The sequence below is a fragment of the Chiloscyllium plagiosum genome, unplaced genomic scaffold (genome assembly GCF_037043375.1).
Source record: "Chiloscyllium plagiosum isolate Xiang-an unplaced genomic scaffold, Cpla_swu_hap1 HiC_scaffold_3, whole genome shotgun sequence".
NCBI lineage: Eukaryota > Metazoa > Chordata > Chondrichthyes > Orectolobiformes > Hemiscylliidae > Chiloscyllium > Chiloscyllium plagiosum.
In genome coordinates this window covers 146,713,859-146,785,947 of record NW_028270141.1, presented here as the reverse complement: position 1 = coordinate 146,785,947, position 72,089 = coordinate 146,713,859, and positions in this window count along the sequence as shown.

Genomic DNA, 72,089 nt, shown 5'->3' with positions numbered 1-72,089 from the left:
ACATAATATAAAACATAACATAAGAACTTGGAGCAGGAGTAGACCATCTGGTCCTTCGAACCTGCTCCACCATTCAATAAGATCATGGCTGATCTTTTCATGAACTCAGCTTCACTTACTCGCAATCTCACCTATCCTTTATTTTCAAAAAATATCTAACTTAGCTTTAAAAGCGTTTACTGAAGTAGCATCAACTATTTCCCTGGGCAGGGAATTCCACAGATTAACAACCCTCTGGGTGAAGAAGCTCCTTCTCAACTCAGTCCTAAAGCTGCTCCTTCTCATCTTGAGGCTGTGCCCTCTTGTCCTAGCTTCACCTGCCAGCGGAAACATCCTGTTTACTTTTATCTTATCTATTCCCTTCATAATTTTATGTGTTTCTGTAAGATCCCCCCTCATTCTTCTGAATTCCAATGAATATAATCCCAGTATACTCAGTCTCTCCTCCTAAGCCAAACCCCTCAACTCCAGAATCAACCGAGTGAACCTGCTCTGCAGCCCTCCGTTCTCAAGTAAGGAGAACAAAATTGCACACAGTACTCCAGGTGTGACCTCACCAGCACCCTATACAACTGCAACATAACCTCCCTGCTTTTAAACTCAATCCCTTTAGCAATGAAGGACAACATTCCATTTGCCTTCTTAATTACTTGTTGTACCTGCAGACCAACCCTCTGATTCATGTACAAGGACACCCAAATCACTCTGCATATAAGCATGCTGCAACACGTTGCCATTCAAATAATACTCCTTTTTATTGTTATACCTACCAAAATGGATGACTTCACATTTACTAACATTTTGTTCCATCTACCAGACCTTTGCCCACTCACTTAAAGTATCTATGTTCCTCTGCGAAGTTTCACAGTCCTCTGCACACTTTGCTCTGCCATTCATCTTAGTGTCATCTGCAAACTTTGACACACTATACTTGGTCCCCAACTAATGGAGGGGTTCAGATGGTTTATACATAGAATAATGGATCTCTAGGAGTGATTACAGACTAGAATTTAATCGAGGGGTTCACATAGTTTATGTACATAGAATAATGGATCCCTGGGAGTGATTACAGACTGGAATCTAATCACGGGGTTCAGATAGTTTATATATAGAATAATGGATCTCTGGGAGTGATTACAGACTGGAATCTAATCATGGGGTTCAGATAGTTTATATATGGAATAATGGATACTTGGGAGTGATTACAGACTGGAATCTAATCAAGAGGTTCAGATGGTTTATGTACAGAAATATGTATCCCTGGGAGTGATTACAGACTGGAATCTAATTGAGGGGTTCAGATGGTTTATATATAGAATAATGTATCCTTGGGAGTGATTACAGACTGGAATCTAATTGAGGGGTTCAGATGATTTATATATAGAATAATGGATCTCTGGGAGTGATTACAGTCTGGAATCTAATCGATGGGTTCAGATGGTTTATATATAAAATAATGGATCCCTGGGAGTGATTACAGACTGGGATCTAATCGAGGGGTTCAGATGGTTTATATATAGAATAATGGATACCTGGGAGTGATTACAGACTGGAATCTAATCGAGGGGTTCAGAGAGCATATGTTTGGAATTTTAGTTACATGAGATACCTGCTATCAATACTTTCTCAATACAGTTTCCAAAGTGGTCCCTATTGCTAATTTTTTATTATTACTCAGAGGTGTTGATATAAATAGTCTGGTAAATAGTAGAGATTGTTTCTTAGCGTAAATGAATGAAGCCCAGTAATCTCACCTTGACCATGTTTTAATCTAGGCCAACATGTAGTGATAAATACAACACTTACAGGGTTATGTGTTCTTTTAAAAATTCATGCGTTAATGAGCTGAGCAAATAAATACCATCTATTTGGCATTTGTAATCATTTTAAGTAGAGTGCTCCAACATGCTGTTTGTGAACCATCTGGTTTCCATTTGTAATGGTAAAACTGCTGAGAGTTAGTGCTCAATAAACAGGTGTTGTTTTCAGCTGAAGAATTGAGCCAATGACAGTTCCATCACTGAGTTGGTTCTGGTGAATGGCTTTTATTAAGAGCAGTGATTAATAATAGATTTAAACCAACTCTAAACCGTTAGGCCCTAGTGTTTTGTTTCATAATACTGTCTCCTTACAATAAACCACAGTCCTGCCAGACCACGGACTGCTTATTCGAGAGAGACAACTGTGGTGATTTAGTCCGAGATTCACCATGCTTCAGGTGAGAAGTTAAGCAGGCGAGTTCTTCATGATATCCTCAGCTGGAGTCGGGATTGAACACACGCTGTTAGTATTATTGTGTATCAGAGATCCGCCATCCAACCAACTGAGTTGAACTAACCCCCTTGAACTCAGGCCTCCTGGGCCAGAGATAGGAACTTTACCCATCTTGGAGGATGATTTTTAAAGAGTATCATGTGTCTATTTCTCTCTCCTCCCATCCCCTTCCCTGTCTCCCTCATTTACGCATTGAACTGGTAATATTTTGGAACTGTAATTGATTGCCTTTAAAGGGAAAGTGCTCCCTTTCTGTTAGCTGCGGACGGAAAGATTTCCTTATGTATCTATTCCTCAGTTTAAGTTCACAGCCTATACCTTTCATTTCCCTGCCAATGGAAATCATCTATCTATAGTTAACAATTCTTCGTAGAAATTTTGAATACTTGGAGAGAAGGTGGCCCTAACCTTTCTGTTTTATTCAGGTCAGCTGTGCCCAGTTATCATCTTGGTATATCCTTATATTTTGCTTCTTCTTGGTTTCAACTGAGTATTCTTGGAAAAGACTAAGTTACTGGACATCTTACAGAGACTTAGTACCACCTCATTTTGCATTTTGTGTTTACAAAGTTAATCCAAAATGATTGATTCTTTCCTCCATTGAATGGGATTTTCAATGTAGTCAGGTTAGGCTTCAGAAAGGTGAGGCAAAAGCCTCATGGTAATATAACTGGACTGTTATTCCAAGGACTAAGATAATGTTCTGGGGAATAGGGTTTGAATCATGTCGTGGCTGATGGTGGAATTTGAATTCAATAAAAATCTAGAATTAATAGTCTAATGATGATCACGAATTCATTGTTGGAAAAACCCATCTAGTTCACACATATATTCTTTAGGAAAGGAAACTGCCATTCTTACCTGGTCTGGCCCTAATGTAGCTCCAGGCCCTCAGCTATGTGGTTAACACTTAACTGCCCTCTGGGCAATTCGGGATGGGCAATAAATGATGGCTTAATCCAAGCCAGTGATGGCTTAATCCTGTGAATGAATAAAAAAAAGGGATATTATTGAATTTTTCTCACTGCAACCAAATAAAGAAGGTCCCTCCATTCATCATTTCCTGATTTCCATCTAAACTCAATTCTTCTGCCTTCCATGGGAGATCAAGGGGGCATAGCTTTAAATTAAGGGGGGGGGGTAGGTATAGGACAGATGTTAGGGGTAGGTTCTTTACTCAGCGAGTTGTGAGTTCATGGAATGCCCTGCCAGTAGCAGTGGTGGACTCTCCCTCATTATGGGCATTTAAGCGGGCATTGGATAGGCATATGGAGGATAGTGGGCTAGTGTAGGTTAGGTGGGCTTGGATCGGCGCAACATCGAGGGCCGAAGGGCCTGTACTGCGCTGTATTCTTCTATGTTCTATGTTCTATGTTCTATAAGTAGGTAAGGAGGGAGGATTTGATCCAGTGTAAAATTAGTCACCTGTGGGGAGGGATCTCATCTCCACCTGCAACACTGCTGTTCAGTATTTCGGTAAGATCACGGCTGATCTGATTGTAGCCTTAATGACCAGTCTATTTTTGCCCGTCTTCCATAACTCTTGATGCCCTTGTCATAAAAGCTGTGTAAATCAGCCTTGACTTTATTCACTGATCCACTGCTACCTGTGGAAGAGAATTTCAAAGGCCAGTGACCCCGAGTGAAAAATAAATCATTCTCATCTCCATCACATTTGGGAGACCCTACATCTTTAAACTATACTCCCTAAATTTAGATTTGCCTATCGGGGAAACGTCATCTCAGCATCTATCCTGTCGAGCCCTCTCAGATTATCATGCTATTATTAGGGTAGTATTTGTCTGTCTATGGTGAATATAGTTGGGATAACTAACTCTGATTGAACATGGGAATTTCTAGCTCTGTGCAGTCCATTTTCACACTACAAGAGTGCACCAGTTGTGTGACATTTCATTGTAATTTATCTAATGAATTGGTTTTTTTAAGAGTATATATTCTTTCGACGCACATGTGTGGAATCCTATTGATTAATAATGTCCGAATGTGACCAGCTGCTTTTTAGGGCTCAATAACCCAATGCATTCTGAGAGTAGACTAGTGCCACATTTTCAGTGAGGCTATTACATTGATTATTTCTATAAATCCAATTTGACATCTCATTATTCTCTAATTGGTGGAGTCTGACTGCCACACATTGCTACATCATAATCGTCTCTATTCATGATATCAGAACAGGAAGTTATAATGCCCTTTGAAGGTCAGAGGTGAAGGAATTTTCAGTCTATCCCAAATAAGAGTCAGGTGTCTTGGGTCCTTAACATTCCTCCACCCTTGACCTCCAGAATCCAAGTGAACAGCTTGTTACGATGTGTGAATAGAATGTCCTGTAAACACTAAACGGTCCACTTTACTGAACAAATTGGTTGTTCTGCTACAGACCACTTTCTCTTAAAGGGGCACTACCCTTATGAAGAGAGGGCTTGGTGAAATGTGTCATTCCATGACCATAGCAAAGCAAAGAAGGGGTGAAAGAGTCAACTTCGATATTTTGGGTGGTATTGATATCTCCTGCTGTAATTAATGAGTGGCCACATTTTGATCCAGTACCTACTGACACAATGGGCTGAAGTTTTGTCATTTGGTTGTGATCCTGAAGCAGCCATGGTGGGATGTTAGTTGTGACCTTCCCAGGGTGACCAAGTGAGAGGTTTCCTCCAGAAGTCCCATCCAATTAAGGAAGGTGGGCAGACGAGGCAGGGAGGGGAATCATAGAATGTCTGCAGCCACACCAGGTGAGGTGAGGATATATGAGACAGACAGGAGATTCCAATGGTACCTCAAAAGGGAGGTGCTGTGTGCAATGAGTAAAATTAATATTTTAAATTATGACAGCATTGCCTTTGTTTTACAGCACTGCTGCTATTTCCACTTCCTAACCCATCCATGGGGTTTGGAAAGGTCAGTCTAAAATGTATTTACAAGCAAACAGCCATCGTCAATGTTGAAGGTGCTAGGACATCACAAGGCAATAGATTTAGATAGAGGATCTGGATCAGCGCAGACTTGGAGGGCCGAAAGGCCTGTTCCTGTGCTATAATTTTCTTTGTTCTTAGTTCTTTGTTATAATTGGGCTCTGTGTTATTGGATTGAGCTTGAATATTGAAATAAGAGACTATTCCAGAATGAAGTACTAAAAATAGTAGAAGTCTGGAACTTGTTTCTCCAAAAGACTTGGATGCAGGGTGTCAGTTGGAGCTTTCAATAATACCATAAGATGTAGATGCATATGCAGACCATTCAGCCCATTGCACCTTCTCTGTTGTTCAATGTGATATGACTGGTTTCATAACCCTTGACTCCACTTTCCTGCCTTCTCCTCATAACCCTTGAATGCTTTTTCATTCTTTCATGGGGTGTTGGCATTAATGGCTAGGCTAGCCTTTAACTCACATTCCAGTTTACCCAGATATCAGTTAAGAGTCAACCCATCCCACCCACCTTGCTAGTTTAGAGATAGTGGAGAAAGAGATCAATCTGAGACTGGTACAGTTGAGAACAGAAGCAAGTCAAACAGTCGGGGCAGGCAGGGACAAGGTAGGACTAATAAATTAAACTGCTTTTACTTCAATGCAAGGGGCCTAACAGGGAAGGCAGATGAACTCAGGGCATGGTAAGCAACATGGGACTGGGATATCATCACAATTACAGAAACATGGCTCATGGATGGACAGGACTGGCAGCTGAATGTTCCAGGATACAAATGCTACAGGAAAGATAGAAAGGGAGGCAAGAGAGGAGGGGGAGTGGCATTTTTGATAAGGGATAGTATTACAGCTGTGCTGAGGGAGGATATTCCTGGAAATACATCCAGGGAAGTTATTTGGGTGGAAGTGAGAAATAAGAAAGGGATGATCACCTTATTGGGATTGTATTATAGACCCCCTAATAGTCAGAGGGAAATTGAGAAACAAATTTGTAAGGAGATCTCAGTTATCTGTAAGGATAATAGGGTGGTTATGGTAGGGTATTTTAACTTTCCAAACATAGACTGGGACTGCCATAGTGTTAAGGGTTTAGATGGAGAGGAATTTCTTAAGTGCGTACAAGACAATTTTCTGATTCAGTATGTGGATGTACCTATTGGAGAAGATGCAAAACCTGACCTACTCTTGGGAAATAAGGCAGGGCAGGTGACTGAGGTGTCAGTGAGAGAGCACCTTGGGGCCAGCGACCAGAATTCTATTAGATTTTAAAGAGTGATGGAAAAGGATAGACCAGATCTAAAAGTTGAAGTTCTAAATTGGAGAGTGTCCAATTTTGACGGTATTAGGCAAGAACTTTCAAAAGCTGATTGGGGGCAGATGTTCGCAGGTAAAGGGACGGCTGGAAAATGGGAAGCCTTCAGAAATCAGATAATTAGAATCCAGAGAAAGTATATTCCTGTTAGGGTGAAAGGAAAGGCTAGTAGGTATAGGGAATGCTGGATGACTAAAGAAATTGAGGGTTTGGTTAAGAAAAAGAAGGAAGCATATGTCAGGTATAGACAGTATAAAGGCAGTATGAGTATATTTAAAAGGGAATTCAGGAGGGCAAAAAGGGGACATGAGATAGCTTTGGCAAATAGAATTAAGGAGAATCCGAAGAGTTTTTACAAATATATTAAAGACAAAAGGGTAACTAGGGAGAGAATAGGGCCCCTCAAAGATCAGCAAGGCGGCCTATGAGCTGCAGAAAATGGGGGAGTTACTGAACAAAGTACTTTACATCATTATTTACTGTGGAAAAGGACATGGAAGATATAGAACGTCTGGAAATAGTTGGTGACATCTTGAAAAATGTCCATATTACAGAAGACGAAGTGCTGGATGTCTTGAAACGCATAAAAGTGGATAAATCCCCAGGATCTGATCAGGTGTACCCGAGAACTCTGTGGGAAGCTAGGGAAGTGATCGCTGGACCTCTTGCTGAGATATTTGTATCATTGATAGTCACAGGTGAGATGCCGGAAGACTGGAAGGTGGCTAACGTGGAGGCATTGTTTAAGAAGGGTGGTAAGGACAAGCCAGGGAACTTATAGACCAGTGAGCCTGATGTCAGTGATGGGCAAATTGTTGGAGGAAGTCCTGAGGGATAGTCAACATGGCTTTGTACGTGGGAAATCATGTCTCACAAACTTGATTGAGTTTTTTGAAGAAGTAACAAAGAGGATTGATGAAGGTAGAGCAGTAGATGTGATCTATATGGATTTCAGTAAGGCATTCGACAAGGTTTTCCATGGGAGACTTGTTAGCAAGGTTAGATCTCACGAAATACAGGGAGAACTAGCCATTTGGATACAGAACTGGCTCAAAGGTAGAAGACAGAGGGTGATGGTGGTGGAGGGTTGTTTTTCAGACTGGAGGCCTGTGACCAGTGGAGTGCCACAAGGATCGGTGCTAGGTCCTCTACTTTTTGTCATTTATATAAATAATTTGGATGTGAGCATAAGAGATATAGTGAGTAAGTTTGCAGATGATGCCAAAATTGGAGGTGTAGTGAACAGCAAAGAAGGTTTCCTCAGATGGCATTGGGAACTTGATCAGATGTGCCAATGGGCTGAGAAGTGGCAGATGGAGTTTAATTCAGATAAATGCAAGGTGCTGCATTTTGGGAAAGCATTTTAGCAGGACTTATACACTTAAGATAAGATTGTTGGACAAAGGGACCATGGAGTACAGAGTTATAGCTCCTTGAAAGTGGAGTCGTAGGTAGATAGGATAGTGAAGAATGCGTTTGGTATGTTATCCTTTATCAGTCAGAATATTGAGTACAGGGCTTGGGAAATCATGTTGCAGCTGTACAGGATTTTGGTTAGGCCACTGTTGGAATATTGCGTGCAATTCTGATCTGCTTCCTATCGGAAAGATGTTGTGAGACTTGAAAGGGTTCAGAAAAGATTTACAAGGATGTTGCCAAGGTTGGAGGATTTGAGTTACAGGGAGAGGCTGAACAGGCTGGGGCTGTTTTCCCTGGAGCGTCGGAGGCTGGGGTGACCTTATAGAGGTTTACAAAATTATGAGGGGCATGGATAGGATAAATAGACTAAGTCTTTTTCCTGGTGTCGGGGAGTCCAGAACTAGAGGGCTTAGGTTTAGGGTGAGAGGGGAAAGATATAAAAGAGACCTAAGGGACAACCTTTTCATGCAGAGGGTGGTACGTATATGGAATGAGCTGCCAGAGGATGTGGTGGAGGCTGGTACAATTGCAACATTTAAGAGGCATTTGGATGGGTATATGAATAGGAAGGGTTTGGAGGGATATGGGCCGGGCGCTGGCAGGTGGAACTAGATTGGGTTGGGATATCTGGTCAGCATGGACGGGTTGGACCGAAGGGTCTGTTTCCATGCTGTACATCTTTATGACTCTAAGTGCATAACCTCACATATTCCTACATTATATTCCATGTGCCAACTGTTTGGAATATGAACAGAGGTATAATAGATCCAACTGAATGGTGGAATAGTTTGAGGGACTGAATGGCCTCATCCTGACCATAATATGTCAGAATGGTCTGTTGGTCCTGCTGTTTACTTCTCCATCTCCCCCAAATTTAAGAGTAGCCAGGAGGCACTCCCAAATTCCAGTGGCTTCACATCTGGTGTGACCAACCACAAATAATATCAATACAAAACAAACAACTGTAGGCTCTGGAGAACTGAAACAGAAGCAGAAAATGCTGGTGAAATTCAGCAGGTCTTGCCACATGCAGAAAGCAGAACCAATATTTTGACATTCAGGTTTGAACAGTCAGTTTGGATGAAGATTCCCTGGGCTCGAAATGTCAATTCTGCTTGATCAGAAATATCAATATAACCCAGTCCTAGTACAGGTTCATGGCTGGGGAAAAGGTTCTTGCGACAGTTCAGCAAAGTACCCCTGCTAACAGTGCAAGGACACACCTGCAATTCATACTTCAAGCATATTTCTTCTTTTGTACAGTGGGACAGAGAAGAAACAATCAAAAGACTTTAATCTCTCCTGTCTACATCATGTCAGAATATGAATGTCTTAATGCACAGGATGTTTGTTATTTTCTGCACAATGCACTGCCTGTAAACATTGTTTTATTTGGAATCCATTTACACAGTGGGAGTGATGGTGACACTGTATACATTGTCAAGGTCTCCAGAGACAAGGCACGTCTCAATGCACGTCAGTGGCCTGATTTCCCTGAGCTCAATCACGTTGCTGTCCTCAGCTGCTCTCCACTTTCCACCAAACTTCATACAAATACCAAATTTCATACATTTTACCCCATTTTCCATTTCCTGTTGTGATCTTGCTGGCCAACAATACCAGATGCTCAACAGCTGGAACCTTACGCCAGTAGCTGTCCTTTGAACGTGGGTCAGCAGTAGCACTATGAAAGTTGGTGCAACTACCAGCATTTCTTGGTTTATGTTTCCCTCTCTAACTCTGGACACTTCTACATGCCCAAATCTTTCTAATTTTAACAAAGAGTTCTTTCTTATAACTGTGCTCCTTTCTGCCTACTGCACTTAAATAGGTCCATTGGGGTGATCATAGGTTCAGATCTTCTCTATTATCTCCAGCTAAAATGTAAGAAGTCGAGAGGTTAAACAACAATAACAACTTGCATTAATATTGTACCTTTAATGCAATAACATGTTCCAAGGCAATTCATAGTGGCATCAACAAACAAAACTTGACACCGAGTCCCATAAGGAGATATTACAATGCACCAACAACTTATTCAAAGTGATAGATTTATAGAAGAGAGGGAAGTGGAGAACTGGAGAGGATTAGGGAAGGAATTCCAGAGCTTGGACCCAGCCATCTGAAAGCACGATTTGGTGATGCCAGTGATGGACTGGGGTGTGCAAAGTTAAAAATCACACAACTCCAGGTTATAGTCCAACAGGTTTAATTGGAAGCACTAGCTTTCAGAGCGCCGCTCCTTCATGTGGTTGTGGAGGACACAATTGTAAGGCACAGAATTTATAGCAAAAGTTTACAGTGTGATATAACTGAAATTATACATTAAAAAATACCTTGATTGTCTGTTGAATCTTTCATCTGTTAGAATGACCATGATAGTTTCACTTCTTTCGTGTGTAAATCACAAAACATTTTTAAAAAGTTACATTCTCAGGTTAACTGTAACAATTGGTGTCAGCGCACAGGGGGCTAACACCTTCAACATATTGTCTAGCTAACACTAATTGTTACAGTTAACCTGAGAATGCAACTTTTTAAAAAAATGTTTGGTGATTTACACATGAAAGAAGTGAAACTATCATGGTATTCGAACAGAAGAAAGACTCACATTGAAAAATACCTTGATTGTTTGTTGAGTCTTTCTTCTGTTCGAATACCATGATAGTTTCACTTCTTTCATGTGTAAATCACCAAACCTTTTTTAAAAAAGTTGCATTCTCAGGTTAACTGTAACAATTAGTGTTAGCTAGACAATATGTTGAAGGTGTTAGCCCCCTGTGCGCTGACACCAATTGTTACAGTTAACCTGAGAATGTAACTTTTTAAAAACGTTTTGTGATTTACACACGAAAGAAGTGAAACTATCATGGTAATTCTAACAGATGAAAGATTCAACAGACAATCAAGGTATTTTTTAATGTATAATTTCAGTTATATCACACTGTAAACTTTTGCTATAAATTCTGTGCCTTACAATTGTGTCCTCCACAACCACCTGATGAAGGAGCAGCGTTCCGAAAATTAGTGCTTCCAATTAAACTGGTTGGACTATAACCTGGTGTGTGTGATTTTTTAACTCTGAAAGCACAACTACCAATGGCAGAGTGATTAGAACATATGATTTAAAAAAAAATCGATGGCATACGGATGTCGCTGTGTGGGCCAGCAATTAATACCCATTTCTAATTGACTTTGAGAAGGTGTGGATGATTGCAGATGAATCATTGCAATCCATGTGGTGCAGACACATCTACAGTACTGTTAGGAAAGGAATTCCAGGATGTTGACCCAGCAGCAATGAAGGAATCATAATATTTTTCCAAGTCAGGATGGTGAATAACTTGAAGGTGAACTTGCAGATGGAGGTGTTCTCATATAATAGCCACACTTGCCCTTCTGGATGGTAGCGGTCACGGGCCTGGAAGATGCTGTCGAAGGAGACTTGGTGAGTTGATGTAGATTGTACAACCTGCTACCATGATGCATCAGTGGTGAAGGGAGCAACCCTTGAAGGTGATGGATGGAGTGCAGTTTCCTTGTCCTGTGGCTGATACCTCCAAGAGATATAATCATTTTCCTTTGTTTCAGCTGTGACCCCAGCCAGCAGACCTTTCCCACTGATTCCCTTTAATGTTAGCTTTGCTCGGAATCCTTGATACCACATTCAGTCAAATGTGCCTTTATGTCAACGGAATTGACTCTCCTGCACCTCTGGGATTCAGCCATTTTGTTCAATTTTGGACCAAGGCTGTAATCACTCTGGCAGAACCCAAAGTGAGCACTAGCGAGCTAGTTCTTGTTGAGTAATTGCTGGTTGGTGGTACTTCTGATGAGACTTTCCACAATTTTGCTGATGCTGAAGAGTAGATGGCAAGCAACCTATCACAGGTTCATTGTTGAGTTCAAATAGAGGTCCTGACATCAGAAAGTTTCAGGAGCAGATACCCAATTAGTAGCCAGAGGTCAAGAACACTGTCCAAAGCTAATGAGACAATGGGAAGAAGATGAAGTCCACCTTGCAGGTCAGGGAAGGAAAGGCACTTGTAAAACTTGTATGAATGAAACACTCCTCCACAGTTGTGGTCTTCAAGCCATTGCCAGATTAGTAAGCTTGTCAGTCTATGTTGAAAACCCATACCTCCAACCCTGAGTCTGTTCACACTGTGCCTTTACATAGTTTTCACACATCAGTTAGTGGTTGTTATTATCAGATAGTGCACCACTTATGTCTGGTTACCTCGAGAATGCCTCTCCTCTCATTGTCAGATCAGACAATGATTTCAGATTTAAAGCTGTACACTGGTAAATTGCTGTGTTTGACGCAGGCCAGGTTCTGGGATCTGAGAGTCAGGAAGAAAGGGCTTATACAGTACCTTTCATATCTCAAGAACATCCCAAAACACTTTGCATTTGATGAATTGCTTTGAAATACAGTCAGTGCTGTTTTTGTGCATTGAAATGGCAGCCACGTTATACACTGTAAGGTTCCCTGAGCAGTGAATGAGGTACTTAATCTGATGATATTGACTGAGGGATAAATGTGGACTAGGACAGGAACAGAACTCTGAAAAATTGACATAGGATCTTTTACAACCATCCAAATAGGCAGACTGGGTCTCATATTGACATCTCATTTGAAAGATAGTGCAGCATTCCCTTAGTAATGCAGTGGAACATTAGGCTAAGCTATGGATAGAAGAGGACTTTAGTTCCAGATTTTGTGTTCCAGAGCAAGAATGATTGACTCAAGATAATACTGATCCAGTTGTTACTTAGGCATGGTATGTTTATATGGACTTGGAGCTGATCCAGCTTCACTTGCAAAAGTGGGGAGCTTGTTAGCCGTGATGTGAGTGGGCTTTCTGGCATGTCTCTGTCAATGGAATGTTTGTGGAACAGAAACAGAGTAGATTCCATTGGCCACAGTTGTGCAAATTTGCCATAGTACCAGACTGCTTTTATATTGGTTTAGATTGCAACAAGCCCCTGGCTGCTGACTTCATCCAGCTGTTGGCAGCAACAAAGGTAAATTTACAACATCCTGCCAAGTTTAGGAGGGACATCATCCCCCTTCACTTCACTTTCTTGAAGTCTTCCCAGCTGCTGGCCTTACGGTCAGGGCCAAAAGGAAAATGACTTGGAGGATAAAAGAAAAAAAAACAAAAAAAGGGAGCTCTAGAATGTGAACAGTCCTTGCAAATCTGGAGGAAGAAGTGGCAATGGATCAAAGAGTAGGGATAACAGAGATAACAGCAAGCACTAGGAATCAGGATCAATAGAAAGAAACACTGCCTGTTGGAATTAGACTGCACATTTGTCAACATTTTAAAAAGGTTAATGAACAATGTTTCCTCTTAAGCAGAAGAGCACAACTGAGAGGCCTTGGCGTAAAATATCCAGTAGAGAACTCAGATGGACCTTCTTGAACTCATTGTTCTCTGCATTTACTGCAAGATTGATTTGCCCTAAAGCAGCTGTCCAGGTGAGCTTTAAGGGTACTGCACCAAGGTTAAATTTGATGCAACAGTATTCTTCCTCTCGCTCCTCTGCAGGCTGTTGACTCACACTATCTGGCTATTGCTTCATAAACATACACCTGGTCATCAACCATGTATTCCTTCAACTACCCCCTCCAACCATAAACCCTTCAAATCCATTCCTTCAGTGAGCCTGCATTCTAGTCCAACCCGTTCCCAGAAGTGTGGTGGGAGCAAATTCTCTACCTGCTGCCATAAAGGAATTGGACAAACACTTGAACATGGAAAACATTACAGGGGTTTGGAGAAAGGGCAAGATACTGAGACTAATGCATATTCATTTCAAAGAGTCAGCAGAATTACAGTGGTACTCCGTGGCTTCTTTCTGTACTGCAAGATTTGGAACGTGTCCATTTTTAATAATCTACAGATTAAAATTCTCTTCCCTCTTTACTGTTCCCACATAGTTATGAAATAGCACTCTGTTTGCACCATTCATAAAGTTTTGTAGGTATAGAACCAATGGCTGTAGACCTGGCAAGAACTGAAACCCTAAAGAGAAGTGGATGAGAGAGGGAAAGAGAAAGTAGGAGAGTGGAAGAAATTGAAAGGAGGAAGATAATGAGGTGTAGAACATAATGTAGGAAAGTCCTATTAGAAGTGGTCAGAGTTGTATTGATGTGAAAGTATGTAGCCTTCCCATGACTGGAGCAAAGCAATTAAGAAAGTCTACATTATGCTGAAGGTTTACTTTTTTTTCAATTGAGAAACTTTGTTGAAAGTAAAACTTTGTATTTTTACGGCACCTTTCACAAATTCAGGAAATCCTGATGTACTTCACAACCAACACAGTACTTTTGATGTATTGTCTCTGTTGAACTTTAGACAAATGGGACTACCACATTTGGAAGTACTAGGTTCAGCTGTGGCAATTCACCTGGAAAATGTGTTGGATGTTATCGGGATAAACAACATTTGGACTTAAGACAAGAGTAAAAGTGATGAACTTTGAGTCAAATGCTACAGTTGAAAGAGAATGTGCTTAAGAAGGGAAACTCCATAGAGGGGTTTTAAATGTCTTAAGGTGGACTGATGAGGTATATTAAAAATAAAGCAGATACTAGAAAGGATGTCTTTGGTCAAGAAGTGAGAAATGTTTGGACTGCTGAGTAGGCAAGGGTAGTGGAGAAAAAGATAAATGCTCTGAAAGAAACTTCCAGATAGTAAAAACTGAGCCATTCAATGGGCCAAAGGGCTGTTTCTCATCTTTGACACATGTTTTTATGCATGCTAGCCTGTTGATATGCTGCCAATGATCCATTACTGGATAAACCACAATTCAGTACCAAAGCCTAAAACAAGCAATGCCGAGCAGATGTCTTTAAAATAAGCCTTGACCATCTGTTTTTTATCTACTATGGACATCAGTTTCATAATGACCTCTTTTCTGAAGAGGCCACATCACCTCACAAGAGTTTCAAAGAGAAGAGAACTGTGTAATTAAAGGTACTTTGTAGAAGACTTAAAATGATAGACTTACAGAGATAGATATGTTAGTGTTGAGTGTAACCTAACAAGGATTTTATTTTAAGAAGTTTAGTCTGTGTCATGTATCAGACTCCATGTAAAGCTGCAGTAACCACAGGCCTCCCACACTTTTATGTTTTGAAAGTGATTCTCAACATAATTTACACGCGACTCTTCCTGAGCTTTAGGCCAGCACTCTTTTCCCTGACTGACATTACTGTGGAGTTCCTAGTGACAAAAAGACTAGCTCAGACACACACTTCAGGTCATTGACTGGACCCACACCCAGATTCAGCCCACCAAGTGTTCCACATTTTGCAGCATCCAGGTGCCTTTGTAGTGCGATGAACTGTATTGGATTTTTGCTTTGAGTATAAACTTGGGAAAACACTCCCTGTGATTTTGCATTGATTCGTGTCAACTATTAGGAAAATCAGGCCTTGTTTACTCAGTCGACTGGATGTCAAGACTAATCTCAGCAATTAGAAACATTAGTACCCATTCAGATAATTCCAAGTGGGAATTTAAGCGCAGAGTGGGCTATGTTAGCTGACTTCAGGCCATTCTTGTACAGAAGCTTACAGCCAATGGAGATCCAAGGTCTGTCCCTGGTAAACACTGTGATGCTTGACTTCAGCCAATACTTATCCCATTGAATTTCCTGCACCGTGTGCTATGAGCAGTCGCAAAGCAAATGATATACTGAGCTATGCAACCACAAAGAGAACCCACAAATAGCAATGTGATAATGACCAGATCATCTCATTCTTAGTGGCGTTTGTTGAGAGATAAATATTAGAGCTCTCCTGCTGATCATCAAAGTAGTCACTTAAGACTTTTTACATTCTTCTATAAAGGCAGAATGGGCCTTAGACCACAAGATTTAAGAACAGAAGTAGACCATTCAGCTCATCGATGAGATTCAATGAGATCGTGGCTGATCTGATAAACCTCAACTCCATTTTTGTGTCTTCCCTAAAACCCTTGATGATTGTTCTCAGTCTTAAATATTCCTAATGACCCAGCATCTGGAGCCCTCTTTGGTAAAGAAGTCCACAGATTTATCACACTTTGAGAGAAGAAATTCCTCCTTATCAATGCCCTAACTAACTCTGCCCTTCCTCTGAGATTATGCCCTCTGGTTCTAGACTGTCCCACAAGGAGAAACAATTCTCCAAATCACTCCATTCCAAACCCCCTCAGAATCTTTTATGTTTCAATATGATCTCCTGCCATTCTTCTAAACACCAATACGTACAGGCCTAATCTACTCAACACCTCCTCTATACCTAAGATCAACCTAGTGAGCCTTCTCTGCACTGCTGCCAGCTCCAGTATAGCCTTCCAGATCCCATATCTTATCCTGATAGTGTAGTGCAGGAGTGTCAGCTTAGGTTTTTGTGTTCAGTTTTGTGGAGTGAGCCTTGAACCCACAAGCTTCTGACTCTGGGGCAAGTGAGCCACAGCAGTGGAAAAAGAAGTGGTGAAGTCACAAGTAAGGAATGCTGTGGTGCCCCTACCTGTGGTCAGACCCCATAAATGAGACGCTGCATGTATTGCAGCTTCATTCGTTCCCTCCAGGGTTAACCATCATCCACTGTATAATAATTAGTGCTCAGAAATGGATACATGTTAATCTTTATTTAAATAACACAGTGTATGGTTTCCAGATAGTAACCAAATTATCATGTTTGGCAGTTTGTTGCTGTGCTGAGAAACAACTCAAGCAATGTTGTAGAAATGGTTGGCATACTGTTTTGATGATGACTGCAGTAATTCTATAAAAACATTATCCTGGTTTGTGTTTCCAACTGTGTGGATTGGGCTTGTGAGACTGATTCTCTGAGCTCCAGTTGGGGTGCAGGTTTTGGTTAGTTTATTGCTATTCTGACAGTCATATACTAAAACTACAAGGGTGGTCCATCAGAATAACCATGGATCTTCAGCTTTTAAGTTGCTTCCCCTCCCTGGGCAATATAAAAAGGAAGTGCTATTTCACTGTCTGAACTTGGTTGCCATTATAGAAGCTGTTAAGAAGGAAGGTTGATTAGCAGTGAGGGCAAGAAAATGAGACTTTGCTAGACAGAAAAGGACCAGAAAAGATTCAGTTCAATATATTGTACCTTTCCAATGGGATAGAATGTCTGCATTGCCAAGTGTAATTTTGGTGGAGATCAGCAAAGCTCAGTTTAAATGCCTATTAACACAGTCTCTCCAATACTTCCACTACTGAAGTGAGGAGAGATTGGGACAACTCCTGTGGAATTCCAGAAGTAGATCTCTCAGTTAAGAATGTAGGAACACAGGATCAGCATGGTGGCTCAGTGGTTAGCATTGTTACCTCACAGGGAACTGTGTCTGATTCCAGCCTTGGGCAACTGTCTGTGTGGAATTTACGCGTTCTCACTGAGTGTGCATGAATTTCTTCCGGGTGCTCCGGTTTTCTCCAATAGTCCAAATATGTGCACATTAGGTGGATTGGTCATGCTAGATTTCCCATTGTGTCCAGGGATATGAAGGCTAGATCGATTAGCCATGGAAATTTCAGAACTACAGGGATTGGAGTGGGTCTGTGTGGAATGCTCCACAAAGGATTGGTATGGGCTGAATGGTCTGTTTCCACATTGTAGGGATTTTATCTCAGCTTTAAGACCATTCTGTATTCATTGTAATCACAGCTGCTCTGCAAATGAACTTTATATGCCTGCCAAATCCCCATTTTCCTTAATATCTTTGGTCAACAAAACTCTCACAATCTAGGAGTTAAAATTAACAGTTAATGTAGCATCGTCATTTGATAAAGAGAATTTGAAATTTCTACCATCCTTTGTCGTAGAGTCATAGACAGTCAGAATTTTTATAGGACTGATAAAAGCCCTTTGGCCCATTGTGTCCATACCAGTCATTAAAAATCTACTTATTCTTATCTTTTTTTCAGCACTTGGCTTGTACCCTTGCCTTCTATAGAATTTCAAATGCTCATCCAGATACTACTTAAATTTCTTGAGGATTCCTGCCTCTATCATGTGTTCCAGATTCCCACCATCCTCTGGGTGAAAATTCTTTTCCTCAAATTCTGTCAATCTCTTGCTCCTTATCTTGAAACAATGCCCCTTAGTTATAGAACATAGAACATAGAACAATACAGCTCAGAACAGGCCCTTCAGCCCTTGATGTTGTGCCGACCTATGAACTCTTCTCAGCTTGTCCCCCTACACTATCCCAAAATCATCCAGATGCTTATCTAAGGATTTTTAAAATCTCCCTAATGTGGCTGAGTTGACTACGTTAGCAGGTAGGGCATTCCATGCCCTTAATACTTTCTGCATTATTGGTCTCTTTACAGGAAAAGTGTCTTCCTGTCTATTTGACTCAGAGGCAAGTGTAGTACTTTGTCTCTAGAGTGTTTCCTAATCTTACTCCTGAAAAGGTGCATTTCTTGCTTTCAGATGATGACTTACACTCTCCAATGAGTAGAAATAGTCTCCCTCAATGTACTTTACCAGTTCACTGAATGTCTTGTAAGACCTAAACAGATCAGCCCTTAAAGTTTTAATTTCCAAAGAACACAACATTGGTTTTTGTAATCTCACCTTGTAATTTAAAGTTTGAAGTTCAGGTAAAATTATATTAAATCTATACTGCCCTCCCTTGAAGACTAATATATCTTTTTGACTATGTGGTGACCAGAGCTACTTTTCTCCCTCCCTTCCTTTCCTTTCTTATGTAATATCTAAGAAAACACTCTGAAACAGATGAGTTGACTACCTTACACCTTGTCCTACTAATCTGCCCGATAACTTTAGTACATCTTTTGTATAAAAATTTACTTCTCTTCTTTTTACCTCGTTCTTAACCTCTGGGTGTCCTCTGGGATTTGAAAATGTCCTCATCATGATAAAAGTTGTTTGGCTCAACTTCAATGAGATTTTCCCAAAGGCTCTTCTACATTTGAAAAAAAATGCCTAAATTCCATATCCTTTCTTCAGGATTTCAGTACCCAATACTTGGAAACACGCATGTTGTTCCTGCTGTTCCCTTTGGAGGGCGCCAATACCTTATTTCTGCATTGAAATACTATGCCCAAAATTTTTCAAAGCTTAAAGATTGTTCAAGAGGAAACATTTTTCTTCATTAGTTGATAATTGTGAAAGAGACTGTGACTGGGCAATTCTCCAAGACTGATATTAGGGACAATATTTTAGCAGGCACTTTGTGCTCATTGCTGAGGTGTTGTGGTTAGTAGAGGGTCTTGGAGGTGGTGATGGGAAGAAGGAGGATATGGGAATAAAGGGTGGGTTCTATGTGCAGTGCTCCCCTATATAGAGGAGCTTCACATGCATCACATACAGTTGCAAGTTATGAAAGATAAAAAGAAAGACTGATATTTGGTGATGGCACACCTGTACAAATCATTCATCTGTTCACTAGAGAATTCTGTTCAATTCTGGGCACTTTATTGAAAGGAAGTATATTAAGGCCCTGGAGGGAGTCGAAAGGAGATTTACTAGAATGATACCCGGAATGAAGGATTTTAGATACAGGGAAAGAATAGAGAAATTGGGCTTAGTCTCCTTGGAACAGAGAACATTAAGACCTTATTGAGGTGTTCAAAATTATCATCAACTTTGAAAGAGTAAAGAAGGATATTCTATTTACACTAGTTGATATGTCATTAACTAGGGGTTACAATTTCAAGATTGTCAGCAGGAGATCTGGGAGTAAGATGAAGAGAAACGTCTTTACTCAGAGAGCTGTTAGGATCATGAATGAACTGAAGGTTCCAAAAGAGAGCTAGATATATACTTGAAAGTGATGAATTTAGAAGGCTACAGAGATAAGGCTGGAGAGTGGGGAAAGCTTGGTAGCTATTTTGGGAGATGGTACAGACACGATAGATCGAATGGGCTCCTTCCTGTACTGTAAAATTCTATGATTCTATATAGTACCTTATTCCATCTGTTAGAAATGACCCACAGTGATTTTCATGCAGAGATCAAGGAGTATAATTAAACGGAGAAACTGGTTTTGTTCTTCTTAGAACAGAGTCAGCCAAGAGGAGTTTTGATTGGCATGCTTAAAATCATGAAACATTTAGATTAATAAGTAGAATTGTTTCCAAAGCCCGAAAAGTTGTAAATGAAAGCGATTAGCATAAGAACCAAGGCTTAGGGAAGTATTTGTATGTTTCAAGTGATAAGGATTTGGAATGTACTGCCTGAAAGGGCAATGGAGACAGATTCAATTGTAGTTTTCAACATGGAACTCAAGAAATACTTGAAAGAGCAAACATTATAGGACTTTGGGAAAAGACCAGGGAAGGGGATCAAGTGGATCAACTGGATTGTTCTTTGGAAGTGCCAGCACTGACCTTGATGGGCTGAGTGGTTGTACAATATTATGCTTTTGTGAGTTATTTTGAAGTACAGCCATGCTAGTTATGTAGATGAATGTGCCAGACATTTTGCACTCAAAAATGATCCCACTACTCTGAAATATATCAGCAGTTGAGGAGGAATATTGGCCAAGTTGAACATCAGGACAAGGGACATTTTCACAATAATAATTTGACTCTATATAACATCTTTAATGTAAAAGTGTCCTAAAGGATCATGGTCAAACAAAATTTGGTTAACCCATATAATAGAGATGCCAGAATAGGTAGCTAAAACTTAGTCCAAGAAAGTTTAGGGCCTAAGCAGTTGAATGCATGGATACCGATGGTGGATAGATGCACAAAGGACTCGAATTAGAGCACAGAGATCTTGGATGTTTAGCAGGTTGGGGAGGTTGCAGAGGTAGGGCAGTGAAAGGACAAGGAGTGATTTAAATATGAGATGAGAGTTAACCAGAAAATTAATCTACAGATACAGCAAGCAATCAGCAAAATACTGCAGATGTCAGGGACCTGAAATAAAAACAAAAAATGCTGGAGAAACTCAGTAGGTGTGGCAGCCCCTGTGTAGAAAGAAACTGAATCCTTAGTTTTCAATTCATTGACTCTTTCGGACAGATGTTGCCAGACCTGTTGCATTTCTCCATCACTTTCTACTTTTAACTTTGGTTGCTGTAGACATCTCCCCTTAATATTTTAAGAATGAATAACTGAAACTGGGTAAATGCCTTGCTATATGACGTGGGACTGCTCAATAGTTGGGCAGAATGAGGGGTTTAGTTTTGGGCCTGATACCAGAGCTAGAGATTACAAACTCGTTAGCAATGTGTGAAGACTCAATGCATAAAGATTGGAAGGAGAAACATAGGATTGTTCAACTTATCCAACTCTTGCTCCTTAATCTGTTAATTTATGATTCTCGATCTTTCGCTTCTACTATCCTACCTGGACACAAAATGCCTCCTGATATCTGTCACAATTCTGTTTTACTCATCTTGATAGTACGCTCATTTTTAGATTAGATTAGATTCCCTACAGTGTGAAAACAGGCCCTTCAGCCCAACAAGTCCACACTGCCCCTCTGAAGAGAAACCCATCCTAACCCATTCCCCTACCCTATATTTACCCCTGACTAACGCACCTAACACAGTGGGTAATTTAGCATGGCCAATTCACCTGACCTACACATCTTTGGACTGTGGGAGGAAACCAGAGCACCCGGAGGAAAGCCACGCAGACACAGGGAGAATGTGCAAACTCCACAGGCGGGAATCGAATTCAGGACCCTGGTGCTGTGAGGCCACCGTGCTACCAATATCATCTCTGATATTGAAGGCTCTGGGTTCTAAACTCCAGGATTGAGATTTGGAAATGCAATATGTTGAGGTACTGAGGAGCAATATTCCCCTAAACTATATACCCCCACCAGTCACAAAAGTCAGTTTGGTGCTTACCTGTTGACATGCCAAAATATTTAAAGGGACTGTGTGTCACCCACACCATTAAACCAGAACTATAAAAGGGAATGTTGCTGAAGAGCTGACTTGTGGATTGGACAATGACCTTGTCTGGCCTCTGAAGTGGAGATATGAGTCCTGGTACTCTTCATAGAGAAATGGGAGGGTTTGTCCTAATGTTCTGGATCAATGTGTCTCCATTAACCAACATTACATAAAATATTTATCTGGCCAATTACTTCCTTGATATTTGAAGCTGTGTGTAAATTGTCCATTGTATTTTCTACAGTGCAACAAGGCCTATCCTTCAAAAGCACTCCTTTGACTGTGTCATTCTTTGGGTTGATCTAAGGGAGTAAAAAGCATTGTAGGATAAATATAAATTCTTTCTTACGTCCCTTTGTCGTGGCTTAGCTTGGACTTGTACTCAAAACAAGCCTTTTCTATTCCACCCAGTAAAAGCTGTTAATACTATCAGGGGAACACAAAGGGTTAAAGAGAAAAACAACTCCTTTGAGTAAAAAAGTAGTCATGAAGTGTTGGGAGATCAGTGTATGATATATTCCAGCAAGAAAGTAATGAATGAGATGATGATGAATAATTAATCAAGCCACGATGAATAATGAATGGAGCTGAGCAGCTGAATGAGGGTGAGAGCAATATTGTGAAAACGGCTGACTTTACAGCTACTCAGCGCACTCTCTCTCTCTCTCTCTCTCTGAAGTAATTTTGAACAGCCTCTGCTTTCCTGCACTACATGTCAGATTGCACGTTGGCTCCTATTGACTCTGTTAGTCATTCACTTGTGGGAAGCGAGCCACCTCAAGTCAGCTGCTTATTGGATCTAGGTATATATAGGTCAAGGTCACCCAGGCTGAGGAAAGGGATAATATGTGTACTGTATACAGCATGCCTGAATGAAGTAGCCATTAAGGGCCCCCTCCCAACCCTTTTCCCCGCCGCCACCACCACCACCACCTCCTTCACCCCTCCCGGACCTGCTTGATCACAAACCTCATTAATTCTGCTCCCCTATTATAGGCATCCTTTTGCTTCTAATTCATTTACCGCCATCTCCCTTTCTCAATTGAACTCCCTCCTCCCCTCCTGAGTATACATGGGATTTTTTGAATGCCAGCTATTTTTTTTTCCCCTTAGTCCTGTGAGCTGGAAGATATTTTAAATGGACAGACATGGATTTGACTGTCTCGTGAGCTGGGGAAAGCTTGAAATCATTAAAAAAAAATTGACCTGTGCCAAATTTTGTTTGATAATGTTCTTGCAAAACACCTTTGGAGGCTATATTACGGTTAAATGTGCTATATAATTATTGACCTTCTATTATGCTTCCTGAACTTTCTATTTTGGAATATGAATCCGCCCCCATGTTATCTCTCAGACTTGCTGTGCTGTACCTCCATTACAACTACCTGCTTCTGTTCTGCATCCTTCAGTACACAGACTCTCTTTGTTTTTCATGATTTGAACACTTCTTTCTCATCGCAAGTTCCAAGTTATGTTTCCCACTTTTTTTTATTGTTTCGAAAGGACAGCAGTGCTCAGACAACAGAGCCTAGCAGCTGCTGTATGAGGTTGCTGCTGTTGTCACATCTTGCTTTAGGGGCTGCTCTTTTTATTTATCTGCATCCCTCTTAAATGCCAGGACTATCTGTTAGCCAGTACATAACCAATAGATTAGGAGGTGCCATTGCTCAGTGAGAAAGGCACGACAGCTTGCAAATAGCTGGCTGTTTCCATTCCACACAAGAGCTGACTTGGTTAGCAGTTGAAGGTAGGGGGTGGGGAGAAAATGCTTTCTCTTGGTGCTTGCTATTTATTGAAATGCAACTTTCACCATTAAAATTCAATCCAGTGATTGAAACAAAGTAATTCCATTGTGCACTGCTGGATGTAGCTGGTGAAGCCATTGCCTCTCTGATCGCATCAGTATGGTCTCCGTTGTCTGTTGTCATGGCAACACACACCCCTTTTTAAAATAATACAAGCCCTCTTTAAAAGAACAGGGCTTTTTTCATTGACAAAAATGGTATTTTATTAACAGGAATTCTGTGCCCAGCACTTGTACAGCTTTAGATGCCATATTAGTGACAACATCTACTTAACTGCAGCAAAAAATACCCTTTGTTGAATATTCCTTTGTCAGCTGTCGAGTCTCATGACTGGCTTTGGACAGAAGCCAACACTGACTACGTGTGGAATTGGAGTAAAGTGGAGGCTTGCCAATACTGCAATTCTCAATGTTGCACAAAAGAGGGCAATCTTGGTCAACAAACAACCTTGCAGTTTAAATCTCACAGCACCAACATAGGTTATGTAGAAAATACAGTACAGAAACATCACCATTTGGCCCAGACAATTCATATCAACATGTAAGCACTATTCGAGCCTCTGGCTGTTCTTCCTGATCAGCAGAATCCTTTATTCCCTTCTCCCTCACAACATCAAAGCGGTCTACAGCACAGAAAAAGGCCCTTCAGCCCATTGTTTTTGACTGGCGCAGACTCAATCACCTAACTATTTTAATCCTATTTTCTAGCACTTGGCCCATAGCCTTGTACGTCTTAACACTAATAGCACACATTTAAATACTCCTTAAATGTTATGAGGGTTTCTGTCTCTACTACCCTTTCAGGCAGTGATTCCCACTTCCCTCTGAATGAAAAACCTTTTTTCCTCATAGTCCCTCTAACCCTCTTGTCCCTTACCTTAAATTTATGCCCCCTGTCACTTCCACCAGGGGGAAAGGTTTCCTCCTGTCTGCCCTGTCTATGCCTCTCATAATGTTATACATCTTAATTATGTTCCCCTCAGTCTCTTGTCCTCCTTGGAAATCCATCCCAATCTATCCCATCCCTGTTTATAACCAGGTGAGATTCATATTATTTATGTAACTTGTAAATAGTTACTGTGGCAACATCAATCACCACTCCCTAGATAATGGGCTTCTTCTCTTTAGTTTCTTGGTGACTATATTGTTTTGATTATCTCAAGATTTGATCTTCCATCCAGTGGTAATATGTTGTATTGAAATACTGCATCTATCGAAACATTTCATAAACTTGAAAACTCCTATTAGGTATGAGTTTATTGTAGAGTAAAAATCATTTCCCACAGGTGCAATATAAAAATAGTCATTCTCATATAAAAGGCCAAACTTTGACCGAGGATCTTTTTCTATTATTGCCCTATCACTCCCCTGTCATACAAGGCTGTCATGAGATAACTGTTCAGGAGAGCTGATATTCCTTCAGCACTTTAGTAGAATGAATGGAACTGGGTCTTAAGAAGTTAAACTAGGAAGTAGCACAAGTTTGGTTTGCGTTTTCATGAGTTTAGAGGATTGGGGTGATTTACTCCTAGAAATAAAAAGAAACCATTCATCATCTTGAGATGTTCCCTCATTCAATTAGACCACAGCTGATCTGTATTGTAACTCCACGTACACACTCTAACTCTTAATATGGCTGTCCAACAAAAATATATCATTCTCAGTTTTGAAGCTTTCAACTGAACCTCAGCCTTCACAGCTTTCTGAGCTAGAGAAAGTTCCCAATTTCCACTACCCTTTGTGAGAAGGGATGCTTCTTGACATTACTTGGCTCTGATGTGAAGGTTACATCTCAATAGTCTTCCAATTGCCCGCATCTATCTACTCTATTAACTTATTAATCACCTTAAAGATCAAAATTACATCATCTCTTAATCTTCTCCATTTATATTGAATTCAAGCCAAAATCTGTGCAACCTGGCTCCATAATTTCACCACTTGTGAGGTGGTAATATTCTGACAAATCTGTACTATAGTCCTTCCAAGGACAAGGCATCCTGCCTGTGGAGCAATGTGTAGAACTGAATGCAGTACTCTAAATATTTTGAAAGCTAGTGAGTCTGTAGCCCCTTCCAAATTACACGCTGGAAAAGGAAATCTGAGTGCATCTGTTGCTTGGATTAACTGAGACAGGCGGAATGAAAGATTTTATTGGAACCTGAAATTTTTTGAATGCTGGTGATTAATGCACTCGATTAGGAATGATTTTGTTTTGCTGGAAAGAAAGAAAGTGATTTGTTTAGTAAAAAAAAACTATTTTCACATTGCCAGTTTACCTCAAGATGCTTTACAACCAGTGAAGCACTTTTGAAGGGTGATCACACTTATAATTTACGGAATTATAGCAAATAGCAAAACAAATCAGCCACTGAATGGAGACCAGTAATCTTTTTCTGTGAGCTATTGATTGAGGAATAACTATTGGTTGTGAACTCATGCTATTGTTCAAAATAATGCCACTGGACCTTTTTACATTCACCTGAAAAGGAACCGGGTCCTTGGTTTAACAAATTGGCCAATACAACTTTGGATTTGCTGTTGGCTGATTGTGACAATGTAATCAATGAAGCACATGTTGTCTGTCCTGGCTCCTTGGTAGAGTTAAGAATGAACACTGCTTTATGTTCTCCCTCCATATCTTTGTCAATTGTCCCCTTTCAGGTATTTATCCAAGTTTATTTTAGTATTCCGATTGAATATTCTTTGGAACCCTTTCAAGAGGACATTCCAAATCACAGCTCATCATTTAAAGAAAAATAACTATGTAAGTTAGTTCGCTGAGCTTGAAGGTTTGTTTTCAGACGTTTCGTCAACATACTTGGTAACATCATCAGTGAGAGTCTCCGGTGAAGCACTAGTGGTCTCTTTTTATAGGTCTTGGTTTCTTAAGGTGGGTGATGTCATTTCCAGTTTTTTTTCCAAGGGAAGGTAGATAGGATCTAAATTGATGTGTTTATTGATGGAGTTCTGGTTAGAATGGCGTGCCTCTAACAATTTTCGTGCGTGTCTTTGTTTCACCTGTCCTAGGATGTGTGTGTTATCCCAGTCAAAGTGGTGTCCTTATTTGTCTGTATGTATAGAAACTAGTGACAGTGGGTCGTGTCTTTTGGTGGCCAGTTGGTGTTCATGTATCCTGGTGGCAAGTTTTCTGCTAGTTTGTCCGATGTAGTGTTTTTTACAGTTCTTGCATGGTATCTTGTAAATGATGTTAGTTTTGCAGGTAGTGTGTGATGGATCCTTTAGGTTCATTTGTCGCTGTTTAAGTGTGTTGGTAGGTTTGTGGGCTACCATGATGTCAAGGGGCCTGAGTAGTCTGGAAGCCATTTCTGATACACCTTTGATGTAAGGTAACGTGGCTATAGTTTTTGGTTGTGTTGTATCTTGTTTGGGTTTGTTTCTGAGGAATTGGTGGATTGTGTTCATTGGGTACCCGTTTTTCTGGAAAACATTTCATAGATAATTTTCTTCTGCTTTTTATAGTTCTTCGGTGCTGCAGACAACCTGCCAACAGGATACCTGAACACCAAAACCTTGCAGTCCTTTACTCTGATACCATCTCTTCAACTACAGGAGTAGTCTGGGGGGCCAACTCCTTCAGACTAGGCTTAGCCTGATTTTCCCAAATTTGGGGGGCAAGGTTGAATTAAAATGAGAAACCCAAAAAAAAGGGCCACAATGGGTGTCGGCTTCCCGGGACTACTCCTGTCGTCCCCTGCAATGTTGTTTTGCGGTTGAAGAGGAAACAAGCTTCATTTCCAAAGATCCTGCTTTCTCATGCTACTTTTGGGGTTTTCTGAGAAGCAGGGTATGGCATTCTCAATTAGCAAATCTTTCTAATGCATTGTCATGGAACAGCTTTGTTTCCAAAGATCCTGCGGTTTGCTTTCTCATGCTACGTTTGAACACCTGGACCACTGCATAGCCAGATTGGGTGGTAGTGTGCCGTGTGGATGCGCAGTACCCTGTTTGTTGTCATAAACGCCGAAACCCACCCGCTGGGAAACGGGCTCCCACTATCTCTTACAAGAACCTCGTATACCATGCATGCTAAAATATTTCAGAGTTTTGCTGTCGTGTTGTAACAAGTTATAAAGGCCATTCTAAGCCTAGCCCAAAGGTATTGGCACCCCAGGACTACTCCTGTTGTTCCCAAATCTTTCTATTGCATTGTCATGGAACAGCACAGGATAAGGCAGCATTTTAAAAAGTTGTGGATATTGCCCCTCCTTCACTGCCCAGAAAGATAATACTTGAGGCATAGAGCCTGAGCGGATCTTACCAACAAAAAAAATCAAAATATTTCAGCTGTTGGAAACCAAAAAGAAAGTAGAAAATGCTGTTCAGGAAGAGCAATAACTCAGGAAGCCTGACTGGAAAGGAGCATCATTAGCTGTTGAAACCTTGAACAGTCCCACCAGCATACAAAGGCTAGTCCTGGCCAGTACAGACAGTTCTGCAGACCAATCCCTGAATCTGTTTTATAAGGGGCTCAGGTGATGAGTTCCAGTTGGGCACGTCATTGCCTGTTATTAAGAGAACTCATTCTCAATGAGTTCCACGAGGAGATGTAATTAAACCCCATGGGGTTATCACACACCACCAACCCAAGTCCGTGGCTCCCCTCTACCCCAGTTCTGCATTACCTTGCACATGGTCCCATTTCTGTCCTCCGGGTCTGAATGAGGGGTGTATAATATGTAGGTGATTGTTTCTTATGTGAAGACCATTGCAGAGTCACTGCAGGGAGCTCTTCCTTGGTGGTGACCTCCAACTGAGCTTCCACTGCCTCTGTCTCCAGCTCTGAGTCCAAGGCCAGTGGACAGAGTTTCCCATTTGCAGGATGCCAATGGTAGCATGTCTGTGGAGGATTCCCACTGACAGAGGTCGATGTGATTTTTGTGGCCTTCTCCTCCGATTTTGCCATGTGTGTGAGCTAATATATTTGTCAATATTAATTGTTATTTGATGTTTGAAAAGGCTTTCTTTTGTGGCATTTTCCACAACCACTCCTTTTTTTTAACAGGACATGAGGTGCTTTCAGGGTCACCAGGTTGGGTAGAATTTCCCACAGTAATTTATGAGACTTAGAAAAGACTTCAACTCTGTTGTGTTCTTTGGAGTTGGAGCCCTTTTTATTGCCTTCACTCTCTCTTCAACAGGGTGTAATCCGTTCTTGTCAATCCTGTATCCGAGGTACATTAACGTACATGCCTGGATCATACATTTTTCCCTTTTTAGCTGGATGGCAACCACAGAAAATTGCTGTAAGATCTCCTGCAGCTCTCCAACTGTTCCTTCGTAGTAGCTCCTGAGATTACAACATCATCCAGATAGACCACCACTCTGGGCACCCCTTGGAGGATGTTCTCTATCACCATTTGAAAAGTGACACAAACTAAAGACATCCCAAAGGACAAGCGAGTGTACTCATACAGTCCTTTGAAAGTAATTATGGTAACATACTTCCTGGATGACCCTCAAGCTCCAGATGGAGGTAGGCATGGCTTAATTTAGAGGATATGTGACCCTCAGTCAACTTTTCATATAAGTCTTCTGTGCTTGTCTAAGTGGGAAAGTCTGTTGACTATCAACTCATAATATCCATAGGGATGGATGGAATTGTCAGATTTCTAAACCTAGTGCCTTCCCAAAAGTTTGGGATCTACCCTTTGTAAGGGAAGTTGAACTGTCTTGTCCAGACATAATTGGCGTTGCAGTGCTCCTAATAATACGTAAGGGCTCTCCAGTGCATGTGGCCAATCTAGCCTTGGTGTCTTGCATGCTTAAAGGCAAGATGGCCCATCAGAGCTTCCTGGAGGTTTCCTCCCCAACAATAGATTCAGAGCTATCTGTGTCTACCTCCATGTTAAAAGGATGGCTATTTACCCAAAGTTTTCTCTTAACTGGGGCCACTTTGGGAACAGTGATGTAATTTAGCTGTGTTAATTCCTCATCGTTGGGCTGATTTATTTACAAAGCCCTGCCTTAAGGTGGCTTTGCCCTTCAGTGCTATCCATCAACCGCTGAAATTCCTGATCCCCATCTTCCACATTTTTGTGGGACAGGATCAGTTCTGTGGATTCCTTAAGGTCCAAATCTGGTTCAGTCAGTAGCTTCCTTTGGGTCACAATATTACTAATTCCACAGAGTAACCGATTCCTTAACATTTCCTGGAGTGCTGATGGAACTCAATGTTCCGTAAATTTCCACAGTCTCATCAAGAATTCAGTAACTGGTTCCACAGGAAGTCTATTGGTCTTGCTAAACCTGCAACACTCAATACAACAGATGGCTTGGTGTCAGTTTGTCAAAAGGTTTTGATTCTGGCACAGGTGGATACTGAGTGTCGTCATCCATAAGCAGTCGGGTGGATGACTTTTTATCGATGATCCCCCTCTATTCCATTTGCCTGAAAAAAGTATCTAATTCTTTTGGCATACTGGGGCCAATCCTTCACACTCACACCATACGGTTCCAGTTTCACAAACAGCAGTATTTTCAATATTTTCCCATCATGGTCGTACCAGGTTTAATGAAAGGCAAGGCTGTACAAACCTTTTCTTGATTTTGTTGCCAGTGTAATACTCAGGAAGCCCAACTGAAAAGAAACTTCATTTATTATTGAACACCAAAATAGAGCCAGTACTCATGACATATCAAGGCTAGTCTCAGCCCGGGATGGACAGTTCTTTGACATTACCTCTGCGCCACAAGTGGTCCCCTCCTTTTTATGTAATTATTATTTAGAGTCTACTTTATAAAGGGCTCAGATGATAAACTCCAGCTCGGCAGTTTCGGGGACTGGGGTAGAAATTATGCCATGTCAGAATGAATTTGTATTCAATGCAAAAAAAGAGTCTAATGTTGGAACTATTGTTGATTGTCAGCAAAATACATCTGGTTCATTAGTATCCTTGAGGGAAGGATATCCTCCCTCCTTACCTGGTTTGGCCTACATTTACCCCAGACCCACAGCAATGGGTCTTTACCGCTCTCTGGGGCAATAAATACCGGCCTAGCCTGTGACACCCACATCATATGAATGAATTTTAAAAAACGGTTGGGGGATTCTTGTATGAAATTATCGGTGATAAGGATAATTACTGTTGGAGATGTTTGGTTGGGATTACCAGTTATAAGGATAATTGTAGTCGGTATTATTGAATGGGATTACTGGTCATAAGGATAATTAAGTTGGAGATTATTTATTTGGATTTTTGGTTATAAGGATGGTTATAGTTGGAGATTATTGAATAGGGTTATTGATAATAACGATAGTTATAATTGGAGATAACTTAATTGGATTACCAGTTATAAGGATGGTTGTAGTTCAAGATTATTGAATGGGTTTGTTGGTTAGAAGGGTGAATACAGATTAGGATTGATAAATGTGATCATGTATAATAAAGGTTAACACAGTTGGAGATTAGTGGGGAGGGTAAATTTGATTATGTTGTACTTCACAATGAAGCATTTACCTACTTTCTATGTTTCCCTATTAAATTTCCATTCACTCTTAATCTCAATACTTAGACATCATTATTCTTCAGAAAACCTTTTTATAATAGAGGAGTGTATTTATAAATATACATAGTCTGCCGTGTACTTGAAGACCTATAAACCTGCTTGATAACTTCTCAGTTTGGCTGATTTAATCTGGATCTCTTCTTATCTTGTTGAACTTTGCCAGAAGCTTTATCTCAGACTCTACCTATCTTTCTATTTTTATACTGTATTTATTTTATAGTTGCTATTTTCCAATGCTTCAGAACAGAAAATTGTGCTGAAGAAGTTGTTAGAGTTATTTGAGAAAGTGGTAGACATAGTGGATAGGAGAAATGCAGGGATGTAGTGTATATGGATCGACAGAAACCCTTTGATGAGATACCAATAACATCAACTATAACTCTTAATTACATAGTGTCTTTAATGTAATAAAACAACCCAAGGTCTTCACAGGAATATCATAAAACAATGTTTGGCACAGCGCCTCACAGACAATGGTTAGGGCAAATGGCAGTGATAGGGTTTACAAATCATCTTAAAGAAGGGAAGATGGAGAAAGAGGCAGATGTTAATAACATATTCCAAAATTTAGGGCCCAGGTAAGTAAAGCCATGACCACCAATCAGCAATGATTAAAATCAGTGATACTTAAGAGGCAACATTAGGGGAGGTTCAGATAAATAACTCAGAGGTTTGGGGCTGGGGGAAATTACAAAGATAGGGAAACTGAGGACAAGGGTAGATTTGAAAGCAAGGGTGAAATTGCACAGGAGATGTATTAAAGAAGATTAATTAAGGACAATTTGGTTAAAGTCCTGGTTAGAAGGAGGTACCGAAGATAATGCGAGGTTAAGGTTGACTCCTTAGCGCAATTACAAGTGGATAATTATGTTCCTCAGGGTTTTGTATTGGGCTTCTTTCTATTCATTGTTTACATTAGTAGTATGGGTATAAGCCATGGTGTTCAAATGGCAGACAATGCTATAACAATATAGAGTTCAGAGGACTGAAGGAAGAGGCAAGGGGATATTAACACACTGATGGTATGAGCAAAAAGCTGGTCACTGGAAATCAATGTAAATATGAAGTGGTACATCTTGGTTTAAAAATTAAAATTGATAGTTATATTTTAATGAAGTGATGGGCTTTTGAGGGTCTTTAGTTTCACAAAATATTAAAATCAGCACCTCAGTTGGAGAAAGTACTAAGAAAGTTAAAAGTAAGTTTATACAGGATATGTTTTAGAATATCAAATTAAACATAATGGGGAATCTATGTAAAACCTTGTTAAGACCACAGTTGGACCACTGTATACATTTTTGGGTTCTATAGTACAGGAAGGATATTGAGGCTTTAGAGAGAGTACTCAGATGCTGCTGGTATGATGGAAAATAAATATAGAGAAATTGGGACTGTTTTCCTCAGAGATATGGAAATTAGAGATTTGAAAGAAGTATTTAAATTTATCATTGGATGAGACTGAATGTATAGGATTAGATTCTTTCTAGCGATGCTGTCTAGAATAAGGAATTAGAGTTGAAGTAAGGATTTAGGATAGAGAATAGAAGAAACATTTTTGTTTTTTATGTGTCATTTTTCATTACCAGCTAGTGACAGAAACAGGCTGAAGAATCAAAGTTGTTATTTGCAAGCTAGTGTTTATGTCGATTTCAAAATGACTCGAGGTAAGTTGAAACAATGTGATGCATTTTCACATGTTTGAGATAACAAAAAAGTAAGCTAAGACATCACAAATAATGACATTACTGAGTGACACCTCCTACTGTGTAGTTTGTTTCCTATAATAATCATGAATATGTGAACTGATGTTAAATGGGCTTTACAGTGCTCAGAATGCTTTTTGTGGATAAGTGAGTTCAAGAATAATAGATGTAAACAGTAGGATTTTACTGTATTTCCACTTGTGTAGATCACAAAATCAGATAGTTATTAGTAAATCTAACTATAAATTCACTAGAAACTTTTTTACCCAGAGAGTGCTTAGAATGTGGAACTCACTGCAACAAGAAATAGCTGAGGTGACCAGCTAGATGCATGTAAGTGGAAGCTGGATTTTAAAGCCAAGTACATGGCATGGAAGGAAATAGAAGATTATGCTGATAGGATTGGATGAAGACAGATAGATAGATAGCACTTTATTGTTACTTGTATTTGTGAAAATACAATAAAATGTGTATAAGTTGGACTGTCCAATTGCTGAGGATCGGGGCCTATCCAACTGCCGAGTTCCGGGGCCAGTCCAACTGCTGAGGACTGCTGCCTTGTTGAAACCGCTGATGACCTGGGGCTGTCCAACCAAAACTGCTGCACCTCAGCCGCAGAACAAAGAAAAGATGAATTTGATACAAACGATGAAATTAATAAATAATGATAATAAAAAGAATAAAGAATAAAAGAAGGGAGGGATGCGACCCCTTAGCCAAAGAGGAGTGGAGTGGCCAGCAGCCTGAACACTACCTAATCTTCTGTCTCCACCACCTTGCATGATGGAGGAAGATGGAGATGGAGGAAGCTCTTGCGAAACATAAACATCTCATAGCTCGGTTGATTCAAACAGCCTGCTTCCTATCCATTAATTCAGTGGTTATCTAATTTCTTCTCCAGGTGCATTTGACAAATGATAAATCAAATCAAATCAAATCACATAGATTATGATTGTGGTTATTGGAGATGAAATAATTCAGCTCCAGGACATCCCTGCAGGACTTCCACAGGGTAATATCCTATACCCAACCATCTTCACCTGCTTCAATAATGACCACCTATTCATCATAGGATCAGAAATTAGGATATTTTCTGATGTTGTGATCTGCACTTCAATGTGTCGCTGTTAAGCTATAGGTTTGATGTGGAGGTGCCAGTGTTGGACTTGGGTGGACAAAGTTCAAAATCACACAGCACCATGTTATAGTCCAACAGGTTTATTTGGAAGTACTAGCTTTTGGAGTGCTGGCTACCTGATGAAGGAGCAGTGCTCCGAAAGCTAGTACTTCCAAATAAACCTATTGGACTATAACCTGGTGTTGTGATTTTAATAGAATGTTTTATTTACATTTACTGTTCTGCAGTTCTCTACAAATGACCTTTTAATCATCTATTTTCATTTTTTAGAAGAAACCAAGATACTCTAGATGTTCCCTGTTGTTCTGAATATCAGTCTCCTGATTATTCTCTGTGCAATCTCAGACTGAACAGTACTGAATTGTAATATGCTTGCATATTATTAATTGAACACTGGACGGTTCATCCACAAACATCTACTCCCTTCACCACCGATGCTCAGTAGCAGCAGTGTGTACTATCTATAAGATCCTCAGACAGCACCTTCCAAACCCATGAATTCTTCCATCTAGAAGGACAAGGGCAGCAGATACATGGGCACATCACCACTTTCAAGTCCTTTACCCCACCAAGGCACTCACCATCCTGACTTGGAAATACATTGCCGTTCCTTCACTGTCGTTGGGTCAAAATCCTGGAATTCCGTCCCTAATGGCATTGTGAGTCAACCCACAGTAGGTGGACTGCAGCAGTTCAAGAAGGCAGCTCACCCCCATATTTTCAAGGGGCAACTAGGGACATGCAATAAATGCTGGCCCAGCCAGCAATGCTCACATCGCATAAAAATGAATAAACAAAAAGTTGAATGATCAGCCATGATCATGTATAGTTGGTATAGTTAATAAATTGCAGATGACAAAACTGGTGACGTCATGGACAGCAAAGAAGGTTACCTCAGAGTACAAAGTTAAAAATCACACAACACCAGATTATAGTCCAACAGGTTTAATTGGAAGCACACTAGCTTTTGGAGTGCCGCTCCTTCATCGCAATCACCTGATGAAGGAGCGGTGCTCTGAAAGCTAGTGTGCTTCCAGTTAAACCTGTTGGACTATAACCTGGTGTTGTGTGATTTTTAACTTTGTATACCCCAGTCCAACACTGGCAGCTCCAAATCATACCTTAGAGTACAATGGGATCTTGATCAGATGGGCCGATGGGCTGAGGAGTGGCAGATGGAATTTAATTTAGATAAATGTGAGATACTGCATTTTGGAAAAGTAAATCAGAAAAGTAAACCTATACACTGAATGGTAAGGGCCTGGGTAGTGTTGCTGAACAGAGACCTTGCAGTGTAGGTTCATAGTTGCTTGAAAGTGGAGTAACAGGTAGATAGGATAGTGAAGCAGGCATTTGGTATGTTTTCCTTTATAGGTCAGATTATTGACTACAGGAGTTGGGGGGTCATGTTGCAGCTGTACTGGACATTGGTTAGGCCACTTTTGGAATATTGCGTGCCATTCTGGTCTCCTTCCTATTGGAAGGATGGTGTGAAACTTGAAAGGGTTCAGGAAAGATTCACAAGGATGTTGCCAGGGTTGGAGGGTTTGAACTATAGGGAGAGGCTGAACAGGCTGGGGCTGTTTTCCCTGGAGTGTCAGAGGCTGAGGGGTGGCCTTATAGAGGCTTATAAAATCATGAGGGGCATGGATAGGATAAATAGACAAGGTCTTTTCCTTGGAATGGGGATGTCCAGAACTAGAGGGCATAGATTTAGGGTGAGAGGGGAAAGATATAAAAGGGACCTCAGGGGCAACCTTTTCATGTAGACGGTGGTACATGTATGGAATGAGCTGCCAGAGGAAGTGGTGGAGGCTGGTACAATTGCAGCATTTAAAAGACATCTGGATGGGTATATGAATAGGAAGGGTTTGGAGGGATAGGACCCCATTGCTGGCAAAGGGGACTAGATTAGGTTAGGATATCTGGTTGGCATGAATGAGTTGGACCAAAGGGTCTGTTTCCATGCTGTACATCCCTATGACTCTGTTGAATGGCAGAACAAACACGAAGGGCTGAATGGCATACAGATACTCCTATTTTTTCTTTCAAAGTACTGCGATGCTCTGGCATTGCCAGGACTGTTGCAGCTACCAATCAGTTTGGCAGGCAGCTTCAGAGGGTGGGACTTCCTCAGCTGTACACCAATTGAGCCCACATGCAGTGCTGATGGGCAGATCTGTTCGAAGTTGGTTGCCTGTACACTGACCTTTCTTCCCAGAGTAGGGTGGTGGGTTGATCTTATGCTTTTCTATAGTGTTCTGTCCAAATTCTATGCCTTCTAATCCTGACTGTCTTCGTGGTTGCGTTCATTCCAAGCACTGGGGGACTGAGGGGAGTACCACCAACCCTCAGGTCCCCCACCCATGTGGTCATGTAAAAACCAACACTGAGGGTTATCATGCTTTGTGACTGTGATGGGCGGGTGAGGCATCTGAGCATCATTAACTAAGCCTGAGAATTGAATGGCAGCCAAACACAAATTAACCTTACAAAGGAGTCTTTGTAAAACTTTCATCCTCTCAGTCTCAGCTGGAATTGAACACAAGGCCCACAGATGAAAAGGCAGTGTACTAACCTACAACACCACCCAGCTCTCTTCTGTCATACGTCGTAAAATCTTTCCCAGGCATTTCCCTTAGTAGCAAGCTGGCTAAGCTTCCACTGATCCACAGCCCATTTAATGTGGTAATGCCAGCTAGACAGACTGGTGTAATTTAAAACGTCTTGCAGTTTTAATGTGCAATCTTTGTGAATCCAGTTCCATGTGGCCATTGACCGGGAGTTTTCATAGAGTGTTCTACATGGCTGCAGTATATGGACTCGCCCTCAGTTTCATACTTTGTCACTGTAGCCCCTACTGTGAAGCAGCAGAGACTGATGGAAGGCTTGGTCCAGATTGAATCACAGTTTAAGGCTGCCTCCTTGTCCTCATTTTAATATATTTCACCTTTACTCTGCCATTTGACTTAAAGTGCTAGCTTTTGCTTAAGGTCCTTCCTTGGGATATTAGCGTTATGCCCTTCTTTCAAGTGCAAGGTAATGGAACAGGTGACTGATTAACCACAAGCAGCATCTCAGCTCTTGAACTCATGGAACCTGGTTACCTGTGCACTCTGCATCAGGAGTACTGTCAAACCATCCAACAGTTTGATGATTAAATAATATGTAAATAGAGATGGCATCATTTCACTTGACTGGACTAACCATGTAAATACTGAACCTGCAAGAGCAATAGTGATATGACAAAACAGTTTCATAGAATGAGTTTTTAGCATATAAAATGTTAGATGGAGGTAGGTTCAACTGAAGCATTGGGGAAAAGCAAGAGATTAGCATTAAATAATAGACTAGCTAATATAGACAGTGCAGGAATGAGGGGCTCAATGGCTTCCTTCAGTAACATTATGATTCTGTGATTCATGTCAGAAGCTGAGGATTATGTGGTGAGTAACTCACTTTTTGTCTCTTCATCTGCCTACCATCGACAAGACACAGGTCAGGAATGTAAGGGAATCAATACAGCTTGAATAATACTTGAGAAGCTTGACACCATCCAAGACAGAGCAGTCTGCTTGATTGGCAAGCTTTTCAGCATCTTATACATTCAAGCACTCCGTGAATGCAGAATGCCAGCTGCATGGTCCATCTACAAGCTGCATTGGCTCACCCAGGGCCCTTAGAAAGCACCTTCCAAACCCAAAACCTCTAACAACTGGAAGGACAAGAACATCAGATACATGGGAACACCAACACCTGCAAGTTCCTTTCCAAGCCACTCACCATCCCAACTTGGAAATATATTGCTGTTCCTTCACTGTCGTTAGTTCAAAACCCTGGAATTTCCTACTTAAAAAGCACCAGGTGGACTGTAGCATTTCAAGAAGGCAATTTGGAACGAGGAACAAATGCTGGCCTTGTTCACACCTGAAAAAGTTAAAAATGACACCAATGATTCTGGGACCAATTTAAAGAAATGCTTTATCCTGGCTAATAGAAGCATTTTGGGTGAATGATGCTGAATACAGTTATTGCAATTCTAATAATGGCACAATTAACAAGGCAAGAGACTTCTGTTCCTAGTTTCTATGTTTCAGTCTCTTATCAGGGTTGCATGTATCCAACAAGCCATGGGGGAGCTATATTCCCATTCCAAACATTTTTCATTAATTTATTCAACATCTGGATGTGGGTGCTATTGGGAAAACTGATATTTATTGCCTTAGTCACACCTCAGAAGCTTTCTGCAACTTATTTGGCCACATGAATGGTAGTTGGTGTTACAAGAAACTGCAGAAATTCACCAAGATCCATAGACAGCATCTTCCAAACCCACAACCATTTCTATCTGAAAGGACAAGGGCAGCAGATACATGGGAGTTCCCCTCCAAGCCTCTCACTATCCTGACTTGGGAATATAATTGCTGTTCCTTCAATGGGTCAAAATCCTGGATTTCCCTCCCGAATGGCATTGTGGGTCCACCTACAAGATACGCACTGCAGCAGTTCAAGAGAGCAGCTCACCATCACCTTCTCAAGGGCAACTAGGAATGGGTAATAAATGCTTGCCAGTCGGCAATGCCAATGTCCAATGAGTCAATAAAAAAGAATGCTATGTGAGAGAGACTGGATACTAGATGAATGAGCCTTGCTGAGAGAGAAAAGGTGAATTATGCTATGAGAATTATTATATCCAAGTAATGTATACAAAAATGAATGTTTGGCTCTGAGAGAGAGAATGTCTTCAATGGGAGATGCTAGCTAATTGAAATATAGCCTTCAGTGAGAGATTTAAGCACAAGCCAAATGGGCATCAAGTCGAAAGTTACAAGAGTAGACGGAGAACAGAGAGAGATTGATATGAGAGGGATGGACTTCAATGAGTGATCTTAGATGCTGCAGATGGGTTTAAATGAGAGTTCACGTACTAATGAGCTAAACCCTGATGACCTTTACACATCCTTAAATGTGTTATGAATATTGTTACTGCAGTTTTAAATAAAGTGTTCCATATAAAGAAATCCAAATTGTAATTGGCAAGTTGAGCAAAGCAACCTTGAATCAGGTTCCTTGTGGTTCAGTAACTTACAACTGAATGTTAGCAGAAATCAGGTAAAAGAGATCTCTGGTAGGTATTAAAATGAACTGGGTTAGCTCATTTCTGGCACACCTTAGTAAAGACATAATGCTGATCTTGCTACCTCAGTTGGATTTTGCATCATGATTGTCTAACTTAATGGGCTAGCACAGTGACTCAGAAGTTAGCACTGCTCCTTCACAGCACCAGGAACGTGGGTTTGATCCCAGCCTCAAGTGACTGGCTGTATGGCGTTTGCATTTCCTCCCACAGTCCAAAGATGTGCACGTTTGGTGGATTGGCCATACTAAATTGCCCATAATGTCGAGGGATGTGCAGGCTAGGTGGATTAGCCCTGGGAAATGTAGGATCCCAGGCATTGGGTGGTTATGGGTGGAATCCTCTTCAGAGGGTTGATGGGCTGAATGGCCTGCTTCCATACTGCAGAAATTCTAATATTATCATACACCTAGCTTATTCTATTTAAATCCTGTTTAATAGTATAAGGTTGATGTTAAGAAGGACTAATAATTATATTCATGGCAGCTGTTGCCAGCAGTTACATACCGACCTCTTGGCTAGTTTTTCAAGTAAAATTATGTTGGATAAGAATTTTAAAGAAAATGTTTGCCTTGAGGATGTAGAAAAATCTGATCTGGCCACGTTTGTTGCTCTTTCCAAACTTTCTGGTGAGCTATAAGATTCAACGATTTGTGTGGGACTGAAGTCAGACCAGGTAAGAGTAGTAAGATGCTTTCTTTAAGAGCATTTGTGAACCAGTTGAGCTTATAACTTCATTCTGCAGCTTTCTTGGTTACGCTTCTGAAATCTTAACAACAAATTACTAAATTCAGTTTGCAACTTTACCTAATAGGATTCAAATTCACAATCTCCAAGGATTAATTCATCCAGTCTCATATCTTCTAGGCTGTCATATTCAGTCAGACACTGGTATTTTTCTAGATATTGAATTGTAATGATAGTTTAAACCCGCCTGAATGGCACCAGCAAATTTCCCACCCAGGATATTAGTACCCCTCTGGTTCAAGTGAAGACAGTCCTGTTTGTAGAGGTCCCACCTCCCCAAACTGAGTCCCAATTATCTATATATCTCTGCATCCCTGCAGCCACATGTTCAGCTGATATCTCTCCCTGCTCCTCACCTCGCTATCGCAAGGGATGAGTAACAAACCACAGATAACAACTCTGTTCTAGCTCTCAGCTTCCTCCCTAGCTCTCTGAAATCCTGCCTTACACCCTCTTTTTACCTATGTTGGTACCTATGTGGCCCATGACTTGGGGCTGGTCACCCTCTACTTTCAGGACCCCAAAGACATGATCTGAGACATCACTGACCCTGGCACCTGGGAGGCAATACACCAACTGTGAGTCTCTTTCGTTCCCAACAAACCTTCCATCTGACATAATTAGTAAGCTTTGCATGGTCAGGAAGAAGAGATGGCATCCAGACTGAGACACAGCTTGAGTGATTATACGGTTCAGGGAATTTAAAGGCAATGTGGGAAGCCAGTGCAGCGAGGAAGACGTACTTTTTGCTTGTTTTTTTTGGCTCATAGTTTTAAGGTTTCTTTAACAGGATAAATTAAGGCCCATGATCAGGGTCCAGCACAAATGAGTGACATCACAGGTAAACCATAGTTCATAGTCTTAGCAGATAGCTATTAATTCAATTATCTATTGTAGGTTACTTTCAGATTGAAGGTAAGTAGGAGAAAAATGGCTACAAAGTAAAAGACCAGTAGGAAATTTTTAAAAATCAAATTAAGAATTAAGTAAGCAGCACGATGGCTCAGTGGTTAGCACTGCTGCCTCACAGCACCAGGATCCCAGGTTTGATTCCAACCTCGGACGACTGTGTGGGTTTCCTCTGGGTGCTCCGGTTTCCTCCCACAGTCCAAAGATATACAGGTCAAGTGAATTGGCTATGCTAAATTGACCGTAGTGTTAGGTGCATTTGTCAGAGGGAAATGAGTCTGAGTGGGTTACTCTTTGGAGGGTCGGTGTGGGCCGAAGGGCCTGTTTCCACACTGTAAGGAATCTAATCTAATTATAATAGAGACACTGAGCTACATGATGTGTTGTAACAATATGATGAAATAGATTCTGTTCTCTGTGGTCTGGGTTGAGAGTCTGAAAGGCTGAGTTGTCTGTCTGGTACCTGGATTCAGGATATCTTATCTGGGCTGCAGAGGAACTTGGAGTGGGAGGGGAAAGATCCACATTGGTACCAACAATATAGATAGGAAGAGGAAATAGGTTCTGCTGAAGTAATATAATTAGCTAGGGGCTAAATTTAAAAGCAGAACTGAAAAGGTAATGATCTCTCAATTACTACCTGAGCAATAAGCAAATTGGCACAGGGTCAACAAGATTAAAGAGAGAAATGTGTGGTTCAAAGTTTGGTGTGGGAGAAACAGGTTTGAATTCGTGGGACATTGGCATCAGTACTGAGGAAGGAGGGAACTGTTCTGATAGGATGGAACCATGTTGGGATTAGAGTCCTGGTGAATCACATAACTGGGGCTGTGGATAGGGCTTTAAATTGAATAATGGGGAGAGGTGGATTTAATTGCATGGAAAGTTATCAAAAATGTTAAACGGCATGCTCAGCAGAGATTATGAAGTTTTCCAGAACATGTAATAGGAGAGTGAGAATGGGAAGGGATAGGAATCTAACTTTAGGTACAGCAGATGAGGAGATAATAATGAGAAGGGGTGTGGTGGGAGGGCAGTCAACACATGACTCAGGATGTTGTACTTAATTTTGCAGATTGAAATTGGCAGATACAATGGTTGTGAGTATCTCAGACATGGCTACAGGTGGATCAGGAGTGGGAACTAATTATCCAAGGATATATATGTCCCATCGAAAGGACAGACAGATGGGTACAGGGTGCTGGATTGACTTGGGGAGGATGAGGCAACCATGGCTGACGAGGGAAAAGCACAAGTAAAAGCATACAATGTGGCAATGATTAGCGGGAAGCTAGAGGATTGGGAAGCATTTAGAAATCAACAGAGGATAACTAAAAAAGTATTGGTGGGTGGAGAAGAAGAAATATATCAGTAACCTAGCAAGTAATATTAAAGAAGATTGCAAGTGTTGTTTTAGGAACCTGGAAGGTAAGAAAGGCTAGCATGTATGTTGGACAACTGAAAAATGAGGCTGGAGAAATAGTCATGTGAATAAAGAAAAGGTGGGAGAACTGAATAGGTTTTCATAATGGAAGACACCAGCAGCATACCAGAAGTTCATGAGAGTCAGAGAACAGGCTTAAATATGGTGGCCATCACTAAGAAGGTGGTGCTGGCCAAGCTGAAAGGTCTGAAGGAGGATAGATCACTTGGACCAAATGGAATATATCCTAGAGTTCTGAAGGAGGTCACTGAGAAGATTGTAGAGAATTTACAAGAATTATCCCAGGGAAGAAGGGCTTGTCATAGGAGGAGTGGTTGGGTATTCTGGGTCCGTACACAATGGAGTTTAGAAGGTTGGGGAGCAGAATCTGAAATTTATAGAATACTGAGAGGCTTAGATAGATCGGACTTGGAGAAAATCTTTTCACTAGTAGCAGAGACTAAGTCCACGAGGGCACAATGTTGGAATGAAGGGATAACCTTTGAGAACTGAGTTGAGGAAGAGTTTTTTTCAGCCAGAGGGTGGTGACTCTGTGGAACGTATTGCCGCAGAGGGCTGTGGAGGACGAATCACTGTGTATTTACGACAGAGATAGATAGGTTATTGATTGGTAAGAGATCAAGGATTATGGGGAGAAGGCAGGAGAATGGGATTGAGAAACCTATCAGCCATAATCGAATGGCAAAGCAAACTCAGTGGACTGATGGCCTAATTCTGCTCCTATGTCTTATAATCTTATGGTCTATAATATGATCAAGCATAGTCAGCATGGCTTCATGAAGGGAAATCCTAAATGTATTAAAATTATTTAAGGAGGTAGTAAGCAAGATAAGTAAAAGGGAAGCAGTGGGTTTCATATATGTTTGGATTTCCAGAAGGCATTTAATGAGGTCCCATATAGTGTTAAAGGTTTAGATGGAGAGGAATTTCTTAAGTGCGTACAAGACAATTTTCTGATTCAGTATGTGGATGTACCTACTAGAGAAGGTGCAAAACTTGACCTACTCTTGGGAAATAAGGCAGGGCAGGTGACTGAGGTGTCAGTGGGGGAGCACCTTGGGGCCAGTGACCATAATTCTATTTGTTTTAAAATCATGATGGAAAAGGATAGACCAGATCTAAAAGTTGAAATTCTAAATTGGAGAAAGGCCAATTTTGACGGTATTAGGCAAGAACTTTTGAAAGCTGATTGGAGGCAGATGTTCGCAGGTAAAGGGATGGCTGGAAAATGGGAAGCCTTCAGAAATGAGAGAACAAGAATCCAGAGAAAGTATATTCCTGTCAAGGTGAAAGGGAATGCTGGTAGGCATAGGGAATGCTGGATGATTAAAGAAATTGAGGGTTTGGTTAAGAAAAAAAAGGAAACATATGTAAGGTATAGACAGGATAGATCGAGTGAATCCCGAGAAGAGTATAAAGGAAGTAGGAGTATACTTAAGAGGGAAATCAGGAGGGCAAAACGGGGACATGAGATAGCTTTGGCAAATAGAATTAAGGATTTTCCAAAGGGTTTTTACCAATATATTAAGGACAAAAGGACAACTAGGGAGAGCATAGAGCCCCTCAAAGATCAGCAGGCGAAGCCACAGAAAATGGGGGAGATACTAAATGAATATTTTGCACCAGTATTTACTGTGGTAAAGGATATGGAAGATATAGGCTGTAGGGAAATAGATGGTGACATCTTGCAAAATGTCCAGATTACAGAGGAGGAAGTGCTGGATGTCTTGAAATGGTTAAAGGTGGATAAATCCCCAAGACCTGATCAGGTGTACCCTAGAACTCTGTGGGAAGCTAGAGAAGTGATTGCTGGGCCTCTTGCTGAGATATTTGTATCATCGATAGTCACAGGTGAGGTGCTGGAAGACTGGAGGTTGGCAAACGTGGTGCCCCTGTTTAAGAAGGGCGGTAAAGACAAGCCAGGGAACTATAGACCGGTGAGCCTGACCTCAATGTTGGGCAATTTGTTGGAGGGAATCCTGAGGGACAGAATGTACATGTATTTGAAAAGGCAAGGACTGATTCGGGATAGTCAACATGGCTTTGTGGGTGGGAAATCATGTCTCACAAACTTGATTGAGTTTTTTGAAGAAGTAACAAAGAAGATTGATGAGGGCAGAGCAGTAGATGTGATCTATATGGACTTCAGTAAGGCGTTCAACAAGGTTCCCCATGGGAGACTGATTAGCAAGGTTAGATCTCATGGAATAAAGGGAGAACTAGCCATTTGGATACAGAACTGGCTCAAAGGTAGAAGACAGAGGGTGGTAGTGGAGGGTTGTTTTTCAGACTGGAGGCCTGTGACCAGTGCAGTGCCACAAGGATCGGTGCTGGGTCCTCTACTTTTTGTCATTTACGTAAATGATTTGGATGCGAGCACAAGAGGTACAGTTAGTAATTTTGCAGATGACACCAAAATTGGAGGTGTAGTGGACAGCGAAGAGGGTTACCTGAGATTACAACAGGATCTGGACCAGATAGGCCAATGGGCTGAGATGTGGCAGATGGAGTTTAGTTCAGATAAATGTGAGGTGCTGCATTTTGGGAAAGCAAATCTTAGCAGGACTTCTACATTTAATGGTTAGGTCCTAGGGAGTGTTGCTGAACAAAGAGACCTTGGAGTACAGGTTCATAGCTCCTTGAAAGTGGAGTCGCAGGTAGATAGGATAGTGAAGAAGGCGTTTGGTATGCTTTCCTTTATTGGTCAGAGTAATGAATACAGGAGTTGGGAGGTCATGTTGCGGCTGTACAGGACTTTGGTTAGGCCACTGTTGGAATATTGTGTGCAATTCTGGTCTCCTTCCTATTGGAAAGATGTTGTGAAACTTGAAAGGGTTCAGAAAAGATTTACAAGGATGTTGCCAGAGTTGGAGGATTTGAGCTATAGGGAGAGGCTGAACAGGCTGGGGCTGTTTTCCCTGGAGTGTCGGAGGCTGAGGGGTGACCTTATAGAGGTTTACAAAATTATGAGGGGCATGGATAGGATAAATAGACAAAGTCTTTTCCCTGGGGTTGGGGAGACCAGAACTAGAGGGCATAGATTTAGGGTGAGAGGGGAAAGATATAAAAGAGACCTAAGGGGCAACTTTTTCACACAGAGGGTGGTACATGTATGGAATGAGCTGCCAGAGGATGTGGTGGAGGCTGGTACAATTGCAACATTTAAGAGGCATTTGGATGGGTATATGAATAGGAAGGGTTTGGAGGGATATGGGCCGGGTGCTGGCAGGTGGGACTAGATTGGGTTGGGATATCTAGTCGGCATGGACAGGTTAGACCGAAGGGTCTGTTTCCATGTTGTACATCTCTATGACTCTATGGCTCTATATTAGGCTAGTTAATAAGGTAAGAGCCCATGGTGTTGAATATATTGTATTGTATTATTATGGATAGAGGATTGGCTAACTCACAGAAGACAGAGTTGGGATAAGAGAGCACTTTCAGGATAGCAACTGAGGCGATGTTTCATCCTCACAGGAGCATGCTGAGCCTGATCTCTGATTAATTGGCCTTTAAGATATTCCCACATGTCAGATGAGGATTTAACCTCAAACAGCCACCCCAATTTAATTTCTCCAATTGCTGCCTAATACTGTTGTAATTAGCCTTCTCCTAGTTTAGCATTTTTACCCAAGGACCAGTCTTATCATTTATCCAATACTATCTTAAAACTTACGGAATTATGATCACTGTTCCCAAAATATTCCTCCCATTGACACTTTGATTACTTGGCCTGGCTCTTCCCTAGTTGGACAATCAACATATTGTTTCAAGAAACCCTCCTGGATGCAATTAACAAATTCTGCCCTATCTAAGTCCCTGGAACTCAATGACTTGTCCTCCACAGTCAGTATTGGGGAAGCTAAAGTCACACATTGCAACTACTCTGTTGTTGTGGTTCTGTTTGCCAAGCTGGGAATTTGTGTTGCAGACGTTTTGTCCCCTGTCTAGGTGACATCCTCAGTGCTTGGGAGCCTCCTGTGAAGCGCTTCTGTATGTTTCCTCCTGCATTTGTAATGGTTTGAATCTGCTGCTTCCGGTTGTCAGTTCCAGCTATCCGCTGCAGTGGCCGGTATATTGGGTCCAGGTCGATGTGTTTGTTGATAGAATCTGTGGATGAGTGCCATGCCTCTAGGAATTCCCTGGCTGTTCTCTGTTGGATTGTCCTATAATAGTAGTATTGTCCCAGTCGAACTCATGTTGCCTGTCATCTGCGTGTGTGGCTACTAAGGATAGCTGGTCGTGTCGTTTCGTGGCTAATTGGTGTTCATGGATACGGATCGTTAGCTGTCTTCCTGTTGTCCTATGTAGTGCTTTGTGCAGTCCTTGCATGGGATTTTATACACTACGTTGGTTTTGTCCTGGTGAGTTGTTGTCTGAGAGTGGCTGTTGGTTTGTGTGCTGTTATGAGTCCTAGTGGTCGTAGCAGTCTGGCTGTCAGTTCAGAAATGTTCTTGATGTATGGTAGTGTGGCTAGTCCTTTGGGTTGTGGCATGTCCTCATTCCGTTGTCTTTCCCTTAGGTATCTGTTGATGAAATTGCAGTGGTATCCGTTTTTGGCGAATACATTGTAGAGATGTTCTTCTTCCTCGTTCTGGTGTACTGCAGTGTGTTGTGGCCCTTTTGAACAGTGTCTTGATGCAACTTCTTTTGTGTGTGTTCACTGCAGCGGACAGCTGGAACTGACAACCGGAAGTGGCAGAGACAAACCACTATAAACATCACAGAAGCGCTTCACAGGAGGCTCCCAAGCACGGAGGATGTCACCTAGACAGGGGATGAAACGTCTGCAACACAAATTCCCAGCTCGGCGAACAGAACCACAACAACGAGCACCCGAGCTACAAATCTTCTCACAAACTTTGAACTACTCTGTTGTTTTTACACCTTTCCACGATCTGCTTACATATATATTCCTCTATTTTCCTCCGGTTATTGGGAGGCCTATAGTTTAACCCCATCATAGTGATTGGAATGCTGAGCTGCCAGTCCTGCCCTCTCAACCAAGTTTTTGTAATGGCTCCATCATCATAGTCCCATGTACAAATCCGGGCTTTATGCTCATCTGCCTTATTTGTCATATTTCTTGTATTTAAATTTCTTGTATTACATTCAGACTGTCAGTCCCACTGTGTTCATTCACCTGCCCTGGTGTGTTCTTCCTCTTTGACATACTTGACTTAACCTCAACCTTCTCTTCAATCATACCACATCCTGTTCTGGTTCTGGTTCCTAACTCCCTGCCACATTAGTTCATGTCCATGATGTCCTTTTGGAGAGCCAGTGCAAAACAAATGGGCTGAAAGGCATCCTTTTATACTATTTCAAATCTGTAATCATGTGATATACTACCTGAATTCCTCAATTAGATTTTAGTCTGTAAAAAAATCCCAGGCATCCCTTATTTATTATATAAACTGTCTGAACCCTTCGATTTATTCCAGTCTATAATCACTCCCAGGGATCCATTATTCTATATATAAACCATCTGAACCCCTCGATTAGATTCCAGTCTGTAATCGCTCCCAGGGATCCATTATTCTGTATATAAACCATCTGACCCCCTCGATTAGATTCCAGTCTGTAATCACTCCCAGATATCCATTATTCTATATATAAACCATCTGAACCCCTCGATTAGATTCCAGTCTGTAATCACTCCCAGGGATCCATTATTCTATATATATACCATCTGAACCCCTCGATTAGATTCCAGTCTGTAATCACTCCCAGGGATCCATTATTCTATATATATATATACCATCTGAACCCCTCGATTAGATCCCAGTCTGTAATCACTCCCAGGGATCCATTATTCTATATATAAACCATCTAAACCCCTCGATTAGATCCCAGTCTGTAATCACTCCCAGGGATCCATTATTCTATATATATATATACCATCTGAACCCCTCGATTAGATCCCAGTCTGTAATCACTCCCAGGGATCCATTATTCTATATATAAACCATCTGAACCCCTCGATTAGATCCCAGTCTATAATCACTCCCAGGGATCCATTATTCTATATTTAAACCATCTGAACCCCTCGATTAGATCCCAGTCTGTAATCACTCCCAGGGATTCATTATTCTATATATAAACCATCTGAACCCCTCGATTAGATCCCAGTCTGTAATCACTCCCAGGGATTCATTATTCTATATATAAACCATCTGAACCCCTCGATTAGATCCCAGTCTGTAATCACTCCCAGGGATTCATTATTCTATATATAAACCATCTGAACCCCTCGATTAGATCCCAGTCTGTAATCACTCCCAGGGATTCATTATTCTATATATAAACCATCTGAACCCCTCGATTAGATCCCAGTCTGTAATTCACTCCCAGGGATCCATTATTCTATATATAAACCATCTGAACCCCTCAGCTGGATTTCAGTCTGTAATCACTCTCTGCTATCTATTATTCATGGCAGAGGGTAAGATCTGGAATAAATGGCTGGCCTGAAGGTGATCATGAAACTATTGTTGTAAAAACCCATCTGGTTCACTAATATCTTTATAATTATAAAATCATACAGTGCAGAAGATTTCGCCAAAAGTGTATTACTACCTACATTCTTCCCACTTTCCTGCACTTGGTCCGTAGCTGTAATGTTGTGACACATTGTTCATCTAAGTAATTCTTAAAGTTGTGAGATTTCCCACCTTAACTACCCTCCCAGAGTCCCATCACCCTGTGGGTGATAAAGGCTTTCCTCAAATCCCTTGTAAACCTCCTGCTTTTCACTTTAAAATTATGACTCCCTTATTATTGAACTGTCAACTAAGGGGAACAGCTGCTTTCCATTCACCCTGTACATACTGCTCAATCTTTTACTTCAATCATTCTCTGCTCCAAAGAAAACAACCTGAGCTTATCAAATGTCTTCTTTTTTGAAATGGTGAATCTCCTTTCCAACCTTTCCAGCATAATCACATTCTTCTTGTAGTGTGGTGACCAGAACTGCATATAGTTCTCTAGCTGTGGTCTAACCTAAGTTCCATATAGCTCCAGCATATCCTCCCTTCTCTTATAATTTCTGCCATAATTGATAATGTGATTGTTAATGTTACTGTTATTTTGTCCTGTTGTTTTCAGGGATCTGGGATCATGCAAGATTCCTCTCTTCCTTTGAATTTCCCAGTATCTTTCATCCTTGTCTTGTTCCTTCTTCCAAAGCGCATCATCTCACATTTATCAGGATTTAATCCATCTACCATTGATCTGCACATCTGACCAATCCGTTTATATCCTTCTGTAACCTAACATCTTCCTCCTCACTGTCAACCAATCTTTGTGTCATTCGCAAACCTATTTATCATTCCCCATTACCAACCTGAAAATCTCAAATACATAATGTATGAATATTACAACAGTAAGGGACTGAGCACAGCACTCTGTGGTACATCACTGTACACCAGACCCCAGTCACACAAACAGTCTTCTACCCAACCCTCTGTCACCTGCCACTAAGCCAATTTGGATCCAATTTGCCAACTTACCCTGGGTCCCAGGTGCTTTTACTTTCTTTATCAGTTTCCCATGTGGGACCTTGTCAAAGGCCTTGCTGAAAGGAAGGGAAGGAAATCCCTATCCATGCTGGTCTGGTGTACATGTGATTCCAGACCCATAAGACTGTGGTTGGAGATTAAATGTCTTCTGGACAATTAGAGACAAGTAATAAATGTGGGCTGAGGCAGTGACATCCACATTCCATTAACAAATTAAAAACAAAATCCCTGACATTTACACATTCTCCTGCAAATTTTTCCTTTTTAAGGATTGATCCAATTTCCTTTTTAAAGTTATGATTGAACCTGTTTTCATTGCCTTTAGTAACAACATACTGTCTAAAAATAGCTCCTTTTCTTCGTTTGTTTTTGCCAATTATTGACAGGTATTTGGCCTCTAGTGGCAAAACTGTCTGCCAGTAGAAACAACTTCTTCTGAGCCACCCTATCAATACCCCTCATAACTGTGGTCTATCCAGATTTGCTCAATTACAGTCTGATATTCATATACTGACAGGCAATTGCTTTAAATAGCATTCACATCCAAAACAATGGAAACCAGGATAAAAATACAAACAACGGAGATAATTTGAACAGATGATAGTAGCGAAGGTCAGTATGGTAAGTGAAGGACAGCTCAGTGCAGTGTAGGTGCACAGGTTTACTCAAGCTGAACTCAGCTACATTGGGTGTGTTTACAGCAAGCTTAGTCTCTATATTTGGATCTGGCTCTCTCTGCATCTTGTGCAATGTTAGACCCAATTAGACTGGGCAGGTAGTGCAGATTCAGCAGGATGGTGAGAGATAGCAGCTGCTATCAGCCTTATAGACTGCTTTAGACAGGGCAAAGTGACTGGAAACTACAGTGGAGAGTTTCATAGTACAGGGTGCGACCTCAAATAGCTCTGAGCTCTCACCTGACTGAGAGCTCAGAGAAGCATGGCCTCATTCTTTCCTCACAGTCATCAGGCTGGCATTTCACGGTGGGACATTTAGAATTAAATACATCAGACTGGAGTCAGGTGTCAGTCTAAACTTGGCAGGGGAGCAGCAGGTTCTCTGCCTTTGCATTAGCTGGATTTTTAGCAAGAGTTTTGTCAGCTTGAAGGCTAGTTAGGCAACAGATTGCAAGATCTATTGATTTTCATGTCACAACATTCCACAATGGGATTTGAACTTATTTTCTCTGGGTTGTTTGTTCCAAGTGATATTGTTTTTGAGCTAATTATCCACAGGATGAGTGATCTGGGAAGATGAGCTCAACTTTTGGCGTGGAAATTTGTATTCAGTTAAATAAATCCAGGATAAATCTGCTCCTACATATCAGCTTGATTTTATTTTTGCATGCACCTTATGTAAATGGGCCAAGATGGTAACTGCTCTCCTTATGTGTGTATTGAGTTCTGCATCAAGTCACAGATTGTCTGTCATTTGTGGTAGGAATAAATCCAGCAAGAGGAAATTTGCTGTCCCTGGCTATAAGTGTCAAGAAAGTCAGGTCATGGGACAAGGTGTCTCATCTCACCACTGAACACACAAAATAACACGCATTCTGTAGCAATGATGAACACAAGATTGAAAAATTCCATTGAGATCACTAATTTCCTTTTGGGAAAGACATCCTCACCCAGTCTGGTCTGCACGTGGCTCTAGCTGGCAGCCCTCTGAAATGTGCTAAAAAGGCACATAATTGAATAGGAATGAGCAGTAAATCCTGGATTTACCCATAGTATGAGGATGAAATTTAAAAAAAAAATGCCAAAACCAATAGGTCATTGTACTCTCAAAAGGTGAATTGTAACTGACCCCTAGGGTGTTGATAATGGGAGATTCAGTAATTAAATTGAATACTAGGGGGTGATGGTTAGATTCTCTTATTGAAGATGGTCATTGCTTGGCACGTATGTGCTGTGAAGCTTACTTGACACATATTGATTCAAACCTGGGTATTGTCCAGGTCTTGCTGCGTAAGGACACAGACTACTTCAGTATCTGAGGAGTCACGAATGATCCTGAACATTTTACAATCATTTGTGAACATTGCCAATTCTCAATTTATAATGGAAGGAAGGTCATTGATGAAGCAGCTGAAGATAGTTGGGCCTAGGATACTCCTTACGGAACTCCTGCAGCAACATCCTTGGGCTGCACTGGTTAACTTCCAACATCTGCAGCTATATTCCTTTGTGGTAGGAATAAATCCAGCAAGAGGAAAATTCTGTTCCTGATTCTAATTGAATGCAGTCTAGCTCCAGTAGCAGATGTCATCTCACTGATGCCCTGTACAGCAGCAGTAAAATGTCCATGCTTTTATGTTCATTCCCCTAGTAAGACACAGAAACATTTCATTTGCCTTTTGTGATTTATTTATCAGGGCACGCTGATCACTTTGTACAACCAAGTTCTACAAGCCGTTGTATTTGCACCAGAGAAGAAAAATAGTTTCCTAACATGCTGATAGAGTAAAGATAATTGACTTTAACTCCAAGGCTGGAATCACAGAACCTGTCTATATTCCTTTGCAGACTATCACCCACCTCACCTCTGTGATAGAGTACACACAAGTCTTCATTCTATTTCAGACAGGGCTCTAACAAGCCAATTTGGAGACAACTTGATGATCTCATGATTTTTTTTGGAAAGAAAGCCATAGATTTTACAAATCTACTGTTTTAGAGCACTGACCACAAAACCTGGGCTGATACGCAGCATGTTACTGAAAAAGTGCTGTCGTGTAATAATGTCAGCCTGGCTTGCACGTGGTACAGAATTGAACCCACATTCTGGAGTGTGGCTGGAACCCAAGTGAAACAGAAATAGCAGAATATTTGGTCTGTGACATAATGATGGCACCTTCATTTCATTCGCAAGGTAAACGGCCAAAAATATTTGGAAATGCTTCTTAAGATTGTTGGGATTGACAGAGGAAAATGTGATAGTTAGGAAAATGGGCAATGATCCAGCAGAATGTAAGAATATAAAGAAAAGAAACCAGAGTAGGCTGCACTGCACCTTGAGCCTGCTCCTTCTATCTAATAAAATCATGACAGATCTGATCTTAATCTTACCTATATTTTCCTACCTGTTCCTGCAAGACTCTGTGCCAGTTGTGGCTGACTGGGTACTACCTCACCTTAGTCTCTGGGCTACAGTCCTGCTTCTGGCCTTGAATGCTAACGATCAGGACTGACACTTCAGTGTAGTTCTGAGGGAGTGCTGCACTGTTGGTTCGTGCCATCTTTTGATTGCAATGATCATGGTTCCAATAAACTTGCTCACATTGATGCAGAAGATTCCAAGGCATTGTTTCTTCCAAGAGCAGGGAATTTCCTCCTGGTGTCCCCTTTTGTTTGAAGTGTTGACTCTCCTGCTCCTCGGATGCTGCCTGACCTGCTGTGCTTCTCCGGCACCACACTCTCGACTCTAATCTCCAGCATCTGCAGTCCTCACTTTCATCATTGCCAAAACATATCCTACCTGGGCATTATCATACTGCTATTTGTGGGAGTTTGCTGTGAGCCTATTGGCTATTGTTCACCTGCATCACAACAGTAACGACATTTCAAAATTACTTAACTGGCTTTGAAATTCAGAATTAATTAGTTGTGAAAAGTACTGCATTGACCCAAATCTTTCTTCCATAACCCATGAGTAAATTCAATGACTCAGCTTCCACTACCCTCTATGAAAGAGAATTCCACAGCTCATGAGAAGTAATTCCTCCTCATCTCCATTTTAAAAGGACTATCCCTTATATTAAAGCTGCTTCCTCTAATTCTAGATTTCCAGGATTCTAGAATTCACTAAACAAGTAGTATTAGACAAATTAATTTGGTAAAGGCAGATAGATCCCTGGCCTTGATGGCTTGCCTCAAAAAATCCTAAAAGAAGGAGCTACTGAGATAATGGATGCATTGGTTGTAATTTTCCAAGATTTATTGGAAGTACCTGAGGATTGGAAAATTAGTAATATGACATCCCTCTTCAAAAAGGAGAGAAGCAAAAAGCAGGTAACTATTGGCAAATTAGCCGAAAAGCTATTGTTGGAAAAATGTTAGAATTAATTATTGAGGAAATAACAGCAGCACATTTGGGAACATTAGCAGCACACTAATTGTATCAGACAGAGTCAGCGTGGCTTCATGAAAAGGAAATCATATCTAACTAATTTATTAGAGTTTTTCAAGTGCCAACCAGAATGGTTAGAGGAGAACCAGTTAATGTGTTGTATTTGGACTTCAAGAAGGCATTTGTCAAGGTATCTTACAAAAGATTAACTTATAAGAGCCTATGGTTTTGGAGGTAGTATATAGACATCTATAGAGAATTAGCTCATAGGCTGGAAACTGCGAGTGAGGATAAGGGCTTCTTTTTCATGCTGGTGATCCATAACTAGTGGAGTTCCACAGGGATCAGTGCTGCGACTGTAACTGTTTCCAATAGATGTTGGTGACTTGGAGGAAGGAAGTGAATGTATTGTTGCCAAACTTGCAAATGCCACAAAAAAATTTGGAAAGGCAAGTTGTGAGAGGAATACAAGCAGTTTACAGAGAGCTTTTGATGGGTTAAGTAAGTGGGCAAAAAGTTGGCAAATGGAGTAAAGTATGGGAAAATCTGAAGTTCATTTTGGAAAGGAGAATTAAAGAACAGTATTATTTAAATGGAGAAAAACTGCAGAAAACTGCAACATAAAGGTACTTGAGGGTACATGTGCATGGAACACGAAAACTAGCACACTGATGCAGCAGGTAATCGGGAAGGCTAATGGAATGTTGGCCCTTATTTCAAGGGAGATGCAATATAAGAGTAGGGAAGTCTTGTTGCAAGTGTACAAGGTGCTGGTGAGACCACATCTGGAGTACTGAGAGCAGTTTTGGTCACCTTATTTAAGGAAAAATATTGTTTCATTACAGACAGGTCAAGGAAGGAGAACTAGATGATCCTTGGTATGGAAGGATTGTCTTATGAGCAGAGGCTAGACAGGTTGGGACTCTGTTCACTGAAGTATAGATGAATGAGAGGTGATCCCATTGAAACATGCAGGACTCTTAAGGGACTTGACAGGGAAAATGCTGAGAGGATGTTACCCTCGTGGGAAAGTTTGGGACCATTGGGCAAAATCTCAAAATAAAGAGCACCAATTTAAGTCTGAGATAAGGAGGACTTCCTTCCCTCAGAGGGTTTGTAAGTATTTGTATTTCCTTGCCACAGAGAGCTGTGGAGGTAGAGTCCTTGTGTATATTTAAGGCTGAGAGAGATAGATACTTGATCAGTCGAGAGTCAAGGATTACGGGGAAAAGACACGAAAGTGGATGCGAGGAATGCTGGATCAGGCACGATCCTATTTAATGGTGGAACAGGTATAAGGGGCTGAATGGCCTACCTCCTGTTCTAATTTCTCGTGGTCTTGTTGTCCCATGAAAGGAAACATTTTCTCAGCATCTGCAGTGTCAGGCCTCCCACCCCGTATATGTTTTGATAAGTCCACCTTCCATTCTCCTAAATTCTGATGAGTGTGGGCCAAACTTGCTTAACCTTTCCTCATAAGACAACCCTTTCATACCAAGTCAGCACAGTGAATCTTTTCACTGAACTGCCTCCATTGCAAGCATATCAATCCTTAAACAAGGTGATGAAAACTGTGCAATACTCTAGGTGTGGCCTTAACAACGCCCTGTACAGTTTTAGCAAGACTTCCCCACTTTTGTAATTTTACAGCACAGAGTTGTGCCAATTTCTTCCAGTTGAGTGAGCTCAATTCATGCCTGTCAGTGAGGTGGACCTGATCCAAAAAAAAAACAGGCCAACTGCCTTTATTTTACTATTAAAAATATCTGACTCAGCCAAGGAATGAAAGTTTTGGCTTAATAGGTGGAATTATAGCGCACCTCAAAATGTAGATAAAATAACCAAATTAAGTGTCAAGAATGTAAATATTCTGTAGAGGTGGGGTTAGAGAAATGGCTTCAGTGCCTCATTCCCTGATTAATCTTGAACAGTCTTTTCTAATGTGGTCAATGTTTGGTCCTACTAACTGCCGCCCTTTCAGTCATTTCTTTCAAGTCACAAGTCAGCACAGAAGTACTGTGTACGACATGGTGGCACAATGATTGAGGGATTGGCAGTGCTGTCTCGCAGTGCCAGGGACTTGGGTTGCTTGCACATTCTCCCTGTGTCTGCATGAGCCTCCTCTGGGTGCTCTGGTTTCCTCCCATAGTCCAAGGATGCTCAGGTTAGGTAGATTAGTCATGGGAAATGCAGGGTTACAGGTTTAGGAAAGGGGATGGGTCTGGGTGGCATGTTCTTTTGAGGATGATTGTGGACTCGATGGGCTGAATGGCCTGCTTCCATACTGTAGGGATCCTATGCCACTGTGATTATATGTGCCTTTAAGTTCTGAATGAGACAGCAAAGCACAAAAAGGCAGAGACGCTGCAAGTGTTCAAGAAGGCACAACACGCAAGAGTACTCAGAAAGCAAGTGAAGAGCACTGAGGTACACCCTGCTCCAATGAATTAGACGGGTTCCTGTCCCTGTCCACAGACTGACATGGCAGCAGCATTTACAAGATCAGTGTTGGTCTGCTGCAAAGTGCAGCAATGAAATGGAGAACTGTATTCTAAGTAAGTAGCAGATGCACCACGATGATGGTGTGTGGCCAACAGTGTCCAGATGCTGACCTCAAGGACTGGGAGCTGCAATCAGTCATTCACCACGGCGAGTACTGTAAGTTGTTGGGGACTGTGATAAGGTTAAATGGGCCAGGGTGGAAGACCAGAGGAACATGTGACCAGCTGGATTTGCCAGGCATTGCTCTGACTTTCATGCAGGAATTGTTGTTGTCTAGTTTCTATCCATCACATGGGAAAACAGGAAAGTGTATATAAATGATGCATGTTTTTTCATCCATTATGGGATGTGGCTGTTGCTGGCTAGGCCAGCGTTTATTGCCCTTCTGTAGTTACTGTTGAAAATCTGGTGGTGAGCTGCCTTCTTGAACCGCTGCACTCCATGTGTTGTAAATAGCCCCACAATTCCATTAGGGAGGGAATTCCAATATTTTGACCCAGCAACACTAAAGGAATGGTGATATATTTCCAAGTCAGAAAGGTCTGTGGTTTGGAGGGGACCTTGCAAGTGGTGGTGTTCATCTGATGCTCTTGTCTTTTTAGATGGTAGAAGTCGTGACTTTGGAATGTCAATGGAGAATTAGCTAACTTCTGCAATGCATCTTATAGATGGTAGGTACATACAGATGCTGCTGGGTATCAGTGATGGAGGGAGTGGATGTTGATATGGTGTCAATCTGTAGGCTCCTTAATGTAGGATTGAGCAAAAATTCACCATATTCCACAAAACTGGACCAAGACTCTGGACTTTTCTAACATCTATAATACTGGACAAAAGCCTCAGCTCAGGCTGCAACAAATACACACAGAGCCAGAATGATTAGTCAAACTGAAAATCCAATTTGCACCTTCACTTTAAGAGAACAATCAACCAGACTTAACATTCTAGACTGAAATTAACTTTTACATTTCAGGCTACCCATCCAAATTTTATGGAACCTGTACAGATACCAGATATTCAACGTCAATCATTACACATTCATGATGCGGAGATGCTGGTGTTGGACTGGGTTGGACAAGGTCAAAACTCACACAACATCAGGTTATAGTCCAACAGTTTAATTTGAAAATACAAGATTTCAGAGCCTCAAGAGATATCGGACATTCAACCTAATCAAAATACATTTGCACATACTCGTTAACTACCGGGAAGGCAATTGGCTTCGCCAGGAACACAATGGCAAGCGCAGATTGGTTGCGAAGATAAGAGGTCCATAATTAGTATAACTGCAGATTGATCTCATCTTGAAGAGCTATCTCCCAAGAGTTATCCCTCAGCTATCTCCAGAAGAGGGATCCCAAACAGTTATCTCTCCGAAAGTGATACCCTAGCAGCTATTCCCGAGGAAGCATTCTGAACAGTGATTCCCAGAAGAATAATTCCAACAGCTAATTCCAGGGACTTGCTTGGACATTGTCAGTTCATCACTTGGATTGGTCAGGGTGAAGGGTTCAGAATCACAACAGTCTGGGAAGTAGGCCGTGGTCCTTCTTGCAGAATCAATGGCCTCTGTCCACACTGTAGGGATTCTATGATTGAATGAAACTGGTCTGGATACACGAGGAGTTAGTTGGGAAGATGCACAGAGATCAATCAGAGGTCTAATCATGCATCAGTCCAAGTTGGTCAGGGGGTTAGACCACAGCCAGTCCTGGGGATTCTGTTCTCTAAGAGTCAAGGAGGTTTAACAGGGGTTGGTTCTGTAGTGGGAAAGCTGGGTAAGTCAGTTATGGGAATTGGAGGTAACATTCTGGGATGCAGAGAGGCCAGTAATTGTGAAGGGGGGATTCACAACATGTAAAGGTGGGAAATGATCATACATTGGATAAGCTGGGTTATTGCAGCATGACGGTTTGAAAACTTTTGAAACAAAATATTTTGATTGTGTTCTATGTAAATAATTTGCTTAGTTGTATCTTATGTTCATTTCTTTTTTATGTAATAATCTCCTATTTTATGTTTAAAATTAAAGCAGCCACGTTGTGTGCTTATGTTTCAGCAAAAGACCACATTGTTAACTGAATAAACAAAATATGATCTATGGAGCCAGATTTCAGTCTGATGTCTGACTTATCCCATTGTAACATCATCTGGGATACAACAGCAGTGTTATTGCAGACTGACCTGGAGCAGGACTTGTGATTCAGAAGGGATGTGAGAGTGGGCTGGTGGAGGAGGGGAAGGTGATGGAGCTTCCAGGGATCCACTGGGGACCCGTGTGGGATCTCTCAATCCTCAACCCATAACTATTTCAAGGCTGTTACTGATGCAGTTTGTACCAGATCACACCTCTTGATTTCTTTTCCCCATGAAGAACCAGTGCTGCAGATCAGGCAGTAGGTTTCACTAACATGGCTGACTTCCTGCACCCGCATGGTGCTACAGACTCTGTGTACATTTTCTTGACAATTATTAATCAAAATCTGATGCGGTCTCCTCTACATTGGGGAGAGTGGACGCTTCCCAGCAGAGCGTTTTAGGGAATATCTCTGGGACACCCGCACCAATCAATCACACCGCCCTATGGCCCAACATTTCAACTCCCCCTCCCACTCAGCTGAGGACATGGAGGTCCTGAGCCTCCTTCACTGCCGCTTGCTCACCACCTGACGCCTGGAGGAAGAATGCCTCATCTTCCGCCTTGGAACACTTCAACTCCAGGGCATCAATGTGGACTTCACCAGTTTCCTCATTTCCCCTTCCCCCACCTCACCCCAGTTCCAAACTTCCAGTTCAGCACTGTCCCCCTGACTTGTCCTAACTGCCTATCTTCCTTTCCACCTATCCACTCCACCCTCCTCTCTGACCTATCACCTTCATCCCCACCCCCATTCACCCACTGTGCTCTTTTCTACGTTCCCCCACCCTCCTCCCTGACCTATCACCTCCATCCCCACCCCCATTCACCTATTGTACTCTATGCTACTTTTTTCCCACCCCCACCCTCCTCATGTTTATCTCTCCACCCTGCAGGCTCCCTGCCTCTATTCCTGATGAAGGGCTTTTACCCGAAACGTCGATTTTCCTGCTCCTTGGATGCTGTCTGAACTGCTGTGCTTTTCCAGCACCACTCTAATCTAGAATTAAATTTATAACCCCTTATTCTGAGACTAATCTCTCTGGTCATAGACTCTCCCATAATGTTTCTGCATTTACCTTGTCAAGTCTGTAAAGGCTTTTGCATGTTTCAGTAAGGTCACCTCTCATTCTTCTATATTGCAGCGAGTAGGGGTCGTATCTAGTTAATGTCTCCTCATAAGACAGTCTCTCCATACCTGGTATCAGCCTACTGAACCTTCTCTGGACTCCCTCCAGTGCCAGTCTAGGTTTCTCTAGGTAAAGGACCCAAAATTGGTCACAGTATTCCAGCTATGGCCTGACTAGGACCTTGTATAGTTTTAACAAAACCTCCATTTTTTAAATACTCTGTTCTCTTTGAAATAAAGGCCAACATTCCATTTGCCTTATCTATTACTCACTGAACATGGATGTTAGGTTTTTATGATTTATGGACAAGGACTCCAAAATCCCTCTACTATGTAGCTTTCTGCAATCTTTCTCCATTTTAATAATATTCAACTCCTCTGTTCTTCCTGAGTTATCTCACACTACCCCACATTTTATTCCATCTGCCAAGTTTTTCCTATTTGCTTAACCTGTTTATATCCCTCAACAGATGCTTTGCATCATCCTCACCACTTGCCTTTCCACCTACTTGTGTGTCATCTGCAAACGTGGCTCCAGTACATTCACTTTCCTCATCCATGTCATTAAGGTATATTGTAAATAATAGTGGCCCCAGTATTGATCCCTATTTTATACCACTTGTTAATTTGCCATTGTGAAAATGTCTCCCACTCCCTTATTCCTAACTATCTTCTATTGGTTAGCTAATCCTTTATCCATGCTAATAAACTACCTCCAACACCATGGACTCTTATCTTATTAAGTAGCCTAATGTGTGGTACCTTATCAAATACCTTCTGAAAATTCACATATATCCATTGCTTCCCCTTTATCTATCCTGCTTGTTACTCAAAGAATTCTAGTAAATTGGTCAGGGATGAATTCCCCTCCCTGAAGCTCTGCTGACTCTGCCTCATGTATTTCTACATGCTCTGCTATTACATCCTTTATAGCAGACTCTAACATATTTCCAACAACAGATGTTAAGCAAACTGGCCTGTCATGACCCTTTTATTTTGTCTCCTTACCTTTTCAAACAACGATCTTACATTGGCAGTTTTTCAATTCTCTGGGACTTCCCTGAATCTAAAGGTCCTTGGAAGGTTACAATCAGTGCATCCACTATAACTGCAGCAACCTCCTTTCATGTCCGAGGATGGAAGACATAAGGTCTAACGTCTAAAGTTTTCACACCTTGTTTCTGTGAAATAGTTTTGCTATTATAATGAAAATATATTTTTAATTTGAATGTAGGAAATTTTATCTTGGAAAAAATTGTGAATGTTGAGTTAGTGCTTTAAGAGCTGATTGTGCTAATGAGCCAAAGACCAGGATGAAGCCAAATGACTATTGTGTTGAAACAAGCTAGCAGCAAGTTATTTACAAAGTCAATAGTAGTCTGTGCGGTTAAATAAACTTGGTTGAGACTTTGAACTAAACTCAATCCATGTCCACTTTGTTTGTTTCATATGTCAATAATATAACAAATACAAGAAATGCAGAGCTGGACCGTATAAAATGTCTGACTCAAGGCTTTGGGATTTTGTTCCGTCAGAGTGAAAACAGAGATCCTCTGGGCCCCATTCCTCACACCCTCTAATCTGTCATCAACTCTGCATGCTCTATTCATGCCACCCCTGTCCCTTCTGCCTCCTGCAATCACCCTCCCACTACCCAAGTGCACCCTTGCCAAGTTCTGCCCACTTTGCTAAAGAACCATTCATGGTCATGGAGTCATAGAGTTGTACAGCATGGAAACAGACCCTTTGGTTCAACTTGTCCATGCTGACCAGATATCCTAAATTAATCTAGTCCCATTTGCGAGCATTTGGCCCATATTCCTTCAAATCCTATTCATATACCCGTCCAGATGTCTTTTAAATGTTATAATTGTATCAGCCTCCATCACTTCCTCTAACAGCTCATTCCATACATGCACAACCCTCTGCGTGAAAACGTTGCTCCTGAGGTCCATTTTATATATTTGTCTTCTCTCCGTAAACCTATGTCTTGTAGTTTTGTACTCTCCTACCCTGGGAAAAAGACCTTGGCTATTCACCCTATCCATGCCCCTCATGATTTTATAAACCTCTGGTCTCTGTCCAAACCCTAACAGCTCCCCAAACATTAATCCTATTACTCCTCATGCCACCCTCCCCCTCAAATACCCACATGCTCGACTATGACCCTCTACAGACTCCCTTGTCCAATTATGCTTCTCCATGCCAGGCCATGATACATCCAACACATTCAGTGACTGTACCAATGTCAGAAAACAACTTTAAAATGGTAATTAATTGGTCATGTCCCACAACATTCAAAACACTGCTTTTCTCTACAGGCCAATGAAAGTGATAGTTGGTCCCAATTCTGGAGGAGGAATGTGTTTATCTAATGCCGTTCAATCGTGCCCAAGGCTACAATATGGTCACAGGTAATATGGAAGTGTCTTGGAGCGAGGTACATGTTCTGGGTTCCTTGTCAAGCTTTTCCCAACATCAAGCTTCTTCAGTGAAATAAGAGTTTGGATGTCAATGAGGTGAGCTGTGGTGTGAACAAGGTCTTGAACAAAGCAATAATCCCTGTCAACTGCCATCTTGTGAGAAGCTCACCATCTCACTTTTGAAAAATGGAAAACATGGAGTGGAATGATCTCAATGTCGAGAAGGACCCTGACCCATTTATTGCTTGATTCTTCCATACATCTGCCATAAGCCATGTTGCTCAGACCTCTAATAGGTTTTGTCCAGATCACTTACAACACAGAATGAGTCATTTGGTGTTCCACAGAGGGTTCCTCCTCGCTCCCTTTTTCTAATCCTGTCAGTAAATATTCTCATTTCTCTCTTTGGACATTTATCTAACTTTACATCCTCACCACTCTGAGTAAAGAAGGCTCTCTTGACTTCCCAGCAGGATTTATTAGTGGTTCTACTTGTGGCCCACTTTGAAACATCAGTCAAGATAAAGAGAGCAGGGTGGTGCTACGCTGAGGTCTCACCACACAGCAGTCTGGTAAACCACTCTACTTGCTGTTTATTTTATTGACTTCGCTGTCTGCTGGCAGAAGATGTGCTGCCAACAACTTGTGGTTGGTGAAGGCCGAGGAGACACTGACGTCTCTGTGGGTGTCTCAGACTAAGCACACAAGAGGCTGGTCGCTTCGGAGAAAGGAGGCTGAGGCCCTCGTGCTGTCCTGAAATGAAAGTACAGGGAGAGGCATTGCAGCACTGGAGAGAGAAACACTGAGGTCTCAGTGGCGCCTGAAAAGAACACACAGGCTTTCATGGCATCTTGGATAAGTTAATGATTCATGCCATCTTGGAGACAACATGAAGATATTGTATCTTTTGGAAGAGAATGCCAAGACTCTGAGAAAGATATCTCTTGTAATTCCAGAGACTTGAGCAGACAGACTTGCCTCACATCTCAATGCAAAGCTGAGGGAGCTTTACATTAATAGAGATGCCTTCTTTAGGAAGAGATCCAGATGAGGACCAGTGTGGCTCAGTGGTTAGCACTGCAGCCTCACAGCTCCATGGACCTGGGTTCAATTCCAGCCTCAGGTGACTGTCTGTGTGGAGTTTTGTACATTCTCCCCATGTCTGTGTGTTTTTTCCTCCAGATACTCTGGTTTCCTCCCACAGTTCAGAGATATGTGGTTAAATATCAGACAACACCAGGTTATAGTCCAACAGGTTTAATTGGAAGCACACTAGCTTTCGGAGCGATGTTCCTTCATCAGGTGATTGTCAAGGAGCATCGCTCCGAAAGCTAGTGTGCTTCCAATTAAACCTGTTGGACTATAACCTGGTGTTGTGTGATTTTTAACTTTGTACACCCCAGTCCAACACCGGCATCTCCAAATCAGAGATATGTGGGTTAGATGGATTGGTCATGCTACATTGCTCATAGTGTCCAGGGATGTGCAGGCTAGGTGGATTAGCCATGGGAAATGCAGGGTTACAGGGATAAGGTAAGGGGATGGGTCTGGGGTTGGGGGGAGTTGTTCTTCAGAGGGTTTGGGTGTGAGCCAAAAGGCCTGATTCCACACTGTAGGATTCTATTATCTCACTTGGATGCATGGACACGATAACACACAAGATTTGGGACTTCTTCCTGGTGTACCTTAAAAAAGGAATTACTGTTTTGGAAGCTATTTTGGACAATTTGTGCAAATTGTCTGCCTCATTACCTGCATTTTAACTATGGGTACATTTAAAAATTGTGTAGCAAGCTTTGGGCCATCCTGAGATTATGAAAGACACAATAGGAACGTTTGATTTTTAGCACCGTTGCTAAGTTCAGAATCACTGCCACTGCCCATCAATGATGAACTAACCCAGCACACACCTGAGGATCGAAACTGGCACCATCAAGGATTGAAACTGGCACCATCCTGTCTCATATGGTGTTTATTTAAAATATACTTCGTGTCTGCCTGTTTATTTATTAGACAATATGTTTGGTCGTGTCTTTACCAACGTCTGACTAATTTGGGTTATTTATTTACATATTTGCATATCTGTGTGCTTCTCGGTCTGAATTAGTTGATGCGTTTATTTGTAAGTTGTGTTTCCAGATCTTATTTACTTCAGTTATTTATTTTTGTACTTTGCTCCTGTATTTTGATCTTCACCTCAATGATGGATGTAAATGCTGGGGAAATGGAATCTTTTCTCATTCTTTCCATCCACGTCTAAATTGAGCATTTGGACTTGGTGCAACTAAGACGAAGGACCATAAATATAAGCTAGTCACGAATAAAATCAACAGGATATTGGAGAGAATCTTCTTTATGCAGAGTGTTTAGAATACAGAACTCACTCAAGAAGTATTTGAGGTGCGTAATATTGATTGATTTTGTTATGGTCAGATGTACCGAGGTACAGTGAAAAGTGTTGTTTTGCATGCTATGCAGGCAGATACAAAGTGCATCAGGGTAGCAGAACGGAGTACAGAATACAATGTTACAGCTGCAGAGAAGGTGCAGAGAGAGAGAGATCAGAATTAACAATTGAGAGGCCTGTTCAAAAGACTGATAACAGCAGGGAAGAAGCTGTTTTCGAATCTGTTAGTACAGGTCTTGAAACTTTTATGCTTGACAGAAGAGGGTGGAACAGAGTATAATTGGGGTGGGAGGGGTCTTTCATTATGTTGGTTGCTTTCCTAAAGCAGCGGGAAGCATGGATGGAGTCAATGGATGGAAGGCTGGTTCGTGTGATGGACTGGGATGACTCTCTGTAATTTCTTGTGGTCTTGGGAAGAGCAGTTGCCATACCATGCTGTGATGCATCCATTTAGGATGTTTTCTATACTGCACCTATAAAAATTGGCAAGAATCCTTGTGGACATGCCAAATTTCCTTAACCTCCTGAGGAAGTAGAGATGTTGCTGTGCTTTCTTGACTGTTGCATTGGCGTGAGTGGACCAAGCTATCTTGTTGGTGATCATCATTCCCAGGAACCTGACTCTCTTGACCATCTCCACCTCAGTGCCATTGATGCAGACAGGGGCATGCCCTCCACTCTGCTTCCAGAAGTCGTTGATCAGCTCCTTCATTTTGTCAATGGAGTCATTGTTAAATTTACGCTATACCGCTAAGCATTCAACCTCTTTCCTGTATTCTGTCTCATTGTTGTTTAAGATCTGACCTATAATGGTGGTATTGTCAGCAAACTTGTAAACAGAGTTGATGCATTTAAGGGGAAGCTTTATAAGAACGTCATGTAGGAAAGTTAGGCTGATAGGGTTAGATGAGGAATGGTTGGATGGAGGTTTGTGTGGAGCATGAATGTGACATGATCAGTTCAGTTAAATGGCCTGTTTATAAAGAAGAGTCATGCTGGACTCAAAATGTTTACTGTTCCTGTCTCCACAGATGATGCCAGACGTGCTGAATTTCTCCAGCACTTTACGGCTTTATTACAGATTCCCAGCACCTGCAATATTTTACTTTAAATTGATCTGTTTCTATGCTGATCATTCTATAGACTGACTGTGTCACCAAGCATAGCACAGATGGACAACTGTGTAATGAGAAATCAATGCTGTTGTTAGCATTATTTCCTCAGAGCTGGAAACTGCAGGATAAAGCCTTATTCAGGACATGTACATAACCTCTAGTCTGATGCTTAAGTGGATTACTGTTGGAATGTTGCATCAGTGATAAGCTATCAGACCAAAGCCTTTCCTATATGCTCTGGCAACGATCTCTAACTAGAAGCAAAAGGTTGCTGTGGTTAATATTTCTCCTTCATTAAATGCTTCCAAAAGCAGCACTGGATGTTGATCTGGTTGCTTTTCTGTCAGACTTCACTGAGTCCCATGCAGCAATGATTATCTACATGGCAATAACCATCTTAATATTTTGATTAGATGCCAACTTTGTGATGCTGCTGAACAATGCGAATCAATTCAGTGTTTCTTCTGTCTCAACAAAAACATGTTTTAACAATATGGGGAGCTGTGGAGACAATATTTTTAAACACATTGAACCTGCAATGATGTACGAACTGTGAGGAGACACTAATAAAGCTTACCAGAGGGGGCTCAGGTTGAACACTTTTGAAGTTTTTGGAATTCTAAATGTACTTTCCTTGACTTGACCAATGGTGACCACACCTCCAGCTACTTAGATCTAGCTCTGAACTCCCTTGCCTAAAGCCTGAATATTTTCTCCACTCCTTTAAGACTGTAACTAAAATCTACCTCTTTCACCAAACATTTGGCTAGCCTTACTTATATCACCTGACTTGGCCCAGAATCCTTTTAAACTTGTTACTTCTGTATGGTAAATCAATATTTAAGGTAGTCCCGTTTTGTCAAACCTGATAAAGATCCTATCAGTCTAGGCTGGTCTGGTCTATTTGTTGACTTTGTAAAATAATTAGTTTGAGAGTCATGTGTCTGACACTGGAATGTTTCCTATTTAGTCTTGCTGTGGTTAAATTTTTGGGTGGGAATCGCAGACATCAAAATCCTGTTTTGCGTTTTCCTCTAGCAAATAAATCTTGGTTCACAAATTGAGAGAAGTTTCCGGAAACTGTGCTCTATCTTTATCCTTTCTCTGGCAACTACCCAGCCAATGTTCACTCAGAATGGCCAGCAAACACCTACAGGATGCAATCAATTACTGGTCGGGTACCGAGTTATTACTCCAGAGGAAATGACAAGATCTCTTGATTTGTGCATTTCAATTTAATTTTAAAAAGTTGTAAGATTTTGTCAAATATCCAACTTGCTCATTAATATCCACTCAAAAGGGAGGCTTACAGTTCTTAACAGTTCAGTCCAAATGGAACATGTGTCTCCACACCAAACAGGTTGATTAGTTACTGCCTCCCAAATTGGCCTAACATCTAAAGCTCAAGAAGGAGACCTACCTACTGCCACCACCATCACTTTCTCATGACAACTTAGAAGGCACCGGTGATGCCTATATCTAAATAAATGTAAAAGATACTGATCACTGTACAGTTGGAACGCAGAAACAGTAGGAGACCACTTCTCCTTAGCAAGCACTCCTAATAGTTGAAAGTTGGAAAGTGCCTGCTTTGGCTAATGAAGCCATTGAGAATTTTAATTGGATTCAGAATTGGTCCCATGGTTATAGCTGCTTGTTTAAAGCTTCTAATCCCCTCCTTAACAATCGGATTAGAATGCAGGCTAACTCTAAAAATCGCAACACTGAGCAGGCATAAAAGTGCTTCAGTGTTGCAGGACATTGCTATGTTACACAACAACATTCCTGAGAGAGAGGATAAAACCTCCCTGGTTTCTTCCAGGGAACACATGCTTGGTTTCAGATAGAGTCCCCAGTCAAGGGCAGAGTTAAGACCTTGCCCAGTTGATCCTGAGATTTCAAGTGTTCCAGCTATTTACCGTTCACACTCACTGCATAGCTGTCCCCATGCCAACCAGTTGACTTGGATTATCTCCTTCAGTCCAAAGGTTTCCGTGAAATTAAAACTCTGGATATATATCTTTCATTTGTTTCATAGGCTGTTCGATGTTCCCCTAATCTAGGCACTACTTCCTTTTAAAACTGTGGTCTCCTGGGTGCATGGACAGTCTCTGTTAGCTCACCATTTTCCAGAAACTTTTGGCAAGATACTTTTTGGAATCATGCCCAACTGCGATTCAAAATTCACACATCTGCATGCTGGAATTTATTGCATTTCTAATTCTTGGGATGTGGTCACCACTGCCATGGCTAGCATTTATTGTCCATTTCTAAATGCCATGGAGAAGGTGATGGTGAGCTGCCTTCTGAACTGCTACAGTTCTTGGGGTGAAGGGACACCTACAGTGCTGTTTGAAAGGGAATTCCAGGACTTTAACCCAGTGACAGCGAAAAAACAGCAATATAGTTCCAATTAAGGATGGTGAATGGTTTGGAAGGGTACCTGCAGGTTCTGGCATTCCCAAGTATCTGCTGCCCTTGTCCTTCTGGATTGTGGACCTGAAGGGTTCTGTTAAAGGAGTCAGAGTTACTGCAGTGCATTTTCTAGCTGCCACTGTGCATCAGTGGTGAAGGAAATGAAGGTTAAAAGTGTGAATGAGTGCAAGCTTTGCCCTGGATAGCATCCAGCTGCATGGGGGTGATTGAAGCTGTACTCATCCAGGCAAGTGGGGAGTTTTGCATCACACTGCTGACTTGTTGTGGACAGGCTTTGGGGAGTCAGCAGGTCAGTTACTGACTGCAGTGTTTCCAGCCTCTGACCTGCTGTTCTACTCACTGTATTTATATGGTGAGTTCATTTCAGTTTCTGCTTAACGATCAGCCCAGGATGTTGATAGTGGAAGATTCTCAAATACAAAGCTATTGAGCATCAAGGGATGATGGTTTGATTCTCTCATTTTGGAGTGAGCCATTGCCTAGCAGCCATATTGGCTGGATTGGATTTGTCCTCTTTTTTGTGGATAGGACCTACCTGGATAAATTCCTATATTGTCAAGTACATGCCCAAGTTGTAGCTATATTGGAACAATATGGCTAAGGATGCTGCTAAATCTGGATCACAGGTCTTCAGTACTATTGACAGAATGTTGTCATTTCCCATAGCCGTTGCATTGTCCATTAACTTCAGTTGTTTCTTGATATTACACAGAGTAAATCCAATTGGTTGAAATGCTAATAAACATAAAGAAATTTATTAAGAGATTTCAAGTGAATATAGAGAAATTTGGATGGACACATGACAGACATAATTTGATGTATAAAAGTGTGAGATGGTACATCTTGATGGGAGAATGCAGAAAGAGCAGAGTTTTAAAGGGTGCACAGGAAGAATGGAGTTAAGGAAGCACATGGGATCCTATGCTATATCAATAAAAGTATAGAGTTAGGAAAGATAAATAAAATTATTGCAAAATTTTGGATCAATGGATCAAATTAAAATTCAGTAGTATTGTTCCACCCAGTTATAAATGAAGGTGGACAACCAATATTCCCATCCTTTGATGGCAGAACCCAACGTGTCAATACAAAAGACAAAGCTGGAATCTTCAAACATCTTTTGCAAAACATATCGAGTAGATAATCCATCTCAGCCTCCTGCAGCATCACTGAAATTAGTCTTCTGGCATAGATCAAGAAACAGCTGAATACATGAGACATAGCAAAGGCTATGGGCATTGACATCTTGGCTGTAGTACTGAAGATCTGTGTTCCAGAACAAGCTGTTCCAGTGCAGCTAAAATAAAATCGGCATCAAACCAACAATGTGGAGAACTATCCAGCTATGACATACCAATAAAAACTTGTACAAAACCAATTCAGAAGAATATTGTCTTGTCAGTCTATTCCTAATCATCAGCAAAGTGATGGTAGGTGTCATTGAGAGTGCTATCAAATGTCACTTACAATAATCTCCTCACTGTTGCTCTGTTAGGAACATAGGATCTTTGGAATAGGAATAGGCCATTCAGGCTATCAAGTCTGCTCCAACATTCAATTAGACTCTGGTTGATCTCCTATCTCAAAGCACTTTCATGTATTATTTTCAGATCCCTTATTGTCATAACTTGCCAGAAGTCTATCAGTCTGTCTTGAACTTATTTAATGGCTGAGTTTCCACAGCCTTCTGGGTAGAGAATTCCAAATAGCATCATCGTCTGAATGAAGAAATTCCTCATCTCAGTCTTAAATGGCTTACCTCTTCCCACGAGTTTCTGTTTCCTGGTTCTAGAATCATCAGCAAAGGGAAACATTCTATTTTTATCATGTACTAGTGGAATTTTATTAATTTCAATGAGATGACTTCTCATTTTTTGTGGATTACAGACCCAGTTTCCTTATTCTCTCTTCATAAGACAATCCCACCAGCTGAGGAATTAATTTGCTGAACCTCTGTTGAGCTCCATCTCTGGTAAGAATATTCTATCTTAAATAAGGAGACCGTAAGACCATAAGAAATAGGAGTGGGAGCAGGCTGTTCGGTCCCTGGAGTCTGCTCCACATCTAGTAGAATCATGACTTATCCGACATTCCTCATAACACTTGATGCCCTACTCACCAAGAATCTATCTCTCTCAGCCTTAAATACACACAAGGACTCTGCTCCCCAAGCTCACAGTGGCAAAGAGTTCCAAAGACTCATAACCCTCTGAGGGAAGATATTCCTCCTCATCTCAGTCTTAAATTGGCATCTGTTTATTCTACTATGTTCTCTGGTCCTAGACTATCCTATGAAGGGCAATAATCTTTCAGCATTTGCCCTATAAAGCCCTTTAAGAATCATGTATGTTTCAATGAGATCACTTCGCATTCTTCTAAACTTCAGTGAGTAGGGTTCCAACCAGTTTAGCCTTTGTTCATAAGACAATCCCTCCATATCGGGGCTTATCCAAATGAAATGCTCTGAATTGCTTCCAATAAAGTGATATTTTTCCTTAAATAAGGGGAGCAAAACTGCTCATTGATGTGGCCTCACCAGCACCTTGTACAGTTGCAGGAGGATTTACCTATTCTTATACTCCAATCCTCTTGAAATAAGGGTCAACATTCCATGAGCCTTCCTGATTACCTGCTTCTTCTGTGTGCTAACTTTCTTTTTTTTTGTGCACAAGAATCCCCTCTATATTGTAGCTTTTCTCCATTTAAATAACACTCCATTCTCCTTTCCAGAGTGAAGGACTTCACATTTACCAACCTATCAATATCTCCCTGTAAGTTATTTAGATCATTCTTACTACTCACCTTTTCTTGTGGATTCTGACAATTTGACTGCACTACATTTGAAACTCCCAGCCTCACACTGGACTTGAACACAGGACCTCTCAGGGAGCAATGCACTCACACTTCTGTAGGCAAGAGATATACCCATAGAGCAACAGGCCACTCACAGCATCGCTACACAGTATTTCTTGTGCTATGCCACCAACACTCTACACCACTGAAGCTAGATGCATTTTACTCTTAAATCCCCTGGAGTTAATGCGAGCATACTGTTTACCTTCCTAATTGCTTACTGCCCCTTAGTGACTCAAGGATAAGGTCACCCAGATCCCTTTGGAAACCCACATTTTCCAACCTTTCACCATTTAAGAAATATTGTGAATTTCTGTATGTTTTACTGAAGTTAACAACTTCATACATTATATGCTTTCTGTCATATTCCAGCCCATTCACCTAGCCTGTCTAAGTAATTTTGAAGTCTGTGTGCATCTTCCTCACAAACTATATTTGAAACTAGTTTGGTGTCAATAACAATTTGGAATTATTACAGTTGACCCCAACATCCAAGCCATTTATATAGGTTGTGAATAGTCGCAGGGGAGAAAGTGAGGGCTGCAGATGCTGGAGATCAGAGCTGAAAATGTATTGCTGGAAAAGCGCAGCAGGTCAGGCAGCATCCAAGGAACAGGAGAATCGATGTTTTGGGCATAAGCCCTTCTTCAGGAATCGGGCATAAGAAGGGCTTATGCACGAAACGTCGATTCTCCTGTGAATAGTCGCAGACCTTGTACTGACCCTTATTATCCAGAAGTAACAGCTTGTGATCCTGAGAATTTTATGTTTATTGTTGCTCCCTGCTTTATGTCTGTGAACCAGATAGTTCCATGAGGACCACTTGGTTTTAGACTTCTTTGCAACCTTGATTCAAAGTTTTTTTTTCATTCATTCAAAGGATGAGAGCATCACTGGCCATTTATTGCCCATCCCTAATTGCCCAGAGGGCAGTTAAGAGTCAGGGTCAACCACATTCCTGTGGGTCTTGAGTCACATTTAGGCCAGACCAAGTAAGGATGGCAGTTTCCTTCCCTAAAGAACATTAGTGACCTAAATGGATTTTTCCAGTGATCGAGGATGGATTTGTGGTCATCATTAGAAACTTAATTCCAGATTTTTATCGAATTCAAACTCCACGATCTGCTGTGGTGGGATTTGAACCCAGGTCCAGAGAACATTATCTAGGTCACTGGGTTAATAATACAGATAATACAATTAGGCCAACGCTTCCCCAAAGGTTGCTCAACAAAGGTT